The sequence below is a fragment of the Vanessa atalanta genome, chromosome 30, assembly GCF_905147765.1.
Source record: "Vanessa atalanta chromosome 30, ilVanAtal1.2, whole genome shotgun sequence".
Lineage (NCBI taxonomy): Eukaryota > Metazoa > Arthropoda > Insecta > Lepidoptera > Nymphalidae > Vanessa > Vanessa atalanta.
Genome location: NC_061900.1, coordinates 1126670 through 1187617, shown reverse-complemented (window position 1 = coordinate 1187617; position 60948 = coordinate 1126670). Strand labels below are relative to the sequence as shown.

Sequence of the window (60948 nt, the reverse complement as noted above, 5' to 3'; positions counted from 1 at the left end):
GGATCCGCTAATGTGGTATATATTAAATTCACACAAATATAATTTAATTTTGCCTTTAGTGTGCCAACATTTGGCAGCTTCTCCCGGCAGCGTCGCCAGTGAACAATTATTTAGCGGAGATCGTCTGATATATGAAGAACCAAAACATATTATTAGGGGTAAAAGCGGTCAAACTACTTTTCGTCAAATTAGAAACTTTTAGCATAGTATATTTACTTCCTCTTCCGTTTGTGTTTCCGCTGAAAACAATTTTTTACATGTTTCTGTTTCCGTTGTGTCACTAATACCATGACATAATACCCCATGTATCTAGGATTCTTCATACAGATGACGTATAGATCTATTCACACACGAGGGCCTATTCCACTTTAATTTGTTAGGGGCATAAGTGGGTGACGCTCGTACTTATAAGATGTCTTAGTGTGTGTGAAATGGCTAAGAGTACAGACTGCAAAAAAATATAAATGTATCTTTAAAGGACATTTGTTAAGTTTATTTTATTACAAATTATTTGATTTCACGTGGAGGTATGCCTTTGTGAGTGCATTAGCAGCCCGTAAATGTCCCACTGCTGGGATAAAGGCCTCCTCTCCTTTGAGGAGAAGGTTTGGAGCATATTCCACCACGCTGCTCCAATGCGGGTTGGCGGAATACACATGTGGCAGAATTTATATAATTAACTTTGTGAGTGATTAAAGCTATATTTTTATTTATAATTATGATGTCCTTTAGTATATTAAGAAACTATGTGAGCACGCCGTTCAAGCAAAGAAATATTTGGCTACAACAATGAATTTTAAAAAGTTTTGTGGCTTAATAAATAATCCAGCTCTGCTTACTGGTCTTTACAGCGTCGTGGGGATGTAGCGAGCACGGAGATTGCTAGACTCCGATTGAAATTTGAGCCTTGTCGCGCTGAGCGACGGTCATCCTGTGAACGTCTATGGAATCGCACTTCGGCTCAGTGTGTAGTTGGTGAAGAGTATGTATATAAGATAAAGCGTAACCCCTTAAATAACACAACACAACATAAATATGGTATGTACTATAATGAGGGAAATGCACTGGTGGTAGGGCTTTTGAAAACCCATCTGAGTATCACCCACTCATCATATTATGTTAGTGATGCTGTTTCGGTTTGTAGGGTGAGTAAGTCAGTATAATTACAGGCACAAAGGCTAACTAAGTTCCGAAGGTTGGTGCATTGGCAATATAAAGAATGGATAAAATGTTTACCGCGCCAATGTCTAAAGCCATCGGTGACTATTAAATATCAGGTAGCCTATTTGATCTGCCAACAAATATACCCACCTTTTAAAAGTTAATATGATTTTTTTTCAAGTGACCAAAACCAAAACAAACATTATTCTTATTTTTGTCCGTATGCTGTTTAAGATTACAAATGTAAATATTGTATCGGTTTTTTAAAAGAACCGCATAGAAGTAAAGTCGGCGCAACATTGACGTGTATAACAATAATTTACTTCAAATAATTTTTAATTCTATCCAAAAAGAAATAATTTGAAAAAGGAACAAATGTAGATTAATGTTGAGAGACATATAAAAAAAAGAAAATCGCATTTGGGAGGTTAATTTAATAGTACAAAGGGTCAGGTATTAGGTACCCAATGTCGTTTTCCATACACCTGTTAAAAGTGTACGTAAAATTGCATTATAATTGAATAGTTTGGACGTGAAAGCGTAACAAACAAACTCACTTACGAATTTAAATTATTACTTAAAATAAAATACAGAAAAACTAAAAAATATTCTTAAAGCCCGATGATCTAAATTGTTTTTTAAACCTATGCGCCGCTGCGACATAAATTAGTAAAATGATCTTAGCTGGAATAAAGGGTCATATTATTGCGATGAAATAATAACAAAATATAAAGTAATTAAAAATATATTTCATAGTCACAATAATAATAATCTTTGTCATGATATAGTTTAAAAACACAAATATTCCATTTTCGAATACAAACAATTTCCCATAATAATTTATATGAAGAATTAGGTATAATATAATATGTAGTAACTTATTTAAAAATGTAAAAGTTTTACATAAAAATTAAATTTTTATGATTAAACTTCAGTTTCAGCCTTTTCAATGTTAATATTTAAACATAAAGTTCCACTAACTTATCTGTTTGGGTAGCAGCGTCGCTGTCACCAAATTAAGTGTTACCATTTAAATAAATTTACCCATAATTTTGTATAGTTTAATGAAGTTTTATGATTGAGATCACTTTCGATCAAGTCTCACATAATAAGTACATAATTTACTAATGTAAATAAAAAGTATAAATATTTACTTAAGTACAAAAAATATTTATTTATATTTTATAATATATAGTAGGTATGATCATTAAAAGGATGATTCCCAGAAATACCTGCCTAATATTTTTTCACTATAGTATTTTTGGTCAAGACATTAAAAGTCTACCAGATTTAACTAAAGTAGGAACAGTGGAATGACAATTTAAAATGGCGTAGGCGTGGCCTCTAGATCTCCATTTGTAACAGATAAGTTGTTGGCACTATACTTTGTGCATACGCGCACTTAACATTCAGTAAATTTCTTCTGGGCCATTGGTAACATTAAGTGTCACTCAAGGTTCAAGTTTAGGTCCTTTTTAATTTTAAATATACATAAGTGATTTCATTTTCTGTGTTAAGAAACGTTTCATTCTTTGATAATGTGTATGTTTTTACTATTAAAAATTTACTTAAATATTTTAACTGATATAATCAGTCGTTTATTAAAATTCTACTTAACAAAAATTGGACGAAACATTTCTCTTTCAGACGAGTGAAATTAAATAAACTTGAATTGGCATTTCTAGGACTTAACAGCTCTTAAGCTCCACCCCGCACCCGTCTCCGTACGATTTTAATGGGAATGGAAGGCCCATTTTAATCCCCTAAAGATATAATTTAACAAAATATTTTCTTGGCAGATACTTTATAAAATCAACTCTAATGCTCCAAATTTCAACTTACAAGTAGTTTTGCCTGTGTTAATAGTGAATCAGGACAAACGATTTTATAAATAAAGTTCAAATATTAACAGAAAAAAAACAGTTCATCGTAAACAATACAATTTTTCAAATTTGTTAACATTAGTCAGCCTTAAAATGTTATCAGATTAGAATATAATTTAAAGAGATCAAAAGGTATAAAACCTCAAATAATTAATACCGACGTCACACATTAGGACCCGGTTTTACTTGGTACTAGCCCATCTAGATAGGTACCTCCCATTCATCACATATTCTACGACCAAACAGCAATACTTAAGGCGAATAATTACAGTTTCTTACAGGTTATTCTCGGTAGAATCTACATTCCGAACCGATGGTATCTGCACGTTTAATACAATTCTTTAAAATGACGATCCACATTGCTTGAAAAAGCCTAGTTGAATTAATTTTAAAAATCTCATCGACGCAATAAAACGTAAGCAGTCAATGGGTATATCCAGCTATGATTTAATCAAGTTGGGGGTTCCCCAAGGTTCAGGCTTAAGTCCTTTGCTCTTTTATATATATATACACATATCATTTTTCGTGTATAGATAGGCTGGGGATAGTCGTTTATTTCTTAATTTAAAAGTAAACGACTTTGAAAAAGTATTTATGTAAATAATATTAGAATTTCATACAGATCATACAGCGTATACAAAGCACTGTAGGAGTAAATACAATTAAGCAATTTTGACATTGAATTGACGCAATATGAATGGCAGAGATCTTGAATAAATTATTACGCACTCTTGGCGAAAAAAATGCGTTTTGTATGTCGAAGTTATTATTACAAGCTGGGAAGTAAAATTAATATGGAACAGTCTTGTTATATAAATCAAGATATATTAATTAAGAACTGTTGATACCCCGAGAATCCCGCTTAGAAATTGGAGGCACGAATAGGTAAGCCGGCAGGCTGTCAGGGCGCCATGATACCATGCCAAAGCAATCCCGTGGCGCCCGCCGAAAAGACGGACAGTGTATTCCGGTGTACTAGGGCGCACTAGGCGTCCTGGGCACCGTCACGTGAGGGAAAAGCGTAGTACGTTGTTCCAAAAAAAACTGTAAAGGAACTGGTGACTTAAAGACATACCTAATTTGCACATTATTTAGTCTTCTGATAAAATATTAATAAGGCTAATATTTGATTAAAATTTATAACTTATCTAAGAGAACTTAATTTTGTTTCAACGTGAATCATAGGATCTGAAAAGGAATTATGTATGGAAATAAATGTATCTTACTTAATAACTTGCGTTTATCTATTAAAATTGAATTCCTGAAACGCTCTCCTTATTTTCAATGCCCTTAATCTCTCTCTATTACAATCTTCCATCAAAACCTCTGGCTGCAAAACCGGAATTTCGGCTTCAATTTTATTAATCATTCCAGAACTATTGTTACCAGAACGTTTGTCCATTTGAAAATTACATTTATCTAATATCAATTTTCTTTTTATATTTTTCTTTGCGTCCAGTAACTTTTTCCTTTCACCCAAGCGTTCTATAATTTGTGGTAACACAACTGATTTCTCGTAAATAGTCGGACCTTTTGTAAATCCAACCTTTTCACTATCGTTCATAACTAAACGCCGTTTAATGAACGCTTTATTGTCTTTTTTTATTGTTTGCAAAATAGGTATTGCAACTCCATTTGAAATAGGAACAATTGGGGGTCTATTTTGATCGATTAAAATCGATTTAATATCCTTAGTGTATCTCGTTACTGAATCCGCTTGAAAAAGATTACGTTTAGTTTCTTTGCTTTGATTTTGTAAACTCTGTAGTTTCATTTCCGATATATTATTAAAGATATGATCTTCGTAAAAGTGAAAATTACTATCTGCTGGCGGAGATTTATTAAAATTCGTTGCTCGGTGTTGAGGATCTATATATTTAGAATTAACTTCGCAATTTTCTTTATTAATAAGTTTTTCCAGTTTAGGTATTGCGATTGTTGCTAGTTTTTCAATTGGTTTCTGACATTCAATACTTAAAGTATTGATGTCCCCTACAGCATCAATTGTATCTTCGGATAGTGTACCGTTTCCACATATAGGTTCTAGTTTCGGAAATCGCAAAGAAACTGCGCTATCGAAAATCTCATCGAAAGTTCTTGCTTTAGTATACTGCAACGTATCTTCAGTTTCGTCTAAATTAGATGAATTCGGTGATTCAAATTTAACATCACTTGTCGAAGTTTCCAGAAAATCGATGGAATTATCCTTATCATTTTTCAAAACATGCTGAGGGCTCACGTATAAATTTTCGAACAGATCAACCAAAGTGAATTCCGTTTTCTTTACTTTGTCTAAATAAGAGCCGTTTAAGTTTAAATCTGTTTCAATATTATTTTCATCCGTTTTAATATCGATTAGTGTACCAGTTACGACATTATTTCTATCAACTGTTTCAACTTTTATCGGCTCTAGAATATGGTAAGGATTGAAGTTTTTTAGGGCTGGAATACTTTTTGTTTCATCGTTTAATTCGTTAGAACTGACGCTCCACATTCTGCATCTGCAATAATAATATATTTTATTTTAATCTTAATTTTGAACTTTGAAGATGTTCTTTATTAAAAATAGATAGTCTGGCACATGGGCCACCTGATGCGAAGTCACCACCATGCATAGATTTAGGAACTGCAATAAATTTTAACCACATTATCATTATCGCGTCACTAACCTAGGAAACTAAGATATAATGTCCCTTGTGCCTCTATCTACTGGCTTGTATTGTTGATGTGTGCTAAAATATGATAAGTGGTTGGTACCTACCCAGAAGGACTTGCACAGAGCCCTATCACCAAGTAAATCTAGTTTACGCGCCATTTTCATTACAGATAAAAACTAGAGGAGCAGTCTGTTGCATCCCGGTTGGATAAATACCGTATAAATCATAATTATGTCATTAATAACAAACATAATGAAATAAATAACAAAGTTTGACAGGGCCGGATCTACCATAAGGCTTTTTGGGCTTCAGCCCAGGGCCATTTCAGCTAAGTCAAAATAAAGTCAAAGTAAAAAATAGACGATAGTGCGAAAGAATCCATAACTTTATTAAATTAAACAGATCGTATGGTATGCAGCCCTGCGAGTCCTACAATTAAAAAAACTTATTCAATTAATTTAATTCAAGTGTACGTTCAGATATGTCTTAAGTGGGCCTCTAAGTTGTTTTAGCCCAGGGCCCCCTAAACTTACGGTCCGGCCCTGAAGTTTAAGAATAATTAAATTACAATGACAAAACGCGTGTGAATTAAATCAATAACAAAAAAGAAGTGTAAGCGAAACCGTATATAAAAGAAAGGGACATAGAAAAAGAGATTGAGAGGTCGTCAGAGGGGGCATAACGATTTTTCCTTACGTGACGATTTGAGTTAGTCTCTTTTGTGAGCCGTGTAAAAAGATTTCGTTCCGAAAAAACCCTAAATAGATTAGAAACGAGCTCTTGTTAACGAAACATCACTTACTGTTATTGATTGCCCATATTTTTTTGCGTAATTAATTTATTGAGACGTAAAATTTTGTCTCTGAAATATAATTAAAACGACGACATTATTGTGATTCGTAGTTCAACTTTATTCATTACAAAAATGGGAATTCATACCTCCAATTTTATTTCGTTATTTTTTATATCTCTTAAAAAGTGAAGGATAAAAAATGGTTTGTGGGTTATCCCTAAGAGATAGACATAAACCATCGCGGACTGTAGATTTTCTTAAGGTGTACAATACTGTAGAACATTATTTTGATATATCTCGTAGGATTTGCAAAAGGATATTAACGACATCAAATTAAAAACCTCTAAAATTATCAGTGTTTTTCTATTTTATTATGCATGTATTATCCACAAAAACCTTCTTCTTGAATCACTCTAACTATTTAAAAAAAACCACATCAAATTCCGTTGCCTAGTTTTAAAGATCTAAGCATACGTAGGGACAAACAGCGGGAAGCGACTTTGTTTTATACTACCTACATATACATATGTTGGTACTTATTAGGTATACTTATAATATTGGGTATACTTTCCTACAGGAAAGAAGAGTTTTGGAGCTTTTTTCCATCACACTATTTCATTGGTAAATTCACATGTAGAAGATCTTCATCCGGTCTGTGCATATTTCTTCGTGAATTTTTTCTTTCACCGCTGAGCACATCAATATTTTTTTTGTATGGCATTGGTTGGCGGACGTGCTTATGGGCCACCTGATGGTAAGTGGTCACCACCGCCCATAAACAAAGGCGCTGTAAGAAATATTAACCATTCCTTACATCACCTATGCGCCACCAACCTTGGGAACTAAGATGTTATGTCCCTTGTGCCTATGATTACACTGGCTCACTCACCCTTCTAACCGGAACGCAACAATACAGTGTACTGTTATTTAGCGGTAGAATATCTGATGAGTGGGTGGTACCTACCCAGACGGGCTTGCACAAAGCCCTACCACCAAATAATTATAAACAGAAATAAAGTATTTTATATTGCAAGTAAATTCGTGGTATTTTGCTTATTAGACCTTGGTATTATAACGGCTGTTTGTTGAATGTTTGAATAATCACTCTTTGTTACAAAACATTACTTAGATAACAATAATGTTTGCCATTAACTCGAATTACCAACAAGTAGGTATTACGCCACACAAAGTTGCTAAACGTCTATAAATAAAATTATTATAACTTTTAATAATGAAGTTATTAATTTAAATGTCGTATGTTTGATCTCATTTAATAACTAAAGAGAAATAGTAACTACTTAGTTTCTTGCCGGTTCGTCTCGGTAGAATCCAGTTCGCAATTAGTAATTTTACATTTAAATCAATAGTGTAACGAAAATGCTGCTTCAATCTTGTAAACATTTCACGACGTCATGATTCAAACAGTATTAATAGAGTAGGACTTAATTTTAATAATAATTATTTAAACAAATTAAAAAGTGAGGTTATTGTAATTAGTACTAACGATTCAAAAGTACTTTTGTGGTCCGACATGAATAGAGGATATTTTGATTTTTCATTTTAACAAAGGCAGGTTGTTTCAAGTACGAATTATCGATACACTGTTGTTAGTAATCTATATTCTATACATAGGCACTAATAATTACGATTTATTTGTAACGTCTATCTGATAAAACTACTATACCAATATATGTACAGTCGGGGTAAGAAAAGGTTCGTCACCTTAAGGTCTATTTTCGTGTGCTCAGTATGAGCGATAATCTGCTTTACCTATGTATGACATATTGCGTCGCAATGTACACTATTTTGAACCTAGTTATCATACTATGTTAGTTTAATTTTATGTGCAGTTTTCTGTTTAATGCTTTAGTTTCAAAATGTCATAAGAGTTTACCACTTGATAAAGGAATGAATTAGAAAACTGACGAAGGTTTTCTTACCCTGACTGTACATTAAATTTATACCAAAAGATACAGCATGTTTAGGAGGTTTTAATAAATAATATCTGGATACATATATAAATTCTGTACATGTGTAACTGAACTTCAAAACGATTTTGAAGATTTGTATGTGTTTTTAAGCTGGTTTGGACCAGGTAGCATTGTGATTAAGTAAATGAAATTCTTATGTCACCCAGACACAGTTGGTACGGGTAGCTAGTTAATATATAAATGGCTGCAGGTACCGCTGCACATATGAAAAAAGATATCAGAAACACAAGAAACGGAGGAAGAAATTTTACATGATATAAAATTTAAATGGGACTGAATATCTGGTGTCCTGTTTGGTCCCATTTAAACCCCTCCTATACAAAATAACATTTTTCCAAAACGGTTCTTAAACAACTGACTTAATAAATATATATACATAAAAAAAAAACAACTGATTCATTAAACTTTTTCTTTTTTTTTTAAATCAATTAAAAAATAGCACCTAACTGTTATACAGTAATAATATAATTCATGAAACTTTTGAATATAGAATGTAATATTTGCATAATTAGCTGTGCCCCATGGGTTATACCAGCATTAAATTTATTTATATTTAATAATCCAAAAACCTAACAATAGTAACGGAAGTTAAGCAACTGATAATGTTTATACATAGTATACACAATGTGGAATTTACTCAAACAAGATTATGTAGTCACACTTTACATTGAAAAAACCCCAACATATAACATCTCATGTCATGTACTGGCCTGGCATTTGGGCCATAATAGTAAGTGGTTATTATCATATCGGCTATAGACATTTATATTGAAAGAAATATTATTCATTCGGATATGCCACCAAATTTGGGAACTAAGATTTTACATACCTTACATCTTCAGTTACCTTACTCAGCCTTTAAACCATAACAATAATACCAAGTATTGCTGTTTAGCAGTTAAATATCTGTAGAGAGGGTTATATCTTGCCAGATGGGGTTGCACAAAGCCTCCCATCAATATAAACCACATGATTTTAATAATTAAATTATTATTATTTAGCATTATATTAAACATTCAAAAAATTAAGACCAATACATATTTATTATAATGTTTTTTTTAGTAATAATGGCAAGTAAATAGTATTTTCAAACTCTGTTTTTAATAATTTATATGCAAAATGATATAAATTATTTTTTCTATGATAATATGGGAACTTTTTGAATGGCAGAACCCAGAAACATGTAAATTGAAATTAAAATATAAACAATAACAATAAAGATTTTGACAATTCCATTTACAAGTTCATATCAATATTACAAATTAATGGGTACATAAATGGTACATAATTGACATCCTAATTATGTATTTTGAAAAATAAATATATAATTTTTTTTTTATTTTGACTTTTGAGGTACACCTCAATAAAACTTATTTTATATAGCAAAGGAAAACTTCAAGCATCTTAATCAAATAATCAGTGCGATAAAAATCACTTAAGTATCTGGCAAAAAACAAATGAGTTATTATTAACTAATAAAGCATTTATTAACTAGCTCTTAAATATGTATATAATCATCGTATTAGATTATTATATTGTTTAAAAGTAATACGCGTATACATAATAATTGACTTTTGTTATTTATTTATTTTTGTAATATGTTATCATTGAAAACTTACCTATTTAAAACAATAAAAAGTTTAAAAAATGAATGCCACAGATCTAATTAAGCGGTATAAAATATACCAAACATTGAACCAACTTCTAATAAAATTTTTAAACTAAAAAAGGTACATATTAAACTTTTGAATCCAAAAAGAGTCCCTAGCAGAGAGGCTTACAACTGACTGAACTAGAGATAATAATTTTGTAGTGTAATTATTGTAGTTCATAATGTACCTATAAAATAGTGTTGTATATCGATAGTCCTCTATCGATAGACTACCTATAGTTTAAGGTGTTAGCGATAGTATCGATAGTCTATCGATATTATTTCACATGTAAATATTATCGATAGTATCGATAGATCGATAGCTCCCCATGAGCAATACTATCGATAGGTCAAAAATTTTGGATCCTATGGATAGTATCAATACAATCGCTGCTACCAATAGTATTGCTGACAGAGAGCTAGCGATAGTATCGATAGTATTAGTATTTAGTTAATTTATGCAGTAGTGGTAAAATTAACTATGTGCTATGTAATAGTAAATGTGGTAGACATAACTAGCTAACTATCTACCCTTTCTTCCTCCTGGAATTTCCAATCTGTCCCTATTTTGTCTTATTTTCATTACTGTTTTTTATTTGGGAAACATAGTGTACAAATTAGTTAATACATTTTTTAAAGTAAAATTAAAATAATGACCAATAAAGATTCCAGACTAAATAAATCATACAATGCTTTTCTTGTTTTAATAATTTTGAGTTTCTTATTTTTCGTGCATTTTGGTAAAAAATTAAAAAAAATTATTTAAGATTCTTGACCAGCACGGAATGTGCGTTTTGGTGTTGCAAAAAATGTAATACACATTCCAAAACATTAATTTAAATTAATTAACTCTAAATACAAAGCCAAATTAATTTTGATTATTATTATTTATTAAAAAATAAAAAATATATACCTTCATAACTATTTTTGCGCAATCATTTTTTATACTTTGAAAATGTAAAATTAATATAATAAAGTTGTAGGAATAAAACCAGTGTTGCCACCTTGGTGGTTTTCCCACCAGAACTGGTGTTTTTTCAAGGCTTCTGGTGGTATTTTTTCATTATATAGCGCTTTTATTTTTTTTGGTGGTTTTTAGCGGTTTTTAGATATGTAATCTGGCAACACATTTTTGAGAGGGAAATACCCTACCATTTCGGAATTTCATAATTTCACAATTATGAATTACCACAACATGTCATTGCAGCTATTGGCAAAAACACAAAGTACTCTTACAAAATTCAACCACATCCAACAACATCTTCAGCATCGGCGTCAGCGTCGTCAGAAGTAGCGTCTGCATCTGTGAATGATGACGAAGTTATAGAAGATATAACATTTGATAATCTTGAATTATAACTTGTAAATTTTTTTTACTTGTTTCTTTTGATTTTTTCTACTGATTAGGTACAAATGAATAACAAATTAACATTATTTATGTGGTTTTATTTTATTGCATATACAATACTACTCATTATGTCAAGTTATGTATACCGAATATAATGTTTATGTTTAGTAAATTGTAAGTTAGTAAAACTCTTTAATGCACTCTGGTAAAAAACACAAAATTTTAAAAATACGTAAAATTATATAATTAATAAGAACGACATACATATTCGTTTGTTTTTAATTTAAATAAGGGTTTCTTTGTCTGAGATTTAAATGCAATTTTAGCGGAATTTGGTGTTTTTTTTTAAATCCAAATTTCTGAAATCTGGCGACTTTTTACTCTTGACCTAGCGCCTTAAAAAATTCAAAGGTGGCAACACTGAATAAAACGTTCAAATGTCATCGAACTCTAGTTTGCAGCGATTGAATTTGTAGAAATCTATATTTTTTTCTAATATCTTTAAAAACAAATCGTTCCTAACAGCTATATATTTTTTAAAAAACAATTTCTCATGTTCGATTTAGAATACAACTTTCTGAATTTATACATCGGCGCTTTAAGCTAAAATTTGTGATATTTTAAATTATGCTAATAAGAAAGATTGTGTTAATATGATTTGTTTTACTTGATTTTATTTGTAAATATTGCTTATATATTAGTAATATCGAAGGTAAGATCTTTCTAAAACTTTTTACTTTAAAATATAACCTCATTAGAATACAAATTAATCTTTTTTAATACGAAACCATAGTTAATGGTATTATTGTATTACAATATACATTTTAAGATTTAAACAATTATTATTTATAAAGAAAACATTTATTACAATAAATTAGAAGAATTGATAAAAGAACAATAATATGAGGCAGTTGTGTTGTGAGGCAATTTTATTTATTAATTTAGTGATATTCAAAACAAAAACGAATAAGTATTTTAAATTAATAATATGACCTTACAATAAAGAAGAAAATGGTGGCATCGTTATATGTTCAGTTAATTTAAGTGATCAGAATTTAATATCATTTATTGATGTATAATGTTCCACTATTGGTGGGCACAACAACAATTTTGACATGAATACTCTTACTTAAATACTCTACACACAATTTTCTCAGTCCTAAATAGAATAGAACTGTCAGTTTAAATATTTGTTAAGTTCATGCAAATGACTGGCATTAAATAATCACTATAACAACAACCACTCCATACATCGCCGAAGTGCCACCAAATTTGGGACAGTTTACATGTATTCTGCCTGTAATTACACCGGCTCACCCAACAAACTGGACCGGAACATTACTAAGCAGAATTATTATGCAGTAAAGCAATAGTGATGGCCCACCCAAATGAACTACCACAATGCATTGCCAAGTTATTCATTAATATTAATTAAAATGTTACCCCTACGGTAACAACATATTTTTTTATTATCATGAGCTATTATGATTGAAAACAATATGTAAATACTGGAATGGTGATAAAAGGCCGTATATTAGCATCAATCCAAAGTTTTCCAGAAGGTTCAGTCGTGCCCCATAAACTATTCCATTCAAGAACTGGAGATGAACATACATTAGATTAATATTATAACATATTCCCTGTGATTTAAGAAAAACTATTATATACTAAAAACATTTCTTGAATAATATTCCTTTATATATAATACATCACAATACATAACTACTTATATCCACTTTAACTTCACTTCCAAAGTTCAGATAAAAAAATCGCCGAGATTGAAACTCCACAAATTCTCAATAAAAAACATACATTTTTCAAGATCTTTATAATAGATATAATAGTAGAGATAACATTGGGTCAATTAAAAGTCAAACGTGTGTATTAGTCTCAATTCCGTTGTTTACTTTTCCAGATATGGATTCGTCTTGCACACGTTTCACGGCAGCTGAAGGCGGTGCTCGCTTAGCAGCATGTGCGGGTACAAAGAACATACTGGTCACCGAGCATACTTCTTTTATATCAACGAGTGTCTTGATGGAACACGCATACAAAATAAGAGGGTAAGATACAAGTATAAGTTATGCTTATTTTTTTTGTTGTTATTAACATGTCTGGTTCATATAAAAATTTAATGCTGAAGGTCGACGAAAAAATGTGCCACTGTGTTGGTGACTCGTAAACATTGACCAACCTTGTGAACTAAAATGTTATGATCTTGTCCCTGTAGTTACACTGGCTCATACAAGTCATCCATCCATCATCCAAATAACAATACAAGTATTGGTATTTGGTTCTAATTACCCAAATGGGTTTGCTATAAGATATATAAAGTAATCTGTCAAATTAGATGTCAGCTTAGGAATCCCATTAATTAAGGTAGACAAACACACATAAACATATACAATACTAACGGATGCACGCACGCATGCACGCACGTAGGCACGAACGCACGCACGCACAACACTATAGTAGATAATTGTTATTTTGTTGATTATAGGTTAATGTCTACCGGATGTAAACGTTCAGTGTATATAACAAGAGCATCCCGTATCGAGTGTACCGCCCATGAGTTAGCGATACTAACAGATCTGTCTGTGTCGAAAGCTCACGTGTTTGACGATGTGGATGATTGGAATGATACGTTGGAACACAAACAGGTATATATAGGATGATTTTTATATTTTCTTACTGAAGAATTTGCCGTTTAGAAGTTCAATCTTTAACATTATCAGCATATACCCATACCCATATACCCAAGGTCCAGTTTGAAATAATATTATCGTTTACTATACCCTCAGTTTGTTTACTGGTAGAGGTTATCATATGAGTCATCCAAAAAAGAGTTTCTTCTATATATGTATATCATGTTGCCCCTTTGCCAGTCTACCTTTTTTTAGTATTAAAAAATAATCTTCTCTTAAGATCTCACATGTTTCTATGTTCTCACATACTATTTGTCAATTACAGGTACTTGTGTGCACTTCGATAGTCATAAAAACTATATTGGAAAATGGATTATTGACTATACCGGGCATAAATGTCTTGATAATTGACAGCTGTCATTTGATATTCAAGGATCAAAATCTACAATATGTAAGTTGATTTTAGTGTAATTTGTATTTAATATAATTTGTAACGTCGTCTGTCCTAAGTGTGAGTGACTTGACAAAGCCAAAACAACAAAAAAAAAAGAAACTTGGAATATTGTTTTATTATTAGAAGAGATTTTGTAAATTTCAAGTTCATCATCGCACCAAAACCATTTTTTTTGGTTTTCTAACATACGTAAATACCGATTAGTGACTCCTCACTCCCACATATGCGTCTGAAGTCTATCTATTACACTTTCACACCAAACTACTGAACTGGACATAGGGTTTTTATACCTAACACCTGATGAGCAACCCCTAATTAAAACTTGAGTGCATAAATGCTCATGATTCTGTCCTGGATAGAAATTCTATGACATAAGTTTAGTTATAAAATATGTTATGTTTCAGGTGATGAAACTTTACAAGGAATGCAACGAAGACATTAGACCAAGGGTCCTCGCTCTAACCTACCCACTGTTCACGGCACCCGGTAACACAAGCGACGGCGCGGACACTGTAAATATAGATAGAACAGAAATAGATAAAGATACAGAGGTCGACGATAAAGGTGGAAATGTAGAAAGCGACGATGACCTTGAAATAGCAAACGATAATGTCGATGATTTCGATATGTACGAGAAGTTGGAATGGAAGATATGCGAATTGGAGACGGCTCTGTGCTGTGAAATGGATCTAGCTGAAGACATTGATGGTGGAAAACGGTGAGTTGACAATAATGAAGTTCTTTTGTGCTTATACTAGCGACCAGTCAGGCTAACTAAGTATACTACAGAATGTCTTACAACATTCACAGTTTTTCAGTCATTAGACAATACAAACCACGAAAATATTCATTCATATTGTTTTGATCTATCTCGTAGGGTTCAGCTAGTGTTTGCAATTTAAGCGCAAAAAATGTGTTTATTTACGACATCATTTCAGAAATATCTAAAATTATCAGTGTTTCTCTACTATAATGTGCATGTATTATACATATGAACCTTACTTTTGAATCAATCCATTAATTTAAAAAAACGCATCAAAATCCATCGTGTAATTTTAAAGATCTAAGCATACACAGGGACAGACAGCGGTAAGCGAATTTGTTTTATACTATGTGATGATGACTATATATATGTCGGATCATCAGAAGGGCCTTTAAAATGTTCTTGACTATCGTCCATGGTGGGCGTGATAATGACGGAATATTAGAAATAAAGATACGTGCTAATTGTTCAGTACGCTATCATTTAATTACGCAGTACAAATACACAAAATATAATATGGTTAGGTTGATTAAAATGGAACAGGTTAGAAAGTGTCTGCCTTGTGCGACGGTTACAAGTCGAATGAATCTGTCAGCACGTTTAACGACACACTGCCCTATTCGGGACTTCCCGCTCTTAACATAAATATTCGATTACGAATTAACAGATTGTTATCACAAAAATCACAATAATTATCAGACCGCATACAAAGAATGAGATGGCCCAGTGGTGCGCTGCATTTTAACCGATGATTTCGGGTTCAAACCCAGGCAGGCACCACTGAATTTTCATGTGCTTAATATGTGTTTATAATTCATCTCGTGCTCGGCGGTGAAGGAAAACATCGTGAGGAAACCTGCATGTGTCTAGTTTCAACGAAATTCTGCCACATGTGTATTCCACCAACCCGCATTGGAGCAGCGTGGTGGAATATGCTCCAAACCTTCTCCTCAAAGGGAGAGGAGGCCTTAGCCCTGCAGTGGGAAATTTACAGACTGCTAATGTCAAAAAAAAAATACAACCAACACGAACGCCATTAAAATAAACTACTAACTAACAAACTAAATAATAATATAATTACTAAATAATAAACTATGATTAATACTAAATCTCCATAGTCATACATATAGTAAGGAAAAGGCGTTATGCTATCTTTCCCTCTCTTTCTGTTTATCTCTGTCCCTTTTAATCTAAAGTACTTACTCACTCTTCAAACTGGAACTACAATGAAGTTCTTTTCATTTATTTATTCTTAAATTGACCAACAGAAATAACGATAGTACAAATAACAATAATATGAATATACATAATATTAACACGATGATAATTGTATTTCTTCTTGTTGGCAACACACAACATGAATTATATATTACTCAATTTAAGTTAAATTTAAGATGTTATATCTTTTACAAGATGTCTTAGTGTGCGTGAGTGAAGAGTAGAGACAGCAAAACAATACAAATTAGATTATAGCTGTTGGAATTATTTTATTAATTTTAAATGTGAAGGGGTATTAGTAGTGTTTGGAGGGAGGTTATGTGAGGAGTAGGTGGTAACCTACCCAGACAAGAACCAGGTGACTTCCAATGATAAGTTTTGTTAAATGATATGATGTTTTCCAGTCTTTCAGCGACAGCAACGAGGCCGAGGGAGCTGATAGTCGAATACGGTCCCCGGGACTCGGTGGAAGCCCTGCCCGAGGCCTACCTGGAGTTAGAGGATTATATGAAGGAAACGGTCAATCACGCTCTGCAATTTATAAATGAACACAGGTACATGGTCTGCGAATCTGTTCTTTTATAATAGTAATGTGTGTGTCAAACGAATGCTTGTGTGTAATTTTTTTGTTATTTGTATTAATTTAATGTATTTCTAATGCATATTCTACATACAGATATAAGATATCTGCACCTACATGAACATGTATATGGTGCCAAATTTCATACTGAGCTGTTTGCGATATATTCATATGGGGGGGGGGGGTCTAAATTTTACGTCTAATCAATCAAATCTAATAAAAAAGTTTTGAATCGTCATATTGATGCGTTGCATTTAATGTAAAGCAACCGTACTTATCTATAGATAAACTAGTAGTCGCCTGCGGTTTCGATTGCGTTTTAGACGCTGTCGGGTGTTAGGCATAAAAAATTAGTCTTTGGTCTTTCAATCATGTTTCTTACTATATGACATAGGTAGGCCGACGGGCAACTTTGCCAGCTGATGGTAAGTGGTCACCACCGCCCATTGACATTAGTAATTGTAACTGCACTGGCTCACTCACCCTTCAAACCGGAGGCCAACAATACTAAGTATTCCTGTTTGGTGGTTGAATTTATGAGTGGGTGGTACCTTCTCAGACGGGCTAGCACGAAACCCTACCACCAAGTTAATTGCTTGGCATTAATAATAATACGTATAGATTAATAAAGATAGTAATAATAATTATTATTCATTCAAAGATACGATCCAACGGAGATTTACGGTGAGGATATGTACGAAGAATTCAAGAACATACCGGACCCAACCATCGAGCCGAAGATAATTTTTAGGGATTTTTTATACGTTCTCGAACAGTTGGGTGAGTTCTCATTTGTATTTTTTGAAATGGAGAAGAACTGACCGCCGTTGTCTTCTCCATTTGTATATTATTAGTGATCGTGGCTTCGCACGGGTGCAATGATGAAACTAAATATACTACGGAATGTCTTTGTAGACATTCACAGCTTTTTTGTCTTTTGACAACACAAACCAAACTAAATTACATCATGTAAAGTGCCATATTGATCTATATTTAATGCACAATGTATTTAAGGTACTTAATTGGATAAGGATTAATGCTGTATTGCTTATAATCGTTTCGAGATCAAGCCATTATTTCTCGTAAAAAGTAAAGGATTAAAAATGGTTATTGTGGGTTATCTCTAAGATATAGACATATACCAACGCGGAACTTTTTCTAGACCGTTTTAAATTGTACAATACTGTAGTACATTATTTTGATCTATCTCGTAGGGTTCAGAGGACGTTTGCAATGTAAGCGCAAAAAAAGCGTTTATTTACGACATCACATTTAGAAACCTCTAAAATTATCATCTACTATATTATGCATGTATTATACATATAAACCCTCCCTTTAATCAATCTATCTATTAAAAAAAGCGCATTAAAATCTGTTGTTTAGTTTTAAAGATCTAAGCATAGACAGGGACAGACAGACAGTGGGAAGCGACTTTGTTTTATACTATGTCGTGATTAATAATAGAATTGGAACAAAACAATACAGCACTTGATAGGGCTCTGCTCAAGCCCATCTGGGTAGATACCTCCCACTCATCAAATGTCTTACTGTCTATATTCAAATAAATGTATGTTTAGTTTAAGGATACTATCCCAAAATATTTCTCCAAAGAGAAGAGGAATTTGCCCAGCGTTGGGATATTAATTGGATGTTTATTATTAATTTACGCCGAGATGGCCCAGTGGTTAGAACGCGTGCATCTTAACTGATGATTTCGGGTTCAAACCCAGGCAAGCACCACTGATTTTTCATGTGCTTAATTTGTGTTTATAAATCATCTCGTGCTAGGCGGTGAAGGAAAACATCGTGAGGAAACCTGCATGTGTCTAATTTCAACGAAATTCTGCCTCATGTGAATTCCACCAACCCGCATTGGAGCAGCGTGGTGGAATATGCTCTAAACCTTCTTCTGGAGTCTCAAAGTGAAAGGAGGCCTTAGCCCAGCAGTGGGAAATTTACAGGCTGTTAATGTAAAAAAAATAAAAAATAATTTGAATATAATTAATTTTCAGGCCCCTACGCAGCTGATAAGGCTGCAATATCCCTATTGACCAAGTTAGAAAAATTGAAAATAAAAGTGCCCTACGAGAGGCATTTTCTTCTCTTATGTCTCTGTACGTCTGTGTTCGTGAAGATCAGATGTTTTGCTGATTTGATGTTCTCGAAGTGCGCGTCGGATTGGGAGAAAATAACAATGTTTTCAACACCAAAAGTCCTGAGATTGGTGGAAATACTGGAAAAATTTCAGCCATCGGACAACCAGAATGTCACGAAGACAACGATCGATAATTCAAAAGCGATTACCAATAGGAATACAGAGGATATAGTTAAATTAAAAGAGGAAACTTCAGACAGCTCAGATACCGATAGCAAATTACAGACGGATAGTAAAACGGATGAAAATAATACTAAAAGTGATGGTGCCGTAGCAAAAGATGAAGCGAGTGATGTAAAAATATCGAAGACGAGTGAACTATTGAATGAGATTGACAAATGTGATTTTGTAACGCTTGGTAATAGAATTGAAGACAGAGTTAACACATACGAAGCGAATTTAAAGGATTACGAATACACCGAAGAAGTGAGCGTAGACAAAGTAAAGAATAACGAAAAGCAAAGCGTTAAGTGTGATGATAGGAATCCGGTCGACGGTAAGATCTGCTTCGGGAAGCGCTTCGGGCACCGGTCGAGAGGACGCGGGAGGGCGCTGAGGAGCAACGCGGCGAAGTTGCTGCAGATGCAGCAGAACCCGGACGCGTTGTGTGGCATCGTGTTCATGAAGGAGGCGTTGATGGCGAAGATTATGTTTATGATGATAGCGGTGAGTATCATGATGATAATTATTAATAGAGGTGGTAAAGAGCCCAGATGGCCCAGTGGTTAGAACGCGTGCATCTTAACCGATGATTTCCGAGTTCAAATCCAGGCAAGCACCACTGAATTTTCATGTGCTTAATTTGTGTTTATAATTCAACTCGTGCTCGGCGGTGAAGGAAAACATAATGAGGAAACTTGCATGTGTCTAATTTCAACGAAATTCTGCCACATGTGAATTCCACCAACTTTAATTGGAGCAGCGTGGTGGAATATGCTCCATGACCTTCTCCTCAAAGTGAGAGGAGGCCTTAGCCCAGCAGTGGAAAATTTATAGGATGTTATTGTAAAAAAAAAAAGTTAAAATGGAAGGGGTAGAACGAACCTTGGATTTATAATTCCACGGTAGTTGCTATTAGCTTGCTATATTATGGACTAGAAATAAATTATTCTGAAAATTATTCTAATAACAAAAATGATTTATCTACAACGACCACAGATACAAGAAGTCTTGGTATGGGCATGTTATGTGGAGGAATGAGGACCATGTTGTGAGAAAGGTTTTGAGTACGGATGTGGATGAAGAAGAAACGATGGATGGATTGTGTGAAAGACGATATGGTTAGAAAGAATGTTACTTGTGAGATGACGTCTGACGAGAAGTATGGAAGAAGAAGACATGCTGCGCCGACCCCAAGTAAAATTGGGATAAGGGCAGGAGAATGATGACCAGAGATACAAAGAGACTGCTCTTTCCTTTGATAATTCGAAAGATATTTTGTGATTAAGTGGTCACCGTTGCTTTGATTCTTTTAAAAATTTAGCATCTGATTGTAAATATTAATTATTTGATTTCACAATGCCATGCGGGTACAAACTCAGGCTAGCTGTATCACTGAATTTTCATTTATAATTGATCGTATAATAGTGTCCGGTGAAGGAAAACATCGTGAGGATACTTGCATCTCTAATTTAAATGAATTTCTGCCACATGTGCTCACACAATAAACCAATACGAATTGGAGCAGTGTGGTAAAATAAACTTCTCCTATCTTTAAGTTATAATAAGTATTAGTAAAGTTAGTTTGAATTACCGGAGAAATATTAGAACTTTTATTCAGTCACAATTGTTTCCATTCAATCAACCAGGCCAGAAGGCTTTAGACTTAAGCCGAGCCGAAATCGGGCCTTAAAAATATTTTTGGATTTCTTTAAATAAATTCTTAGTGGCAATTCGGAGTCGTGTGAAAAAGAGTTATACCGTGCCTCGGAAAACACGTAAACCCGTCCTGCGCCTGAACTCTTTCCGGCCAAGTCAAATTTGTCATTGTAGCAGATTATGACGGAACAACGAGTGCACCTGTGGTTTGCACCGAAATTGGTCCAGAAATCAAAGACATCCTTTAAAAATTACCCAAGAATAGCTTATGACAAAAGTTTTTGGGACTCGCATGGTCCGTAGGTAGGCTTTCGCAGTCTGTAGCGTGTTGCACTCCTCTTGGATATAAGTGTGTGTGGGATCTCATCACATCCGGGTGGGGAAGTCGCTACAGCTAGTCTGTTCACATAGGACATGTCCCGCAGTCGCCCGTCCCTGTCGCACCTGTGTGCGCAGTACTGTGCGGAGGAGGGACCCAACGGCAGTAAGAAACAGGAGGACGTGCTTAAGAAGTAAGTTTTCACTGTGCTTATTTATTACATTTATCATCTGTGTTACTGAATACACTCAGCGTTCCTCTCCAGGAGGGGGGGGGGTGTATAAGGTTTATACAAGCACTTTTGAATCGCCATTTTCCAAATTTAAAGTTAATATATATCAAAGAATATTAACAATAAACTCTTCTATAATTTATATAATACACATTGTTTTTTTTTTTGTATTTATAGTCAAATGTAAAATTATTTAAGGCATTTTATTATATGTATGTAAAGGCAGATCTCCACCTTTTATCATGATAAGCCATTTGTTTATAATTTTCTTAAGAAATGACAATGATGCAATATAAAAATTATGAGGAAATAAGGCGATTCGTCGCAGACGTTGTAGAGCGTGCAGTCGATTACTCCACGATAATGGCGGCGTTCAATATTCCCGCCAACCATCGATACGACGCTTTACCAGATCGACTAGCTGTCAAATCTTGTTTCCTCGTAAATTGAGATGGCGATGGCGATGGCGCTAGCTCCAGCATGAATGTACTAGCTTTGTTCAGTCCAAATTTTTGTGTAAAACATGGTTACTGACACTAGCAATATGTCTTGAATATCTCAAGACACCACAAGTATCTCAAGCACACTTTGTTATATATTTGAAGAGTAAACTCTCTGGTTAACGACAGCAACGTTGTAAGCACAACGGAAACGGAAACTTCGATCTCCCCTTCCCCTCCAAACTATCTAACTTAACGCGTTAAGATATGAGTCTGGTCAACGTTATCCAATTAAATTTATATATTTTGTATAGAAATTACTAACAAAATGTTTTTCTTAGGTTCCGTATGCACGAGTGTAACCTTCTACTGGCGACGTCTGTGCTGGAAGAGGGCATCGACCTCCCGAGGTGCAACCTTGTGGTCAGATGGGATGTTCCACCTTCGTAAGTGTTTTAGTGATAAATATAAGAGGTGTCGTAGGACATCCGTTTGGAACGAAGTTACAGAAATTAATGACGTTTGAGAATAATTGAATTACAATGATATTTTTTTTTATTAAAAATCGCACCTGAATAAAAAAAAGAAGAACAAAAAGAAAAAAAGAAGTTTAAATAATATTATATAAAATAATATACGACAGGAAGAGACAGAGAGAGAGAGAGAGAGCGATGGGGGGGGGGGAAGTATTACGCTTTTTCGTGACGATTTTTTTTGCCAGTTCGCTCTACTGTAAGTCACCTAAAAGAACTTCGTTCCAATACTTTATTAACTCGTAAACAAATCCATAAACTAAATTTTCAGTCAACATTGCTATCTCTTTCTAACTCTTTAGAAGAGATGACTATATTCATACGTCACCTGTGTTTACGCCGCGGTATTATTATTACACCCAAGTCACCGCTCGCACGGGCTGTGCTGCTAATCATTATTACACAAGTAATTCTACAGTATGTATACTCGGTGGCGAAGATCAATTCCAATCAGCGCCATCTACCGCTACCGGTCTGTAGCATCCGCAATAAAAAAAAATCAAAATATACTTTATTCAAGTAGGTTTTTACAAGCACTTTTAACAAATTATTTTAAGTAAAGCTACCACCTGTTCGAAATGTAGATTCTACCGAGAAGAACCGGCAAGAAACTCAGTAGTTACTCATTTTCAACATCTAAAAATATAGTCATGTTAGTTAAATACAATTGTATATGTATGTTATATATCCTGTCTGGAAGGCAACTAGCATTAAAACCACGCCCACACCAATTAAAAAAAAAATGTTAATGTCAGATTGAGTCATGTCAAAGAATATTTAATAACGTCATACCTGACAGTGTGCAACTGAATAGGTGTTTTATCATCTGTATAATCCTGTATCGAATAATATCCGCAGCTACCGCTCGCACGGGCTGTGCCGCGGGCGCGCGCGCGCCAGTCGCTCGGCGGTGGCGCTGCTGGCGGCGCGCGCGGGCTGCGCGGCGCTGGCGCACAACCTCGCCGTCTACAAGGAGCTCGATCAGGTACGCGCCCTCTGGCCAACGCTGGAGCAAATGCGGTCCGTTAGGGGCTAGCGAGCTGCTGCAATAGCCTTAAGAGAGAGACTTGCTTTCCCTAAAATTAGAATATGGGGATGTTAAAGGGGGTATAGACAGATATTTTAAAGGCGGCCTGCCACTTCCGATGGCGATGTAAGGAATGGTTAATATTTCACACACGCACAGCACATGGTTATTTGCAGATGGGCCATTTTCCCATCCGCCTACTCATATCATAAATGTATATGTATCTTGTATCCTGTTAATAATTAATTTAACATAATTTTTGCTCAAAAACTGTTAATTAATTATACAGACTATAATTATAATATAATTGTATTTTGTTCCATTTTTAAAATATATTATTTACCATTTACCATAGAATAACCACTACCATACCTTGTCAATTTTTGCCTCGAAGTAAATTATTATTCATTTTTTTTTTACTTAAACGAATCAGTACTTCCTTTAAAGCTTGTTTTAGGAGTGGGGATGACAATAGCTCAAGGGCGCGAACCTCCTCTAACCACTGTGCTGTTGATTAAATGTGACTTCATCATAAAATTGAAACATACTATAAAATCAATGTACTATCTCGTGTTCTTTAAATAATTATATATTATTCCTTAGCTAATCACAAGGAAATGTGGTTGTGGAATACAAAACGAACCTTCGATAGACGAAGAGAATCACGCTGATACGATATCAACGATCATCAAAGCTTACACGCCGTTAGAACTAAAGGGAGACAAAAATAATGATAACACTAGTCATATTAACAGGATTGATATAAAAGATAATACTATAAAAAGTAAAACAGTAATTACAGAAGAATTAAACGATTTAAATGTTCATTGTAAAAATATAGATACCAAAGATGCTATATATGATAATTGTGAAGCTAATGATCATTGCAATGGTAATAATGAAATGATAAATAACAATGATGTTAATGATCGTGAAGGCATCAATGGTGAAATAGATCCTGGTGTTCAAGAAGATATCGTCGAAACAGATGTCTTTAAAGATTCACTCGTATCTGATAAAGATAAAGATATTAAATCAGAAAAAGATATTAAATCAGAAACGAGTCACAGAACGTTGGATTTCAGAGAAGATAAATGTGAAAATTTAAACGATTCGAATTTTAAATATAATATCAAATATGAATACAAAGTTACAAGTGAAAAGAAGATCGAGGAACAAGTTGCGTTCGTTGATCTGAATACGGCCATCGCTCTTATTAATCGGTGAGTTTGTTGTCAGTTTTAATCCGATTATTCTGTTCTGAAATATAATTGAAGAACTTGGTGCTAACCTAGTGTACGTTAGATTTGTGAATATTGTCCATACAGTGGGACTTTCTTGTAGATATAGTCTGAGACAGTCTGGGTACAGTTTGAAGTGGAAGCGAGTGCAACTACAGGCACAAAGAGTCATAATATCTTGGTTCCCATTTTTGGTGGTGCATTGGCGATCTAAGGAATGATTAATTTTTCTTAAAGTGCTTATATGAAAATGATAATTCTGTACCAAAACATGTTGTTTGCGTTGCCTCGTGATGTTTTCCTTAATTTAGCTCATTCTTAATTAGGCAATCATGTTTCTACTAAAGCTGATAGAAGAGATGTTTTCTTATCCTTTGATCAGCGATGTGATCGCTATGCTCCACGCACGGTCAGGTCACGTTAGATGAGTGCGACATTTAACCCTCGACTGATTAAACCACGCTAAACTGTCACTGTCTGAACTGCTCCGCTCTCACCAGCTCATATCTCTGTATTGCTGGAAACCAGGCCTCTCTGACGTTTGTCCGAGATTGCAAGACACTTTATTTTAATTTGTTTATTAAAATACGTGACTTGCTTCTTCAGTCAGAATATATCGCGACTTGACCAAATTCCTTCTAATACCAGTGTCTATGGGCGAGGTGACCTGCTTGCTCGTCTGTCGCCATAAAATAAATTAAATAATCTTTCAGTTATTGTGGCAAGCTGCCCTCGGATACGTTTACGAGGCTGACGCCTCAATGGTGGATGGAGGAAGTCCAGCTCCCAGATAGGCGTGGTGATGTGAAGACTGCGTATATTTGCACACTGAGGATGCCCCTGAATTGTCCCATCAAGTATAATATCGTTGTAAGTATGTTTAATTAAATTTTAATGATCCGTTTGGGTAGTGCTGTCTGTCTCTCGGTCTGATGATACTGAGGGCCAGGGTTCACAGCAGAGAATCAGGTCTCGTCAATGAATATCTATTGGGATTTCAAATTAAATCAAAATAAACTTCCAATTTGAGTTGAAGTTTGAGCTTGATGCTTTATTTTACAATATTAAATTAAATGAAAATCAACAATGGTTTCCAAAAGCCGAGATGGCTCAGCGGAAACAACGTGTGCATCTTACCTGAGTTTGGTGGTTCCAGTTCAGGTAAGCACTGCTGAATAATAATGTCCTTAATCTGTGTTTGTAATTTATCTCGTGCTAGGTTGAGGAAAACTTCGCAAAGAAATGTGTCTAAATTTAATGAAATTCTGGCACATGTACATCCATCCATCAAAAAGCATTGGAGAAGAGTGGTGGAATAAAATTCAAACCTCCTCCCCAAAGGGAGAGTAGGGCCTTAGCCCAGCTGTGGGATATTTCCAGTCTGTTACTACAAATGTTTCAGAGTGTACGAGAAAAACCTAGCATAATAGGGTATTCTACTATGTTTGAAAAAGTACTTTAAAATGTTGAATTTCTTAATAAAAAGCCACCAAAAATATATTTTGACAAAATAAATACGTTTTCTTGCCATAAAATTGAATGAAATCTTAAACCTTTTTTTCTCCCCGCAAAAACGCTTTCAGTCATTTTTGTGACGTAATATTGGTAAAAGCAATAGTCGTGTATGTAAGACTGGCACTCATTCAACGTTAACAGCTATAAATATTTGGGTGTTTCTTGGGAAAATAATGAATTCCAATCGCGATCGCTGGTTTGTAGCGTCTAGTTGTACAAATACTAGCATTAAAACCCCAGAAAAGTTATCAAAGTGCCACATGATATAGAAATGACAACTTTTGCCTATATGACGTCACACTGTGGCGGCTCGTGTTTTAGGTCACGTGATCATGTATATCAACGGATGCTGGTGCATTGGAGCGACCCCAGTGAAGCCTTTGGATATAACATCAAACAACTAGACTGAGGGTGTTTTTTTATGTGATAATCAGGCACCAGATCACCAATTTACAGTATGTTTGAAATAATGAAAATAGTTTACATTGTAAGTTTGTTAATTCTCCATTGTTTCCAGGGTCATCCGATGCCCACCAGAGTCCTGGCGAGGCGCATGGTCGCTTTACAGGCTTGTAGGATTTTGCATAAATCCGGCGAATTGGACGACCAGCTCATGCCAATAGGTAATATATGTAAATATTTATCGATTGATAGGAATGAGGTTATTTACGTGAGGAAAGACCCCTAAACCACTAACCCCTCACATGGTTTTCCTGTTTTACTAACGCAACGATCCAGGCGTTAATTGAATGACTAGGGCCGAACGTTGATCGAACAAGCGTCACTCGACGTACAAATAGTTAACGGATTGTAATATAGCTCTTTGAACAGAGCGGACGTAAAACGAAAGCGTAATGCGAATGCGAGTCGCATTTATTGTACGAGTTTGTGAATATATGGAGGTTGTAGTCGCGCCCAAACCACTGAACTGTATTTGATGGTATGAAGCGAGCTCAAATTCCAATGAAGGGCATAGGCTCTTTTATGCCTACCACCTGCTGATCAACCTTTAAAACGCGAGTGAGGCCGCGCGCGGGCTTTTGCAGGTCTGTTACGCTGGGTACCATCCACTCGTCGATATCCTACCGCCAAACAGCAATACTCGTAGAGTAAACAGCAGTCGCTAGTATTGATTTGTTCCGGTTTGGAGTGTGACAGGCGAAAGGGACATAACGTCTTATTTTTAAAGCGTTGGTGGTGAATTAAAATTTTTTACAGTGTCAGACTGTAGGTGGTGGTGACCACTTACCATCAGGTAGCAAATATGCCAGTCCGTAATGCCTATGTAATAATATTAATAAATTTTATCCATAGGTAAAGAAAACTTCAAGTCGGCGGAATTTGACAACAACGTTGTGAACGAGACGTCCGATGCGAATGACTGCGCCCGACCCGGCACGACGAAGCGCAGACAGTATTATTATAAACGGGTATGTCCTCTCTATTCCATTATAACACTATAATTTCATTAGTTTTCTATGTTGTCTCGGGTCTGGGTGTTTGTGGTACCGTCGTTACTTCTGGTTTTCCATAACAAAAGTGCTTTAGCTACTTACATTGGGTATATGTATAGTCTCAGAGTAATGTAAGTGATGTTGTCCAATATTTATTTATTTAATTAGTTGTGGGATCTGCCTACCTGGCCCAGGTCAGGCTGGGCGCGTCATGGTAGCATACGAAAGCGATCCCGTGGCGTCTGCCGAAGAGACGGAGAGGGTACCGCAGTTTTTTTAGTGGGTATTCCAGTGTACCGGCGCCCACTCGGCGTCCAGGGCACCGGCGAGTCTCACATACCTCCCAACTTCCACGTGGGGGAAACGCGTAACGCGTTTTACCAGCGATATTAAATATATAAAAAAAAAGAAAAGGTCAGGCTGGGTACGGGTATCGAGGTTCCGACTACCCGGGCCTAACCTCACAGTAACCTGGTCAATTTGTTTTGACTCCAAACCTCAATTGCCTAGACGTTATACGTAACGTAGTTTCGAGCGTGTGTTATTGCCTGGGGGCGATAGATGGCGCTGATTGAATGTATCAAATGTCTTTATAACACTGTCTAGATATTTGCTATAGTGATTTATACTGGATTTTAGTATAAGGCAAGCTTGAACTCTAAGGAAGAACATAATCATCCTCCTGCCTTTATCCCAATTTTATTTCGGGTCGGTGCAGCATGTCTTCTTCTTCCATACTTCTCTGTCTGACGTCATCTCACAAGTAACATTCTTTCCAGCCATATCGTCTTTCACACCAAGGCAGGACATAGACTAGATTTTCACGCAAGTGAAGCCGCGGGCTACTAATATAGCTTATCTTTTCATAGATTACATGTTAGACTAACCTTTTATACGTTTTTAAAATGAATTAAGTCTAGACTGATGGTGTAATCGTTTTTTTTTTAAATTACAGACTGCGTGGGCGTTCACAGACTGCCAAGCGATAATAGACTGTACGGACTTAGACATAGAGAACAATCCAACGTTAGATGCTAATACTATTCAGAATATGAAGAAAGGTTAGTTATGATTTTTAGTACTATTATATCTACACCCCCGTCCGCCCCCATCCCCTCCTCATACTAGTTATGGTAGACACGGATAAAAGTATTATTGATAAATAATTCTAAATATTTAGGCGGACTGGTAAATTATATTTTTTTTATACTAAACCAGCCGTTCCAGTGTTCGTTCATAGCGTTGTGACATCCCGCAGGCGGGCCGAGCGCCAACATGCTGTACTGCATCGTGTCGTCGCTGTGCTGCGCGCTGCCCGAGCGCTACAACACGCGCGGCCGCCGCCTGCACGCGCCGCAGCTGGCGCGCCAGGCCATCGGCGTGCTCATGGCGCGCCGGGACCCGCACCAGTGAGTGCGCGCACGCACACACGCACACACGCACACATACTCACTTATACACATGCAAGCACACAAACTGATACACACATACACACTCACTTAGTCATACACACACTCGCACATAAACTAACACACACACACACGCACACAAAATATACGCAAAATGCACGCAAACGCGTAAACACTTTGCATTATGTCACGTGTACAGACACATACGCACGTACGAATTTGTTCCACTGACCGTCCGACGAAGGCCGTAACCGAGGAGGTGTGTCCGCAGGCTGCAGATCCCCGCGTTCCCCGTGTACACGCGCTCGGGCGAGGTGCGCGTGTCGGTGGAGGCGGCGCTGGAGGCCGACGTGCGCCTCAGTCCGCGCCGCGCGCGCCTCATACGCAGGTGAGCCCTCGGCCTACACTCCCTGGTCCGCTCCTTAAGGAAAAAGAGTTCTGCCTCCTCCGGGCGACCTCTCTCCCTACCTCTTTCTATTATATACGGTTTTTAATAACAATTTTGTCATTGTTACTTAGTTATATTCAAATGTTCTTAATTTATTACATTGAGTCAGTTTTTAATATACTATAAAGTTCTAAACGGGTGTCCTGCGATACCTCTCCTCTCCTCTTTTTATTTAAGTTTATTAACTCAGAACTGTCATTTATGAACCGATTTAAAAACTACTAATCACATTTAAATTTGGAAAAATTCAAACTTCGCCTAAGGGTGTTCTTTTTTCAAATGTTATACGTCCGTGTCAGGTTCATGCGCTTCGTGTTCTCGGACGTGCTGCGCGTGCGGCGGCGCGGCATGAAGCTGCAGCCGGAGGGCTCCACGCACAACAACTACTACGTCGTGCCCACCGTCAAGAGTGAGTGAAGAGGAGACCTTGCCTTTACGTGATATATGACGTCGGAAAGTTCCCGAAAGTTCCAGAGTCCAATACAATATACATATTTTTTTTTATGATGTCGGTAGGCGGACGAGCATATGAGCCACCTGATGGTATGTGGTCACCACCGCCCATAGAAAATGGCGCTGTAAGAAATATTAACAATTCCTTACATCACCAATGCGTCATTATTAGTAACACCGTGTTTTCAATCCCGCGCTTCAATATGCACGTTGAGTCGTTGGACCTGCGTGCGGGGAGACCTGAAACATTTTGTCGGACATGTTTCGTTCTAGGTAGGCGGAGGGGCAAATGAGCCACCTGATGGTAAGTGAGTGAGATGGTAAGCACCATCGTCCAGTGCCTACACATAACATGAAGGCTGGCGACGCAACTGCAAGCCGCCTTGTTTTGCAGATGCACACGGGACACCGCCCATGGTTTTTTTTTATAGTCTATTAAAAAAAATGGCTCCGTAAGAAACATTAACCATAGCTTACGTCAAACTAATGCGTCACCAACCTTGAAAGTTTACATGTTATGTCCCTTGTGCCTGTAGTCACATTGGCCCTTCAAAAACGGAACACAGCAATAGTAAGTGTTGCTATTTGGCGGTAGAATATGTGGTATGTGGGTGGTACCTACCCAGACGGGTATGCATAAAGCCCTATCACCAAGTAGATGTTGCCGTCGCATCGTATTAGGAGTATATGGAAATGCCGTCCTATAAACGGTGGTGGTTACAACTTGCCATCAGGCGACTCATTAGCCCGTCTACCTATATGACGACCTCCGTGGTCGAGTAGTGTGTACACCGGTTTTCATAGGTATGCCACTCCGAGGTCCCGGGTTTGATCCCCGGCTGACTCGATGTAGTAAAAGTTCATTAGTTTTCTATGTTGCCTTGAGTCTGGGTGTTTGTGGTGCCGTGGTTACTTCTGATTTTCCATAACACAAGTGCTTTAGCTACTTACATTGGGATCAGAGTAATGTATTTGATGTTGTCCAATATTTATTTATATGATGGAAAAAAAACGAAATATCTTCATTAATGTATTTGTTCCAGAAACAAGGAGCGACGGCACCACCTGGGTAGATATAGATTGGCCGTTCCTCGAACTGATATACAAACATACCGAGGAGAAGAAGAACTCGGAGTTGGAGAAGCCGATGATATGGGAAGAGGGTGAGAAGAAAAAAACGAAAGACGATAAAGTGAAGAATTTGGACAATCCGCTGTTGAAACCCGGGGAGGTGTTCGTGTTTGATGCGGAGCGATACAAGGAGGCAGTCGTTACACCCTGGTATAGGAACCAGGATCAACCGCAGGTGAGTTGATGATCGTTTTAATTTTGTAAATACTATTTTCCACTCGTTACTATGTTCCATTCAGTAGCGCTGACAAATTTCATGCAGGATTTCTTGGTTAAAAGAAGACAAGAAAATCCCTCACACCGCTTCGTATACGTGATTGTAAATAAAATAAATAAAATAATAATAAATTAAAAAATAAGCGTGCTCTTGCGTGCTTGAGGAATTGTACTTTTTTGGTGTAATTAATTATTTGTTAGACGTAATTTCTTAATTTTCATCACAGACAACACTCACAATAATTGTTTATATATTAGCCCGTTTGCTTCTAGTTCTTCCTCGTTGCGGAGATATGCTGGAAGCTAACACCTGACTCCGCGTTTCCGTCGGACCAGCATACCAGTTTCAGATCATACTACAAGGCTAAATATGGAGCTGAACTCACGCAGAGCTGCCAACCTTTACTCGATGTGGATCACACCAGCGCCAGGTTGAACCTCTTGACGCCCAGGTGAGAGAATATTGTTGTCAGGCGTAATTAAGTTAGATTTGAGCATTACAGGGTTTCTTAAGAACAAGAGTGTGGACTCCTACCGGTCCGCCTGGGTAGGCTCCGCTCAATACATTCTACCGCCAGGCAGCAATGTATCGCTATCTTATTTTCTAAGGGTCAGTAAGCCAGTGTTTTTTTTTAGCATTAGCAGCCTGTAAATTTTCCCACTGCTGGGCTAAAGGCCTCCTCTCCCTTTGAGGTGAAGGTTTGGAGCATATTCATATTCATAGGTTGGCGGAATACACATGTGAATGCACTAGGCCGAGCCCGTGTCTCTTCCGATGAAGTCATACAATAATTATATGAATATAAAGTTCCATACATACATAGGTAGTCCGATGACGGTAGAATTAAGTTAACTATAACAAATCTAATAAGTTCGGTTACACTGCAACAAGTGCGAACTTCGACATTTTTTTTTATGTATAACATTGAATTATAAAAGATTGGTTCATATTTATTATAAGACTAATGTCTATCAGCGATGACGACTTTCCCCGTGCGCCGCAGATACGTGAACCGCAAGGGCGTGGCGCTGCCGGTGTCGTCGGAGCGCACGCGGCGCGCCAAGCGCGACCGCCTGGACCAGAAGCAGATCCTCGTGCCCGAGCTGTGCCGCGTGCACCCCTTCGCCGCGCCGCTCTGGTTCGCCACCGTCGCGCTGCCCTGCGTGCTCTACAGGTGACTGCTCGGACAGTCTCTTATTCGATAGAGGCCTGCGTGTTGGCCCCCCTGGCTTGGAGTTCGAGCTATCTTCATACCGAATTTCATCAAAATCGGTTCAATGGTTTTCCCGTGAATGTGTAACAAACGGTTAATTTGACATTAAGAACATTATTACTATAGATAAGGACGCTTGGAGTTGTATTCGTCAACGTTAGGCGTCGTGGTTTCAGGATAAACGCGCTGCTGATAGCGGACGAGATCCGCCGCTCGGTGGCGATCGACGTGGGGCTGGGCATCCCGCGCATCGACGAGCGCACGTGCCCCGGCTTCCAGTGGCCGCCGCTGGACTTCGGCTGGAGCCTGGCTGAGGTCTGACCCGCTTCGGAAGACTAAGCAATCTGCAAGCATTAACAGAGATTCTTGATGTTTTATACTACCTTTCTTAGTACGATTGAAAAAAATAGCAATTTTTTTATAAAAAATCATCAGATTTTCCGACTTACAATATTTCATCAGTTTTACTTGCTCACTAAATTAACATTGAAAATCGAAATTAAAACTTATTAATATAAGCTCAAATGGAGCTATTCCAAATGTCCCATAGTAACATCAAAGGTCAGTTACCCCGACTCCTTGTCAACGTCCTCCCCCTAATCGACATTGCAATCACCAGGTCCTCAGCGCGGACTCCGAGAAGGGTGAGAAGAAGAAAGACGACGACGAAGCAAAGATCGATGATGAGGACAAAGACTTGAAGTGAGTATTAACTGCGCAAATATTATTTCTTTGCCTTTCATATCATTTTAATAATAATATTTAGTACTTATATTATTATTAAATTTCGTTAACTTTTACTTGTCTAAACAAATGTTTATATACCAGAGTAATGTTTAAGCCGAAATATGTGTACAAACATTTTAATAGTCTTTTTTTTTTGGTTTTTTTTCTCTTTTGCTCATTTTTCGTTTTTTTTTTTTCTTTTTTTCACTTGTTTGTCGTAGCAAGCCATTGTAATTAATAGTTTAATTAGCATATAGTGTTTGCTTTTAAATGATTTTACATAATCTATGTACATACCATAATATATGTATATACCTAATTGTGTTGTTTATACAGAACCTAATAAATAAATAAAAAATAAAATAACTAAATAAGTTACTTCATTATCATTTAATTTCTTCACATGTGTGTATGCGTGCATATTCGTTGGCGTACGTATGTGCGTATTACGTGTGTGGGTGTGTGTTTTATTGATCTACTATCGATATAGTGCTGTTGGTCACATTGGTCTACAGTGCCACCGGGTGGGGTAATCGTAAAATACTCAAACGAATCATAGCCAACTTCATGGCCCTTCCTAAGGGTAGATCATATAAGTTCGAACCTCGTATATTACATCGACACTGGTCAAGTGCAGACGGCTAGTAATTAATGTACATTCGTGTGCGTGTATAAATACATGTATGTAGCTGTGTGAACGTGTGTGTGTTTACGTATAAGGGTATATGTTTGTGATTTGCTTGTGTGTTAAACGAAGTATAAACTTTATAACGATTCCACAGAACAATCGAAGATAAGGAACGCGAGAAAGAGACAGAAGACCAAGTAGAGGAAAAGGAAGGTGTGAAAGAAAAGACCATTAATGATATACTACAAGAAAAAGAAGATGCTGAGAGTGTAAGTCGTTTACGTTGTTTTGGTGAATTTTTTTCTCCACAAAAATTCTAAATTTAAAAAACTCAAAATTGAATTGCGATGCTGCCCGGTAATAAAGATATTCAGGTACAAAAAAAATTTTCAAGCACAGGACGTGCCTTTGGTGTACATATCTATTAGCATTTTTTGCTAATGCTAATAAGGTACAAAAAAAAAGAATAAATAAAGATTAGATATGTACACCAAAGGCACGTCCTGTGCTTGAAATGTTGGAAGAGAGTATTCTCTGTTGAGTCTACATTCCGAACCGGAGGTAGCTCTACTTCATATAGTTTTGTAAAATTACGAATCAATCCTTATTGTCATATTTCTTTTGTATCCCTCAGCTATTCCCTCCTCAATTGTAAGGCGGTGGTGGGGGGAGGTGCGTCTAAGCCTGAGTAGATTATACGATGAAAGCGTGCTGGTGTATTATTTTCAGGGTTTCGAGATCGGGACTTGGAGCAACGACATGGCATCTTCGATACCACAAAGATCGGAATTCGACGAGTTCATGGAACCGCTGCCACCAAACCTAACGTTCTGCACATCATCGTCTGGTGAATATTAGATTCGTCATCATCACACCTTCGAGTCTGATGTTCATATACAACGAAATCCTTTAATATATTTCACAGGTGGGGCGAATTGGTCTGATCCAATAGAAAAACCTAAGATCAGTCACTACAACCCGAGTCGGACCTTCTCAATGGCGGACAGCGACTGCTCCTACTTGTCCAGGTAGATCTTAAATTATATAAAACGTAAAACGAGGCTCGTCGTGGGACTTCCGGTCGGAAATAATATTATGTATTAAAAAACAGACACAAAGGAATTGTAAAAATAAATCCCCTTTGTAACTTATAACTGCACGTGTCGACGAAGGTTATAATTAAACTCAAATGTTAAGCCGACAAGAACTATATTTCTTGAAATATAATTCGGTAACTTCAAAATGTCCGCACGCTTCCCGCGCTTGGTAACCAACCGCCATTTTTAATGCCGCGCCCCGCCGAGCGGCCACCAGTGTGCCCAGTTGATAAAAAAAATCATTTACCCGGTAAAGCTAATTTAAATTTAGGATAATTATTAGAAAACCTTACAGAATTGATTTAAGACGTTTTAATTTAAAATCCCGTGTGAATTAAAACAATTACAAAAAATAATTTTAAATAATTACATAGTATAAAATAAAATTTATTACCGCTGTCTGTCCGTATGTATGCTTAGATATTTACAATCACACAACGGGTTTTGATGCGGTTTATTTTAATAGGAAGGTTTATATATACGTTCACAATATAGTAGAGAAACACTGATAATTTTAGAGGAGGTCGTAAATGAACACATTTTGATAAAAATAATGTACTACAGTACTGTACACTTTAAAAATGTCCGAGATGGTATATGTCTATCTCTTAGGGATAGCCCACAAGAATCATTTTTTATCCTTTACTTTTTACAATTTTAAGCAATACAGCATTAATCCTTACCGAATTAAGTTACCTTAAATACATTGTGCATTTAATATAGATCAATATGACCCTTTACAGCGTGTAATTTAAATGAATATTTTCGAAGATATTACAGATTTAAAACGCAGGGATATAGCGGTTTGTATTGTCCACTGAAAAACTGTGAACGTTGTAAGACATTCGGTAGTATATTTTTGTTACACGTCGAAAGTATTGTATACTCTGCGTGGGTATGGGCTCCGTTTTGAGAGCGGTCCGTCGCTAGCGGCGACGCGTCATCGGCAAACTCGCGTCGATGCTCGCGGACGATACTCAAATTTTGTTGGTGTGGATTTCAGAGATTGATCTTTGTACACTTATTTTGGTTTGGTGATTGGAATAATAAGTAGAGGAATTTGTACTTTTAGTGTGTGTGTGTGTGTGTGGGGAGGGGGCGAATAGAAGATGTTATTTTGCTTAAATTTTACAAGTACCACATTTAATGTGACACATCTGTTCATCAAACACCTCCTATTCGCCCGTTCGCCCCCCTCGCCTCCCCACCCCACACCTGTTCATTGTGGTAAAAGTTGATCTGATTGCTGTAATATTAAGATTATGAAATACTTATTTTAATCATAATATAATGCATTTTGATTTCAGCGATTTCGACACAGACGACTCTGACTTGACCGACGGAAGCGATGACGACACAGATACTAGTGGATTCTGCAGCAGTAGAAATTCAAACGGTACGTCCTGATTGGTTCCGAGAAAGTATAGAAAAACGAACATTATTATTATTGGCTAATAACAAATCTCAGATATGCATATTCCAAGTGATTTACTAATAGCTCAGCTATATAGTGTATTACTAACAGTTTTCGACTAATATATCTTTATAGAGAAACACTCTTCGACTTAAATACTATCTAGCAATTTCGTCGAATTTGACTGACTGAGGTATGGTCAATTCTTAAGACTGCTCCTGTCTTTAGAATGGACCATGCCTACAATAATAAAAAGTTGAACATAATAGTAATTGTCTCGGAAGTATGGGAAGTTAATAACGGACTGCCTTATACCCAAAGCAGCACTCCTGTCAGCGGCGATGGGGGTGCGGATAGAGTACAAGACGGCGCACGAGGCGGAGGCCGTCGACCTGGAGCGCCGGCGGCCGCTGGCGCCCGCGCCGCCGCCCGACCGGCGCGACGACCGGCGCGACCTCGCGCGGGCGCGCCGCGCGCTGCGGGCCGGCGCCGCCCCCCCGCAGGTGCGTGCGCACTATACACGTGCTCGTAGGACATCAAACGACCCTTAATAGAATAACAGTGTACTGTACTGGTTTTATAAAATCATGAGATTGCAATCAGAGATTATTTCGTCGTTAAGTAGACGTTCTCTATAACCTATTTTCTAATATTTGGCCAGTAATAGTATATATAACATTACTTCAATACTACAATGTGTTTAAAATAACAAATAATTTTAATATTACAGTACGTGAAAAAATTCCGCGAGTCTGTCGCGAAGCATGAGCAAGAAATCAAAGATAATGGTCTTTTAATAGGCAAGGACCAAAAGATAAAAGAGCTCTTACCAGAAACGTGTAGAGATATCGATAAAAATACACCACTAGCGCACAGAGATAAGCAAAGTATTAACGTTGATGACGAGAACAAATCTACTAAAGACAGAATAGATGTTTTAGATAAGAAAAATGTATATAACAATAAGTTAGATAATTTTGATGAAATTATTGAAAATGTAAACGATATTGATTTAAACGAAACAAGTAACAACATAAATAAAGTTACCAAAGACAATTCTAAAGTTATACTCGATGGACATAACAATGACGCAGACGATGCAATGATACTAAAAGCGGTAACGAAGCAATCAAAAGATATAGACAATGTCACGGAACAAATGTATTCAAATTTAAATATTACTAAAGACATAGGAAATGCCAATGCCAATGAAAACGGAAATGCAACAGATGAAACAAAAACGGAAACGATGACAACACTTGCTGATGATATGACAAACGTGGAAACGAATTCATTGAACAACGATAATATAGAACGCAAAGATAACGACAAGTTAATAGATAAGATAAAAGATATAAAGGATAAAACTGAAATTGGTAAAAATAACGCTGTAAAAATATCTAAAAGGGAAATTTTAGACGAGATATTTCCCTACGGTGATGAAATAGATTTAGACAACGGACAAATAACACTGGAATCGATCGAGAGAAGTAAAAGAGTTCTATTAGCAAATTTAAAAAGTAAACTGTCGAAAGACGAAATTAAAAAACTAAACTGTTTCTCTATGAAGGACATAAATATAGACTCGCCTGATTACGTTAATGAGAAAATTGCAAACGTCGGTTTCGATTCTAAAGAGAAATATGAGAGGATCGTAAATACGTGGTCGGATAAAAATGATTATAAGCCTTACTACATGGACAGTAAAGGTCAAAATGGCAAGGAGTTCGACTTTGACTATCAGCCGAATTTAGAGGGACACCCCGGTCCGAGTCCTAGTGTTATCTTACAGGTAAGTCTGAAGATCTTTTTTAGTTAAATCCCAACAGTTCCGACTTCTAACGCTTAAAGTTAGTTTATTATCGTGGAAGTGCCAGCGAGAGGTTTAGCAGCAAAATCTTTATGACCTTCTAAGAGACCTTGGCCTCTCGAGATCTGTAGTAAATTCTATGTTAGAATATCCAAAGCTGTGCTAAGAGGTTCCTACCGTATTTGGCTAGACAGGGAGTGCAACACGAGCAGTGAAGGTGAGCGTTGACCCGCATTGCAAAGGGAGCCCCTTGTATTTACACCCGAGACTCAAGACTCGGGAATTGCTCGGAGTTTCGTCTCTTTTTATTGGTAGAAATGCTGGTGACAAGTGGTCACCACCACTATCAAACATTTGCTATTCCGCCTAACTATTATATCTAAATAAACACCTATCTAATACCTGACATATAATCCCCCCCCCCACCTCACACGCGAGCGAAGCCATCCCAAATAAAATCCACGAATATATTTTTTACAGGCTTTAACGATGTCGAACGCAAACGATGGTATCAACCTGGAGCGGCTCGAGACGATCGGTGACAGCTTCCTGAAGTTCGCGATAACAGCGTACTTGTACTGCGCGCATCCGGCCGTGCACGAGGGGAAGTTGTCTCACATGAGGAGTAAACAGGTTCGGTTCTCGTTTTCTACCATTAAGAGACGCATTGCTCTTAGTTATTGATGTTGGTCTTCGATACTAATGTCCAAAATCAACCACCGCTTTGGAAAAACCTCTCAGATTTCGGAAACTGACGAAAGAAACTTAAGAGGTTTTTTTAATCTACTATAATAATATTTTATTTATATGATATAGCAAATTTAAACGAATGAATTGATTCTGACGGGTAAACATGCTTGAACCCCAAGGACTGATATAGGCAACTTTTTTTCATGCTTTTGCTTGGGGGCGATAGTATAATTTTATGTATAAGGATGTAATGAAGGATTTTCGTCACAAACAGAATTCAACGTTAACAAAGCCGCAGGTTCAGCTAGAACAGACATATACTCAGAAGTAACTGTCCATTGAGAGTCAATTGATAATTTTTTTTTTTTTTTTCTATAACAGGTGTCGAACTTAAATCTCTACAGACTCGGTCGCAACAAACGCCTCGGCGCTAGGATGATAGCATCGAAGTTCGAACCCCATGACAACTGGTTGCCACCCTGCCACAAGCCACCGCCGACCCTGCAGCCCACCATAACGGTAAGTGTTTAAAAGTACTTGAAATACCCAGAATCATCGGTCAAATAACACGTACTGTAACCACTGGGCCATCGAGAATGGTTGACAAAGAAATACTGAACATGAATTTTATATACAGGGTGATTCGAAGGCGTGTCACGCGGAAGCGCCGGTGGACAGCACGGGTTGCTTCATACCGTATAATCTTATCACACAACATAGTATACCAGGTAATGTTTAGTTATATTTATGTTTTATAATAGGTAGGCAGCCTGTACTCACTGGCTCACTTAACCTTCTAACTGGAAAACAGCAATACTAAACATTGCTTACCCAAATGTGATTGCACAGAGCCCTACCACCAAGTACTGTTATAGTATAAATTACAACTAAAATAGCTTATTGCCTAGTTTATTTTGTGGATTAAATATTTGTTTTTTTTTAAGTTTTAATCTATAATAATATTATATATGTTTTTACTATAGACAGTATAGATCAATAATTATTTTTTAGATACTATATATGTTATGTATATGTTTTTTTATGTAGTTTTATATGACCATGTGCATATATTGTTATATATTGTTAATTCATTTTTAATTACCGCCTTTTTGGTTTTCTGTTTGACCGGCAGAGAATGCCTTCAGGCATTAAGTCCGCCTTTTGTCCCATTGACTTTGTGGTGGTCAATAAAGTATTTTAATAAAATAAATAAATAATATTTTTAAAGTATTTTTAGTCTGTAATTTTATAGATAAATCAATAGCGGATTGCGTTGAGGCCCTGATAGGGGCGTACTTGTTGGAGTGCGGACCTCGAGGCGCCTTACTATTCATGTCCTGGTTGGGTATACGGGTGCTGCCGCGACACGACTTACCGTTGGCTGACGACCATCCGTATGTGGTCAGAGCGAGGGAGAAAGAAGTTGACGACAAGTCGTCGCCTGTAAGTCGGATAATCTATACATCTATACATATACATAAAATAACCCATTTTTACTAAATGCATATGTATGTATACACGGTACATATACCAAAATATATTTTTTTTACAACTTTTGTCTGTGTCTGTTTGTTCCGGCTAATCTCTGGAACGGCTGAACCGATTTCGACGGGGTTTTCACTGGTAGATAGCGGATGCTACTTTTATTTTAGAATGATATATAGAATAAAAATAAAATCACGCTACAATATCCAAATAACTTAAATTTACACAACGCGCACGAAGTAGCGGGCACAGCTTGTATTCTATAAACTTAAAAAAAAGGGAAATAGAGAAAATGTTTTTACTATAGCAACGGCCTGGTAACATCCCACTACTGGTCTCAGACCATACACCAGAATCTCACGAAGACCAATAACCTCAAAGGAGACAATTGACGCATCAATATTTTGGGATGATGAAGAAGTCATTCTGTTCTTAATTTTTTCTCATATGTTTTAAGAAACGTCGGACTTCGTGTTCGTCGGGGTCGGACGACGAAGACAGTCCCGAGTCACGCTCGCCGGAGCCCGAGTGGGGGTGGGGCGGGCGACCCGTTGGGGCGCTGCGACCCTATCGGACTGCCGACAACAAATGGCTGCAGGTTACATTATTATCGCCATTTATATTACGCAATATTTACTAATGTTAAGCGATACATGACAGATATGTTTGCATAGTTATTTTGAACTTTTTAACTTGTGGTCTCACTGGCTTTTTTATTACAGACATTTATTTTTATATTGTTTGTATTGTTTTGTATTATTGTTATTGTTATTATTTTATGTTTTTGTCTTTTTTCTACGTTTTTTTTTCTTTTATTTTCCTAATCTCAGTCTCTTTAATGTTACATATGAGAACTGTTAGTGGCCTAATAGTTATTAAGTATTTGTTATTTTTGTTTATCAACGGCCGTATGTTCTTCAATTAAATAAATAAAAGTTGTGGTGCGGTTTGAAGGTTGTGTGGGTGTAACTTCAGGCACAAGGGACAACATAGTATCCCAGGTTGGTCGCGAGTTTGTGATGTAATGGTTAATATTTACAACGCAAAGGCTATGGGTGGTGATCACATGTGATCACAGTTGCTCGTCTTGACAAAAATACTATTGTGATGGTGTATCAGTTCTATGGTTAAGATTTGAGATATTTAGTTTGGAGTGATCGTCATCAAAATTAACTGATCACCTGTTTATCGTTCCAGCCAATATTCGGTGAGCTGAAGGCACCTCCCTCCCCCCTGTTGCGGTACATCGAGGACCCTGAAGGAGAATTGGAACAGATGCTTTCAGGTGAGCCGACCCGTCCCGACTTCGTTCGGTCGAAATAAGAAATTTGGAACGTGACTTCCTCGCTGCCAGTCCCGACTGTTCAATAATAATTTAATGGTGTTTAACTGACACATCTATTACCAATCGAAGCAGGAGTGTTTGTCTATCTCTACTCGTGTGGTTGGAATAGTCAGTACTTTAATTCTTGAAAAAGGGTACTATCCGATTCTCTAGGCAATTCGTTAGAATCTATAACCCGAACGAAATTCGAAAAATAAAGTGTCAATTATTGTAATCGGTATAAATTATGAGCTTAGAAATAGTTATTTACTAACGAAAGTTGAAAATTATAATTTCTTTAATTCAAAAATTTTTTCAAACGTTTGTCACGTGACACAAAACGCTCCCGATTGGTCGGGCTTATGATGACGTCACTTGCTTATTAACCTCGTTTGCCTACTTTATGTGTATAGAATACGTCACCGACCCCATTGCAGCGCCATATTGCCGAAGTAGCGTTTTCGCGCGCTATTTAAGTATTTTAAATATGGAATTTTTATTTTGATATTTTTCAGCAAATATGTACTAGAATTAAAAAAGACTACTTTTACTGGGTTCCTTAACCTCTACTAAATAATATAAAAAGCAGTCAAATAGCCTATTTATTATAACTAAGTTGTCGAATAAAGTTTCCTATGATTGCATTGTCTTGGTACGATTTTTCTTTTATTAGGATTGATTGAAAAAAATATACTAAATACTTATTCTTAAAATTATTCAACGTAAGGTTTACAAGTCGTGTGACCCTTCAATTATGACACCACGGCATGCTATTAACAATGATATACATAACAGTAAAAATTTAATAAAAATTAGAAACTAAAACTACTAAATAAGATTTTAAATTAACATGGTTATTTTTATTACTAACAGTATTTAAAACGGGATATTTACAAATTTTTTTAATTTTATTTGTTGGAGCTCGATATTTCGACATTATCTACGAATGTCTTGTTCACGAGACTGACGTTTGCGGGTAGATGTTGACGGCATTAGAAGTGGCATTAGTTTCGAGTGCAAATAAAACATATAGTAAGGGTGAAAGTGACAGTGGTAGTGGTAACCAGTGTTTACGCAGCAAACGTACGAGAAAGGAGGTAGTCCGATATGGACACTTCTAATGCCGTCAACATCTACCCGCAAACGTCAGTCTCGTGAACAAGACATTCGTAGATAATGTCGAAATATCGAGCTCCAACAAATAAAAATAAAAAACATAGTAAATATCCCGTTTTAAATACTGTTAGTAATAAAATACTAAAATTTTAGTTTAAGTAATTTGATCTTTTATTTGTTGGTTTAAACGTAAATTAATATTGATTGTATCGTTTGGTAAGGTTACGACGCACTGGAGAGGACGTTACAGTACCGTTTTCGGGATCGATCCCTCCTACTCCAAGCTCTAACGCACGCGTCCCACCAGCGGAACCGGCTCACGGACTGCTATCAGAGATTGGAGTTCCTCGGAGACGCTATACTTGGTAAGATCTCGATGGTTTCATATAGTTTTTCGTTTGAATTAGTGTTGTATTTTTGTTGGTCCTTCGAGCCTGATAAATCAGTATGATACAAATTACCATAATAATAAATGGGTTTATAAATTATACTTTTATATATTCTACTTGGCCGGGCTCTGTACAAGTTATATAGTAATACTTCTGAGTTACGAAATTTGGTAATAATACGAATTACTTAACAGCAAAACCAATGACTTACTGACCCAAATTGGAAATCGAACTTGGAACATCCGAGTCCATAGTCCAGCTGACCATTAGACCAAAACCAATTGAAATGATGACCCAAGTGATAGTATTTATACAACCTTACCCCCCCCCCAGACTACCTGATCACGCGGCACCTGTTCGAGGACCCACGCCGGCACTCCCCGGGCGCGCTGACCGACCTGCGCTCGGCGCTCGTCAACAACACCATCTTCGCCACGCTGGCCGCCCGACACGGGTTCCACAAGTACGTACTATATATATCATTAGTATAAATACGAAAATAACTCTGTATGTCTGTCTGTTACCACTTTACGGCTAATCCACTCAACCGATTTAGATGAAGTTTAGTATAAAGCAAGATGGAACTCCAAGGAAGGACACAGGCTACTATTTTTATGACGAAAAAACTACAACGCAAGTGAACCTAAGGTGGACGACTAGTTCTGTATAATTGAAGAGTTATTCGATATGAAAATAATCTTAAACCGGTAATATTCTTTCAGGTACTTCAGACATATGTCGCCTGGTTTGAACGAAGTCCTCACGAAGTATGTCAAGATACAGGAGGAGAATGGTCACTCGATCAGCGAGGAGGTAATTATTTATGCGTTACATTACATTAGCAGCCTGTAAATTCCACTGCTGGGCTAAGTCCTCTTCTCCCTTGAGGAGAAGGTGTGGAGTATATTCCAACACGCTGCTCCAATGTGGGTCGGTGGAATACACATGCGGCAGAATTTCGTTGAAATTAGACACATGCAGGTTTCCTCACGATGCTTTCCTTCACCGCCGAGCGCGAGATAAATTATAAACACAAATTAAGCACATGAAAATTCAGTGGTGCTTGCCTGGATTTGAACTCGGAAATCATCGGTTAAGATGCACGCGTTCTAACCACTGGGCCATCTCGGCTCTTATATGCGTTACTATTTATGTAGTTTTGGGACCTCACAGTAACATTTGTTAGAATACTTTGCCATAAGTGAATTTTCATTCAAGTGTGGTGGAATATGCTCCAAACCTTCTCAAGGGAGGCCTTAGTCCAGCAGTGGGAAATTTACAGGCTGCTAATGTATGTATGTATTGAGCTTTTTATCGGTTCGACTTGGTGTTTGAGGCCAGGGAATTTGGTTCTGTAGCTATATCTCTCCACTAGACATAGGATATTACGTGTGCCACGCATTGGTGCTGAAGTATAACAAACTTGATGACGTATAGCCGATGCGAGGGTTGGTTTAAATTTGTTTAGTGCCGCTGTTTATAGGCGGTAGTGATTGGGTAGATTTGCCATTGGGTCTTGTAGTAAATAAATAATGTTTTAAATTAAACTTTCAGCATTATCTGATACAAGAAGACGAAATGGAACAAGCTGAAGATGTCGAGGTCCCGAAGGCGCTCGGCGACTTGTTCGAGTCCGTCGCGGGCGCCATATTCTTAGACTCTGGTGAGTTGTATTGCCTCGTAATCAGCGTGTCGTTTACTCAACAAACGACAAAATAAATCGATTTGAGGACTGTTTTGCTCACTTAACGCTGTGTAGTGGTGAGTCACTTCCCTAGAGGATACCGAATCAAACGATCGATTCATACGATTGGTTCGGTATATTACTTACTTTATATACTTTATTGTGCAACACACAGAGAAAATAAATAAATACAACATAGATCCAGCCTTAACAAAAGACGCGTACATTATTGGCGACCTTATCGCTACATAGCGATCTCTTCCAGGTAACCAACGGTGTAGGTTAGGTTAGCTGATAGAATATGAGCTATCCTAACCTAAACCCATATATACTTACAAATATGGTCAAGTTTTAAGAAAGCTCGGTCGCTCGGTGTAGTATATTGTTAACTTAACCATCGATCTCTGATGGTCTGTGGCTGGCATGTGGCCGTGTGCGCCACGCACGTGCGCGGCCGGCTCGTGTCCGTGTGATACGCGTTTGACGTATGTGTGCGTGAGCGGCTAATGTCCGCGTGAGACGCGCGTGTCACGTCTGTGGTCGGCACGTGTCCGCGTGGGACGCGTGTGACGTGTGTGTGCGCGCAGGGCTGTCTCTGAGCGCGGTGTGGCGCTCAGCGGGCGCGCTGCTGGGCGCGGAGCTGGACGCGTTCAGCGCGGCGGCGCCCAAGTCGCCCGTGCGCGAGCTGCTGGAGGCCGAGCCCGACACCGCCAAGTTCGGGTAACTACTTTTTATCGTATTCCGTTTTCACAGGGTAGTAATGACTGTTTTTTTAACTTGTCACGTCGCTGCAGAGGGCCCAGTCGCTTATTATATTAGCTAAAAAAATATTAATAAATATAAATTCTTAAACCTTAACTTGAGATTATTGGTTCAATCTCGGCCCACAGGTGTAGCAACACTTGCATATAGAGAACCGGGTCTAGAGTCTCCTGTCTCGCGTGCTGTATACCCTTAATACTGTGCTCTACGTATATCTGTAGAGTCAGGTCTCGATAGAGACGAAGACGGCCCTTGAACCAGCCGGGTCCTTGCGGTCCAGTCCAAACCTTGTCGAATACATAGACGCGCCAAATGTATATCCAGCCCGGGGCGCCTAGATGATTAACGCCGGCCCTGTGAGGGATTGTCTCCACTACGCATCGCCATTTTCTGGTTGAAATCAAAAATCTACTTGGTATTCGCTCTTTGTCCTCCTCACCGATACTCCCAACGCGTCCTCGCTGTCATCGTCACCCATAATACTACACTACAAGAGAAACTATTTCCGTTGCAGCAAGCCGGAGCGCCTCGCGGACGGGCGGCGCGTGCGCGTGTGCGTGGAGGTGTTCGGTCGGGGGGCCTTCAAGGGCATCGGCAGGAACTACCGGATCGCGAAGGGGACCGCCGCCCGGTGCGCGCTCCGCCATCTGCGGAACCACCGGCCGCGGTGAGGCGGGAGGTGCATGTGTGCGGAGGCGTGTTCGTGCTGCGTCGATTCTTAGAAGTCTTTTGTTAGGGGAGAAGGGGTGTGGATTTGATGCCTTGGCTGGTCTATGGATCCGACCCCACTCTAAAGTTGGCTGCCACCGATTCTCAGTTCGATATAACGACATTACAAGACATAACGATAGCGATAAGTTTATTCAGAAAACATTTATTAATACAAAGTTAAAACTAAAAATTCAATCTATACCAATATTATAAATGCGAAAATAACTCAAAATCAAAAATCAAAATCAAAATAATATACTTTAATCGAGTAGGCTTTTATAAGCACTTTTGTATCGTCATTTTAAATAACGATATTAAACGGCCAAGCCACTCAGTAGTCTTTTTCAATAATTGAAATAAAAAGTTATGTCGGTTAAATACAATTATATATTATAAATAGGACATATATTTATTTCGGATATCCGATTTCGGTTCCGGAGCTCCATGACGTCCCCGCTTTTTATATCAGAAATATGTACAAAATCAAAGGGATTACCTACTAAGAATATGTGTAATTATGATATGAGCAATGCAAATGTCTGTATCGATTTAAAATAAACAAGCTTAGCGTGATTTATTTATAAGTTTAATATAAGCTTTTAATTATATGTTTGTAATATATAGTTACGTGTACTTTTGACATTTTCTAGTTTTTAATAATCGACAATTTGATATCGAAAATAAATAGTAATATTTTCTTGTTGTTTTATTTTTTTACACTGGCAATGTTCAATTTTTACTATAGCCTATGGAAGTAGGATAAAAGATAAACAAACCTTAGATTTACGTATTTGATGAGATACGCTAATAACTCAGCTACATTGTGCACTACTAAGAGTTTATGATTAATATATCTTTATTTATAATACAACACTGTTGCACTTAACCATTTATTTCCACTTTAATTATACTTCCAAAATTCCGATAACATTCCGGTTCGTTGACGTTCAAAACGCAATTTTTTCGCAAATCCATAGTGAATATCATAGATTAATCAAGCTCTCGACCAATGATATCGCGTTTATTGTTTGACTTTTTCAATTTCAGCCATCTGTTACCTTAATTTTTACTTTTTGTATTGTTTATTCATTTATTCTAAAAGAAATGTTAATTGATATCGACTGTGTAATCAATTAAGGGCGTTAAATTAAATAATTAAATTTGATAACGTTCAAAGTTTATTCATTGCTTAGTTATTAAGAATTTATTTGAATACAATGTTTCGTGAATATTTATTTTTAATTATTTGTAAGTGTTTTTGATTTAAATTTAATTTACTGTTATAAATCATAATGATGTTTCTCTGATCGATCTCAGCCACAAGTCACTTAGAAGTACAAGTACAAGTGTGTGCAAAAACACAGATATACTCTCTGATTCCCGAAGTTAATAATTGCGCAAGAATAAGGCCTTTACAATAACACTAGTAACGACTAACCCTTTCGTTTGTAAGTATGAATAGTCTCTGAAAATACTACTGAACTCATCTTTAGTTTGAAAAATCTGTACAAAATGTACAAAAGGGCTCATTTATTAATATATCATTAAAATATTTATTTAAATAATCTGTATTGTTATTTATTTGCAATTTACAGCGTATTTTGTATTTGAGCTGTTCAGCTTAAATCTGACAGTTGCAATCCGTAAAAGATTTACAAGTTATGGAATCCTCATGAAATCCAACAACAATGTCGAAAACGCAAATCAATGGTTCACGGAATATTCTAGAACGCATATTAAACCATAGACAAGGGAACTGTCAGACCAAATGTCAAATTTATGATTTTGGCGCCAAATTTGCAAACTGCAAAGTTAGATTTGATTTCGCGACTACTGCTTTTTGTTAAATAAAATTAATACATAGTAGAAATAATTTGTTGTATTTTTGTGTAATAAACAACAAAGCCACCTAAAATTTATGTGTTTAGATATCAGTTACAAAAACTTACCATTTTTTTTTAATACAGCATTTGTAAGCGGATGGTCAAATAGGAAAACTGATGATAAGTGGTCTCTCTATATATTGACTAGACATTGGGGCCGTAAAAATTTAACCATTCCTTATATCACCACATTGGTCACCAACTATTGGAACTAAGATATCTCCCTCTTGCCTGCATTTCCAAAAGCTTTACCACCAAGTAGTTTCATGATGGTAACAAAATTAAACACATAAAATAGTATGACTATTATTATATAACTAGTTGAGCCCGCGACTTCGTGCGCGTTTGAATTTAACAAAAGTTATTGTTCAGTTCGCAGTTTTTACTATAACTTATTAATTCTGTATTAGGCAACTTTTGTGATTTTAAGGCACTCAATGTGACAGCGGAGTGGTGGCGCGTACTGGACAGTATTAGGACATTGCAGCGTGTCTTTATATACATATAATTCTAAAAGAAATGTAGACCAAGTTACTCATTATTACATCACATCAGTCTGCTAGTGAAAATCCCATCAAAATCGGTCCAGCCGTTCCACAGAACAAGGATCAAACAGACACAAAAATTAAAAAAAATGTTTTTTTGGTATATGTAATGTGTATACATACATTTTTTTTGTATACATGCATTTAGTATGTAAAGTATACTTTAGTATAGTAAAAGCGGTTATTTTAATATTACAAACAGATACACCAATTTTATTATATGTAATAGAAGATAATGGAAAAAATTGATATTGGAATTAAATAAATGACGATTATCAAAGATGATGTGAAGCATCAGTTCGGTCACAACACTTAAATCGTATAAGCCAAAAATATTAAGAATAATCATTTTAATTAATTAACTGAAACAGTGATAAATTATATTTAACATCTATGTGATTGAATTTTCAGAAAAGACTAACTGATGAATTTCAAATTAAATTATCCTTGTACAATGACAATACAAGTACCCATTAGTCTTGAACTAGATTTTGAATTACAATGATAATTATTAGCTCATAAAGTTAAATCATACTGCTCAATATTTCATCAATAAATCAATGTACTGTAATTATAATTTTATCAAAAGTTGTAATCGGTACATTTTAGATTAAATCAAATGTAGTTTTCTTTAGGTAAACTTTACAATAAATCATGTTTGAATCGTATACATTTCAACTCTACGACCATTTTAGAAAGCAGCCTCCAGAATCCCTATTTACAATCATGTTATTCGTACTTATCGTTTAATCAGTCCTGTGATGGGACACGAGTCTAAATCCAGGCTTTTTTATCCGAAGATTATTCTTTTAATGAATAATAAAATTTATTGATAAATTTAATCTCTTAATAAACTTTTCAAAGTTGTTTAATGCTAAATGAATAAGATTCTGTCTAATGAGTTAAGAGTTTTCATAAAGCAATAAAACAAATATTATCCTTAGAAATACTTAATTTAATTTACATCAAAAAGAACCTAAAACAAGATCATTTTTTATTTTTATTCTGTGGTCGACCCGTGTTCCCGCCACCGCGAGCTAAGGGCGCGGGTCTGCCGCGATTTCCGAATGCACCACGACTGCCACCTCTTCCTGACCTCATATTCTGCCCACCTCTACCTTTATTGACCTCGCCACGGCCTCTGGCTTTAACTTGCGTTTCTTCTTTAACCATGTCAATTACTTCGTCTGGTATTCGAAGGTATTTTATCGTGCTGCCACGAATATAACATTCTGGCATCCTCCAGAACTTGTCACCGTCTCTAGAGGTACAAATAACTTCTCTCAAATTGATATTCATCCAATTATCACAGCTGACAAGATGACCGTTGTAGGTTTCGCCATTTTTCAATTCGACTAACATTGGATGATTTTGGGCTGTGCGTAACAACGATAGAGGAAGCATTTTTGTTTTTATTTGATTATTTATTGAATATAACGGATTCTTCGTCAATTTTCGGCTATTTGTTTATTTCAACTGTCACGTTGACACATTTAGGAATTTTGAGGTTATGTTTAGTGCTGCCAACTAAATTTTTTTAGTTTAACTTAAGAGTTTTTATAAAATATTAATGAAATGATTCAATTTACTTTTTAACGAAACAAAAAAAAAACATTTTTTTTTCTTTTTTTATTGCAAAATCTTCAAAATTAAATAATACTCAACTCCATTTTCTTACATCACATTAATATATATATACTACTACATATTATGTAGTAGTAAATATAAGTTATTGCTTTACTCGTATTATTTTCACAATGTAAAAAAGTCGTTCTTCTGATAATGTAATGATAAAAATTCCAACACAAAGGAGATACATTCTTTCGGCATAAGCTATTTACTTTCTAGTTCTTTTTCACTATAAATTGTGATAATAACAAAATTGACAATGTCTCTTAGGATCAAGGACGGACACTATATTTATTATGGCATTAAAAATTTACACATTATGTTAAAGAAATGAAATTTGGTTAAGAGTCAAAACGAAACACATTCAATTGGACAAATATTATAAATTATATCGCACTTGAATATTTAAGTAATAGTACTAAAAATTTCCACAAGACTTTTTTGATTTATATATTATACAATAATAAATATGTTTTCTATATTTAAGTAAGTAATCAATATAAATAATTGCTACCTATATAAATAAATAATATTTAAAATGACAATCATATGGTAATTCGCTATTACGATTGACATTTTGACATTAAAAGTGTCAACATTTTATTATTCTTGTTGATGCCGGTCGCTGAAGCCTGGATTTTTCGAGAATACATAAAAACGAGTCTATTTATATTATAAGAAAAAAAATTAAAAGTATAGTCATTATTTACTGCCTACGAGTAAGTCTAAGGTAATATATTTATAGTATAATAATTAAAATGGCCGCTATGGAAAGTTTTATAAAATGAAATTTTTAGCGTGTTTAACTGTTAAATAAAAGTTAAATGACTGGCATGGTGCATTTTTGTTAGCTCGAAGATCAAATGGTCTTTAACAATATCACAATCATTTATAAGTGCGTTTTTTAGTGTAATTATAATGGCAAGTAGGACAAAAAGTCCCGTAATTTAAACCACGTTTTCATAAAATGTTTTACTTGATGTTTCGGTTTATATTCCTTATTTATATCAACATAAATGTGTGTTTACATGAAAAAAAATCGTAAAGATGAAAATGAGTAATAATTACGCAAATAGGTTTTTAATAGATTTACTATTAGATTTTTTTAATTATTGCTATTCAAGCATAGATGGTTTTGCTTGATGTTGAACATATTTCGATATTACAATAAAGTTTAATATTTAAATATATATATTTAAAAAATTTGGTTATGCCTGAGGGATATTTTTCCGGGATAATAAATGTGCTATTCCAGACTATAATCTATACCAAATGACATTCGGATCTGTTCACGTTCAGCCATTTTGGCGTGATTGACTAACAAATGTCCATCCAACCAAACTATGTGTTTTTAAACATTACAGATATATAAAAAAAAGCAATGGTATTCTATGTAAAATGAAATAAATACATTAGAAAATTGGATTATAATTAGGCATAATATAATTCTACTGTTGTTTCAATCATTCACCAAAAAAAATTCTTAATACATTATAATAAATATATTAATATGAAATCTGTCTGGATGACATTTTCAAACAGAATCGATCAATGAATGACATTTTATCTTAAAAAAATATCTGAAAGAATAATGTTGCCCGCCTCTTAGATTAAATTAAATTATCATTCAATTTTGAGACACATGTATATTATTGGCTGTATGCTTTCAACCCTTTTTCACTAACACTATTATTCTATTTATATTATAAGACTATGTTGTTGCGTTCATTAATGTCTAGTTATGTTTTGTTTATTTATTGCAATGTACTAATCTAATATTTGTAATGTTGATAGATAGCATCACAATGCCGCAAGCTCGGCGTAAAACACCCTTCAGTGGGAAGGCTAAGAAGCAGCAGTTACAAGAAAAGAAGCAGAATAAGACCTTGCTTATGACCAGTAAGTTAATTATTATGGGTATAGATACACACTTCCACACTTTTCCACACACTCTTACACTTACATGGTCTTACACACACTTCCACACACTTCCACACACTTCCACACACTCATACACTTCCACAAATTCATACACTCACACATATACATCCACTCACTAATATATATTTACATGACCCACACACATACACAGGCTTGCATATTCGTACACACGAATTCATATGCATATGCTTACATGCATTACATTTTGTTGCACTTGTTATCGAGGGTCTGGCCACCTAGCATAATTCAAAGGAGACTCTATGACATTCAACATTTGGTTGTGATAGCCCGACTGTGTAGGTACCAACAATCATTATATAGTTTACTGCCAAAAAGCCATACTTCATATTGTTGTGTTCCGGATTGAGAAGTGAGTCTGTAACTACAGACACAAGGGATATAACGGCTTAGTTCTCAAGGTCAGTGGCGCATAGGCGATGTCTGGATTGGTTAACGGGGCCAATATCTATGAGCAGAGCTGAGCACTTACCATCAGGTGGTCCTTTAGCCCCATATACCTTAATATACTTATACTTATTTAGTTTAATTACAAACCGCAATATCGATTTTCAGCATCATCGGGCACGAATTCCTATGACGTGGTATCAGTCAACTACCAACCGAACCGTTCGAGGGGTCGCGGTGATGCGAACAGATACGCCCTCAAGTTCTACCGAGAGACGGATGAGGAACTTAAGATGAAGAAAGAGGATGCTTTGTGAGTTGTTTCCGTTTGTTTATGCTTAGATTGAGCACCCACCCATTAGATATTCTACCGCTAATCTTATACTCTATTCCAACTATAAGAGAAGAAAAGCCAAATAAACAATATTTGACAGCAAATTGACGCGATATCATTCGTCGAGAGCTCGATTAATCTATGATATTCACTATGAATTTGCGGAAAAAAGCGGCTTTCTGAACGTCGAATAAACTGATCTGTAATCTGAATTTTGGAAGTTAGATTAAAGTGGATATAAGTAGTTAAGTACAACAGTGTTGTATTATAAATAAAGATATGTTAGTCATAAAGTCTTAGTAGTGCACAATGTAGCTGAGTTACTAGCAAATCGCATGAAATACGTAAATCTAAGGTTTGTTTATCTTTTTTCCTACTTCGATTTGGAATAGGCTATAGGTATTCTTGTTTAGCAGACAAAAGGGATATGACGTCTTAGTTCCCAAAGTTGGTGCCGCATTGGTGATATGAGAAATTAATGATAACTACCGTTAATATTTACTACAGTTCAATGTCTATGGGCCGTGATGACCACTTTGCAACATCAGGCCCTTTTGCCAGTCTGCCTACCTATAACATATATAAAGGTCCATTCACTCACGAAGATATCCTATCCATGTTAAGTAAACCCTAAATCGGGCAGAACGGCTTACGAATATATTCTTTATAAAATCACATATAAATTATTGAGATTGAAAATTTATCTAAGATTACTTTTGTTTAAAATATGCAACCAAACAGCAATACTCAGTATTGTTGTGTTCGGGTTTAAAGGGTGAGTGAGTGTAACTACAGGCACAAGGGACAAGGGATTATAACGGCACTAACTAAACGCTGCATAGTATAAAATACAAATTCTCTTCCCGCCATCTGTATGCTTAGATCTTTTAAACTACTCAACGGATTCCTTAGCGGTTTTCACTAATGTGTCACTAACACGTGTTTTTTCTTAAATACGTAGTTTCCCGCTGACATATATTATTTTTCTTAATTGTCGCTAACAGGAAAGCTCTGAACCCGGTATCCGAGAAAGAGATGGAAATAGATCCGACAGACTATTTCCCCAAGGAGTTATCATTCCCAAAGCGACCTCCATGGGACTTCAGCATGACCCCAGCTGCGCTTGATGCTCAGGAGCAGAAGTATTTCAGAGTGAGTCAGTTCCATTTGATGTATGATGATGATATAAAATCTGGCCCTAATCTGTTCAGCAAGGTACCTGAATAATTGTAATGTTTTATTCCAGGAGTACATCCAAGCGCTGCAAGCGTCCCCGTACTGGAACGAAATGTCCTATTTCGAATTGAACCTGGAAACCTGGAGGCAGCTGTGGCGTGTGCTGGAGATGTGTGACATTCTGCTGCTTATTGTTGATGTTAGATTTGCGGTAAGTTAAGTATAAATATGAGAAATTTATATATATAAAATGCAAGACTTCCTTAATTACAATTTTACCTTTTTAGGGTATGATGTTTCCCCCATCCCTCTACGAGTACGTCGTGAACGATCAGAAGAAGAATATGATATTAGTCTTGAATAAGATAGATCTCGTCCCAGCGTCCGTCGTGGCGGCTTGGAAGGACTTCCTGACGAAGAGATGTCCTGGACTCCGGGTGGTTTATTTCACATCGTGCCCGGGGTACAATCTAACCGGTGGTAGCAGTGACAAGGGCGGTGAGTGATTAGTGAATAAAATGATAAATGTATTCAGTCTCAGATGGGTACAGACAGTATTGAATTGGAGTGGACAGTCTCTCACATATCCACAATCACAATCATGGATGCATTAGCATTAGCATTAGCAGCCCGTAAATGTCCCACTGCTGGGATAAAGGCCTCCTCTCCTTTGAGGAGAAGGTTTGGAGCATATTCCACCACGCTGCTCCAATGCGGGTTGGCGGAATACACATGTGGCAGAATTTCGTTGAAAATTAGACACATGCAGGTTTCCTCACGATGTTTTCCTTCACCGCCGAGCACGAGATGAATTATAAACACAAATTAAGCACATGAAATTTCAGTGGTGCCTGCCTGGGTTTGAACCCGAAATCATCGGTTAAGATGCACGCGTTCTAACCACTGGGCCATCTCGACTCATCATGGATGGGTGAAGACAATTTCAGATAAGTGAGGATAGGTTCGAATTGGACCAGATATTCCAGATTCGGAGTCACAGATAGGTGCTGACAGCCTCAGTTAGTTGTGGTTAGGTAAGGTTAGGTTAGGACCACATAGTCACAGTCTTGGTTAGACCAGGCAATCTCAGTGAGGTGCGGACAGTCTGTGGTATGTGTGGAGACACTCGGATAGGACTTGACAGTCTCGAAACGAATGACCAAAAGGTCTCATTACATTAAGTTAATCACTTTTACATTGTTGTAAAATATACAACCTCAAATATATACTAAACATTGCATGTAAATGTAAATTATACACCAAGTTTATCCCAATTTTTATATTTGTCCACAGGCCTCCAAGTAAGGAGACGCAAGGGTCGCCAGCGGATGTGCGCTGAAGGAGCCACGAAAATACTAGAAGCCTGTAAAGATATTGTGAACGATGAAGTCGATCTGACGTCATGGGATAGAAAAATTAAAGAAGAAACGGACTTGGAGTTCGATGAAGACGAGGAAACGGAAGTTGGTGAGTTGAGGAAACATTCAGGGTTACTCTGAGTTTGGGCAAAGGACTCCTTAAAGGTGTTTGGAGATTGTTCCATCTTGCTTGTTTGATGTGGATGTTCATACACATTGACCTCCCCCTCCCTGTAAAGACTACAGTGTGTGTGTGCCTGTGTAAGTGACTACCAGTGACCATTTTTGGGTCATTTGACAGTCAAGTATTTTAATTAAATCAAATTGTTTTCTTCAAGGTGAGACGATTTTGGAAAAGTCCGATACGACGTTTTATACTCACGAGCGATACAAAAACGGTATTCTGACGATTGGATGCGTCGGCCAACCGAATGTCGGCAAGTCGTCACTGATGAACGCGATAATGGGGAAGAAAGTTGTATCCGTCTCCAAGACTCCAGGTCACACCAAGCATTTCCAGACTATATTCTTGACACCGCAGGTCAGATTTAGTTATTCGACTTCAATGTAGGAGTCTGTATAAACTGTTCCATAATTTAATGTTAATATTGAATATGCTGATAGCCTGGCTCATTATGATCCAGAATAAACAAACGAATAATTTAAACATTATATAAGTGAAACACTCGATTTATAAGAATACAATGTATTAATATTTGATTGATAACAGAAAGACATTATTTTAATAATGATGGACACCGCTGTGAAAACAGTTAGACATTAGTATTGTGAGAAATATAAATCTTTTCTTACATAACTAAACTACTTTAACTTTTTTTGGTACAAGATCTGCTGGTGCATCTACAACTGGTCTTTTGGTATGTGGTCACCACATACCAAAGACATTATTAAGAAATTGTAATTGTGCCTTACATCACCAATGCGCCACTAACCTTGAGATCATTTATGTTATGTCCTATGATCTTACCTAGGCGGTATTGCAAAAAGACCTACCACCAACTAAATGTTTAATTTTCCAGGTCCGTCTTTGTGACTGCCCCGGTCTAGTGTTTCCGTCTAAAGTACCACGGTCGATTCAGATTCTAATGGGGTCATACCCAATAGCGCAGCTACGGGAGCCGTATACGACTATAAGGTAAGTTAAGCCGACCAAACCGTTACCAACTATTGGAACCGCTTAGTGGAGTAAGCTAAAAACTTAATTTCAAAAGAAGAGTCTACTAGCCAGCGTTGCTTTATGTTTAAATCAATCTTGTTAAATGATGATTTATAAGTTCTTGCTTGCATTCTTGAATAAAGTATTTATAGTTTTTGATCCTTACTACATAGACAATTAAAACTTTAATTGATTTCAATATGAAGGATGATGTAATTACAGATATTTAGCAGAGAGATTGGACCTCCCATCCCTCCTAAGAATGGATCACCCGGAGAACGACGACACTTGGTCGCCGAGAGACATCTGTGACGGTTGGGCCAAGAAACGTAGCTACCTGACCGCTAAGTCTGCTAGGTTGGTCTTGTTAATGTATATTTAATGTTAAATAATTTTGCTATTTTAGCTCATTATGAGCCAGACTGACAGTTGTAACATTTGTGTTTGCTTTCTAAATAATAATATTAACTAGTTTCGTCCGCGACTACGCCCGGATTTTATGAGCGGTCGGTCATATGGTCATATGTTTTAAAAAACTTATGTCCTTTCTTAGACTTCGAGACTGCTTCATATCAAATGTCATCAAATCGATTCAATGGTTACACAAATGCAACAGATAGACAGACATCATTACTTCTGAATTTATAATAGTACTTTTATTTCCCTAACACCTAACCTAACCTCCTAAAACGCGAGCGAAGCCGTAGCCTAGCTAGTTTGGTAACTAGCTATTAAATAATTGTTCAATTTATGAACTAAACAGAAAAAAATACTTCGATTTTGGGGGTAATTATTAATCATTAAATATTTTGTTTAAATCAATTAACGTTTCAGATTGGATACATATCGCGCTGCGAATAATATATTACGAATGGCTTTAGACGGAAAAATATGTCTCTGGCTCCGACCGCCCAACTTCACAGAGGAAAGGGGTATGAACTGTCAATTTTTTAAAATTTAAAAGATAAGATTTTTGATGTATTGTTATGAGGCTTGGAGGAACCAGGGGAGGGACGGATATTTGATTATATCCCCCCTCCTTCAGGATGTAACCCCTCTCACCAGGTAGAAATTGGTAAGACTACCATACTACTTTAATTAATTACTTGGTGGTAGGGCTTTGTGTGAGCCCGTCTGGATAGGTACCAACCTCCCCTCATGAGATATTCTACCGCCAAACAGCAATGCTCTGTATTTTTGTGTTCCGGTTTGAAGGGTGAGTGAGTCAGTGTAACTACAGGCACAAGGGACATAACATCATAGTTGCCAAGGTTTGTGGCGCATAAGGAATGGTTAATATTTCTTACAGCGCCATTGTCTACGGGCGGTGGTGACCACATACCATCAGGTGGCCCATATGCTCGTCCGCCCACTTACACCATAAAACAAAAGACTACATATTTTTTCTCTTTTCCAGATAAGTACGAGAACTGCGATGAAGTAAAGTACGTGAAGTGGGTGCAAGCGTTGACCAATGAAGAAGCCGTTCCCACCCCATCGGATTCCGGAAACGAGAGGTCCGGCTCTGAGGATGGAAGTGACGAAACGGACGACGACGATCAAACGGAGATCGCTAATAAATTCGCGGCGCTCGCTAATGATGATTAAATAATTAATATGTTTATATATATTTTTATATTGTTTGCTATAAATGAAAATGTATGTTAATTGAGCACTTGGTGGTGGGCTTTGTGCAAGCACGGATGGTACCAACGAACAGTAATACTCAGTATTGTTGTGTTCCGGTTTCTATGCATAAGGCAGATAACATCTTAGTAGCCATTGGTTAATATGTCGTACAGCGCTGATGTCTATAGACGGTGGTGACCACTTACTACTGTTTATTCGAGCGACCCACTCCCTTTTTTATGGAAAAAGGCATGCCTTGTAAACAAGTATGGATGTTAGCAAGGCAATGTCGGCGAGGGACCGTAGACAGAAGGTGTATGGTCGAATAAACCTAATTTTGACGACCTCCGTGGTCGAGTAGTGTGTACACCGGTTTTCATGGGTACGCCACTCCGAAATCCCGGGTTCGATTATCAATTCGATGTAGAAAAAGTTCATTAGTTTTCTATGTTGTCTTGTGTCTGGGTGTTTGTGGTACCGTCGTTACTTCTGATTTTCCATAACACAAGTGCTTTAGCTACTTACATTGGGAATCAGAGTAATGTATGCGATGTTGTCCAATATTTATTTATTTATTATAAACCTACCCTATTAGGTTGAACAAAGCCCTACCACTGAGTTACCTTCAAAATAATCTTTCTAAATAAATGAGATATCACGATTTTTGGAACGGAGTTCTTTAACGCGGCTTACAGAAGAGTGATCTGGTAGAAATCATCATGTAAGGAAAAAACGTTATGCGCCCTCCAGGCGACCTTTTCCTCTTTTTCTCTTTCTCTCGGTCTCTTTCTTTTATATACGATGAAGTTGTACTGAAACAGTTGAAGTCCCGGGGATAAGGAAGGCAGAAAAGGGTGGAGGTTACAATAGAAGTGTGATTATAGATGGATCTCCTGTGGTTTTAAGTATAATATGCGGACGAAGTCCATAGAAGAATATATTGGGAAAAACAACTTCGTTTCAACCGTTTCGTAAGGGTTTTTTTTAAAAATGGAATACGTATATCTTGATATTAAAGCGTTTAAACGAACAAACAGACTGTTCGGCTATTTATAATACTGTAGGTTATCAACTTATTATATTTAAATTATTTAATAAAGTGCAGCTAATCTAATACATGTACTATTGTGAAGTTTATTTAGGTAGCGATGAGATTTTAACGTTACGTTACACATGGTAACGTTTCCTAATGTGAGATAAGTATGGACGTTTAGGGGGGAGACCGACTCGTACGTCGTGCCGTCAAACGTCACGACGCTGTCTCGTACCGTCACGTCTCCGTCCGCTCTACTGTCTCGAGTACGTTACACATGGTAACGTTTCTTAATGTGAGATAAGTATGGGCGTTTGGGGGCGAGACCGACTCGTGTCTCGTGCCGTCAAACGTCACGACGCTATCTCGTACCGTCACGCCTCTACGTCCGCTCTCTACTGTCTCGAGTCCGCGTATACGATGTATATTATTATTATAATCAGGGCCGGACCTAAGTTTGGGGGGGGCGATTCATTACACTAATTAGGGGCCCACCTAAGACATATCTGAACGTAGACTTGAATTGAATTAATTGAATGAGTTTGATTAATTGCAGGACTCGCAGGGCTGCAAACCATACGATCTGTTTAATTTAATAGAGTTATGGATTCTTTCGCTTTATTGTCTATTTTTGACTTAACTGAGGCCTCCTTAAATCTACGGGGCCCTGAGATGAAGCCCAAAAAGCCATATGGTAGATCTGGCCCTGATTATAATTAAATTTAGTATATTTTATTAACAGAGACAATTAATTCATTAAAATATAAATGATTTCAATGGCCACCATTTATGTACACTATATACGAGTATTCATCGTGACATCTTTACAAATGTAATAAGATTGTGATGAATCTTTTGTTATTGACTAGTGGACGTCCGTGGCTTTGCTCGACTTTAAAAAGTTGGTCGGCAGACAAGTTATACTTCCTTAGGAACAGTAGAAAAAAAAAAATGAGAGTGGTTATTACAAGATGAAGTCGCTTATTAAAGAGAAAGTTAAGTGTCAAGTTGAGTGTCAAATAGACAACTTCACACCGTATATTTCCATCTCGCTTACTCATATATAAGAAAGAGGAGAGATATATAGTTATGTCATCTCTTGTGTTTAAAGATTAAAAATCTTATTTTACAATGTTTATTAACAAAAGTGTATTTATTCTTTATTGGAACGAAGTTCTTTTATTTATTTTTTAATACAACGACAAATTCATGAGTAATTACTTACAAACCATGAATTATAAATGTTTTGGGCA

At 36.7% G+C, this 60948-nt stretch overlaps 4 protein-coding genes across 7 annotated transcripts; 2 read left to right on the top strand and 2 right to left on the bottom strand.

Moving 5' to 3' along the window:
- Positions 1–1955: 1955 nt before the first annotated feature.
- On the bottom strand, positions 1956–10272 carry LOC125075337. The gene is made up of 2 exons (XM_047687064.1): positions 10105–10272; positions 1956–5545 (listed from the first exon to the last, which is right to left on the bottom strand). The coding sequence occupies exon 2, from the start codon at positions 5536–5538 to the stop codon at positions 4285–4287; it is 1254 nt and encodes a 417-aa protein (XP_047543020.1). The 5' UTR covers positions 5539–5545; positions 10105–10272; the 3' UTR covers positions 1956–4284.
- Positions 10273–11969: 1697 nt separating this feature from the next.
- Positions 11970–47282, top strand: LOC125075334 (endoribonuclease Dcr-1-like). 2 transcript variants are annotated; one of them, XM_047687059.1, is made up of 42 exons: positions 11970–12196; positions 13400–13547; positions 13985–14144; positions 14455–14580; positions 14988–15301; positions 16969–17118; positions 17806–17924; positions 19157–19965; positions 21529–21629; positions 22450–22554; positions 23500–23626; positions 24272–24891; positions 25623–25779; positions 26942–27047; positions 27739–27854; positions 28834–28939; positions 29137–29287; positions 29559–29675; positions 30035–30144; positions 31232–31494; positions 31809–31987; positions 32540–32710; positions 32926–33064; positions 33369–33451; positions 34258–34372; positions 34833–34950; positions 35029–35131; positions 36508–36596; positions 36939–37117; positions 37345–38406; positions 38905–39057; positions 39496–39633; positions 39752–39842; positions 40367–40557; positions 41057–41197; positions 41797–41884; positions 43261–43404; positions 43762–43891; positions 44151–44241; positions 44983–45091; positions 45700–45832; positions 46389–47282. In XM_047687059.1, exons 2-42 carry the CDS (start codon positions 13402–13404, stop codon positions 46543–46545), a joined length of 7707 nt encoding a protein of 2568 aa, XP_047543015.1. In that variant the 5' UTR covers positions 11970–12196; positions 13400–13401; the 3' UTR covers positions 46546–47282. The 2 variants fall into 2 exon arrangements, with proteins under 2 accessions (XP_047543015.1, XP_047543013.1); XM_047687057.1 differs by having other exon boundaries at positions 36936–37117.
- Positions 47283–49947: 2665 nt separating this feature from the next.
- LOC125075338 (U6 snRNA-associated Sm-like protein LSm4) lies at positions 49948–50520 on the bottom strand. The gene has a single exon (XM_047687065.1). It carries the CDS (start codon positions 50415–50417, stop codon positions 50001–50003), a length of 417 nt encoding a protein of 138 aa, XP_047543021.1. The 5' UTR covers positions 50418–50520; the 3' UTR covers positions 49948–50000.
- Positions 50521–51235: 715 nt separating this feature from the next.
- Positions 51236–59086, top strand: LOC125075336 (guanine nucleotide-binding protein-like 1). Of its 3 annotated transcripts, XM_047687062.1 has the most exons (13): positions 51254–51372; positions 52437–52541; positions 53157–53301; positions 54327–54474; positions 54569–54709; positions 54786–54996; positions 55792–55965; positions 56195–56397; positions 56897–57012; positions 57256–57390; positions 57868–57965; positions 58451–58654; positions 58702–59086. In XM_047687062.1, exons 2-12 carry the CDS (start codon positions 52448–52450, stop codon positions 58639–58641), a joined length of 1656 nt encoding a protein of 551 aa, XP_047543018.1. In that variant the 5' UTR covers positions 51254–51372; positions 52437–52447; the 3' UTR covers positions 58642–58654; positions 58702–59086. The 3 variants fall into 3 exon arrangements, with proteins under 3 accessions (XP_047543016.1, XP_047543018.1, XP_047543017.1); XM_047687060.1 differs by having other exon boundaries at positions 51236–51372; positions 58451–59086; XM_047687061.1 differs by having other exon boundaries at positions 51254–51361; positions 58451–59086.
- Positions 59087–60948: the final 1862 nt, after the last annotated feature.

Excerpts from the sequence above, each read along its gene's own strand:
- LOC125075337 (XM_047687064.1), bottom strand. The coding sequence starts at position 5,538 with ATGTGGAGCGTCAGTTCTAACGAATTAAACGATGAAACAAAAAGTATT.
- LOC125075334 (XM_047687057.1), top strand. The coding sequence starts at position 13,402 with ATGGATTCGTCTTGCACACGTTTCACGGCAGCTGAAGGCGGTGCTCGC. Across the intron at positions 33,452-34,257 it reads GATGAGGACAAAGACTTGAA|AACAATCGAAGATAAGGAAC; the intron begins GTGAGTATTAAC and ends ACGATTCCACAG. Across the intron at positions 41,885-43,260 it reads ATTGGAACAGATGCTTTCAG|GTTACGACGCACTGGAGAGG; the intron begins GTGAGCCGACCC and ends TCGTTTGGTAAG.
- LOC125075338 (XM_047687065.1), bottom strand. The coding sequence starts at position 50,417 with ATGCTTCCTCTATCGTTGTTACGCACAGCCCAAAATCATCCAATGTTA.
- LOC125075336 (XM_047687060.1), top strand. The coding sequence starts at position 52,448 with ATGCCGCAAGCTCGGCGTAAAACACCCTTCAGTGGGAAGGCTAAGAAG. Across the intron at positions 54,710-54,785 it reads TTGTTGATGTTAGATTTGCG|GGTATGATGTTTCCCCCATC; the intron begins GTAAGTTAAGTA and ends TTACCTTTTTAG. Across the intron at positions 57,966-58,450 it reads CAACTTCACAGAGGAAAGGG|ATAAGTACGAGAACTGCGAT; the intron begins GTATGAACTGTC and ends TCTCTTTTCCAG.